The sequence below is a fragment of the Haemaphysalis longicornis genome, unplaced genomic scaffold (genome assembly GCF_048455015.1).
Source record: "Haemaphysalis longicornis isolate Haplotype H1 unplaced genomic scaffold, Haemaphysalis longicornis Haplotype H1 scaffold_6, whole genome shotgun sequence".
NCBI lineage: Eukaryota > Metazoa > Arthropoda > Arachnida > Ixodida > Ixodidae > Haemaphysalis > Haemaphysalis longicornis.
Window position 1 is genome coordinate 146,627,774 of NW_027526407.1, and position 72,089 is coordinate 146,699,862.

Genomic DNA, 72,089 nt, shown 5'->3' on the forward strand with positions numbered 1-72,089 from the left:
TGCCTTTTTACTGCCCGGTGGCTCAGCTATCCGACTCCTATCCCTCCCCATCCCTTTCCATCAGCACCTGGACCGACTGGCTTGGCTCTGAAGGAGAAGAACAGCGCAGACTGGTCGCCCAGGCGGTGGACATGCTCGGCCTGTAACTTCGGCCGAATAAAGGTCTTTTCTCTCTCTCTCTCTCTCAATATCACCCAAAAGACCGTAATCAACTACTTGTTTCGACATGTTTCAAATGCTCCCCTTTACAAGAAATGGCGGTTTTCTTAGATGGTGCAAATACTTAATGACAACCTTTCTTTAAAAAGTGAAAAAAACGGTGGACATGATTCTTTATATGTATTTTTGTTCTCAGTCACGCCAATAATAGTGCAGGCTCTGTGTGCGCCGCACAGGTAGCTGCCCAAAAAGCTTAGGTTATAATTTTTTTACAAAACGGAAACGTGTAATGCCAGCTATCCACCACCTGATCAATACGGCTGAATTTCCCGTGGCATAATGCCCCGCCTAAAATCAATCAAATTGTTTGCGTACACCAGCGTGAAATTCTTAGGTTGGTATTGTGCGAATAAATATTAGCCTTCGCTAATAACTTACTAAATTATACGGATGCGAGTATTCATCATAATGTCATCTTCTATGACATTTCGAAATATTTTACAGCGTTCCCAATAACCAACTCCACGGTAAATTTTAAAACTAGTTTTCTTCTCAATTCCTGGGATTCAAAGAAATTCCAGGAATTCCTTTCAATTCGAGGAATTACTTTTATTCCTTTCCTCAAATGAAACAAAAATCAAATTCCTTTCAATCAATATTGCCACTAACTAATCAAAAACAAACGAGTACCTCTAAGGCGCACAAATATCATAATTACGTTTCATGACAAAATTAACTCGTTCCTGATAGACCTTGCAGCATCCCAGAAAATATTCGCTGTTCACCTCCCTTTATCTCAACCATGAGGACAAGAAATAGAAACCACCTGCTCAGATGCTTCGCGTTCTCTCGGCTACCTGCACAGGGCCTTGAACCTTCCATATCCGGTCCTAATGAAAGTAGCCTACCTAAAATTTGAACTGCCTAAACTCATGCACTCATCATCAATTTGGCATCTCGAACAAGCCCACTTCCCCCACTAATTAGAAGCCACACAGAATTGTGCCGCCCTCTTTATGTGATCGCAATACTGCAGAAGCTTTAGCGTGACCAAACTAAAGCAATTAGAAAATTCCTTGCGTTGAGTTACGCCGGACTATATCACGCCTTTCCCTTCTGCGTTCCCTTTATTATGACAGTAAGTCCAGACATCGTCGCTTAAACGCCGGGGGAAGCCTACTCCCTCAAGAGCCACAGCACCGCCATAGCACAGCTTAAACTAACAGGCGCCCTTCTTGAATGCTACACCCATTCTTTCCTCAAGAAATAACCCCCCGGAAAAAATGAGTCAATTCTGCAGCTCTATGTACTAACAGCAAACTATTTCGGAAAAAATTACCCGCAGTATTCTAGTATTTGATTGTACGTAATATATTGATAAAACGTGTCGTCTTGTCATCCCCGGAGACCTTCGGGACGAATATCAGGAAACGTGCCATGACGGCCCACCTTCCAGATATCTGGGCAGTGCACCCACTATGGGGAAAATGAAGGCGAAGTACTACTGGCCCCGCCTTACAAGACAGGTGTCGCAGTACGTCCGCAGCTGCCGTGAATCCCAGCGACGAAAAATGCCGCCGACGAGACCCGCCGGACTTCTGCAGCCGATCGGCGTCCCTTCGAGGCCCTTTTGAAAGATTGAAATGGATCTACTGGGCCTGTTCCCAACGTCACGATCTGAGAACAAGTGGATTGTCGTAGCGAGAGACTACATGACGCACTAAGCAAAGACCGCCGCTTTTCCACGGAGGACTGCACAAGAAGTCGACAAGTTCTTCATAAACCAAGTTTTGCTGCGACATGGATCCCCTGAAGTGGTAATTACGGACCGCGGAATGGCCTTTACTATGGAGATTATGCAAGACATTTTACGGTACACCAACACGGATCACCGAAGGACGATAGTTTACCACCTCCAAACGAACGAATTAACGGAACGTCTAAAAAAATGGTGGCGGATATGCTGTCTAGGTTCGTCGACGTTGAACAGAAGACTTGTGACGAAGTCCTCCCCTGTGTCACGTTTGCGTACAACACAGCGATCCAAGAAACTACGCAGATGACACCATTGGAGCTTGTCTACAGAAGACGGCCGACTACGATGCTTGACGCCATGCTCCCGCCCGTAGAAGACGACGACCTCAACGCCGACGTCCACGGATATCTTCAACGTGCGGAGGAGGCCCGCCAGCTCGCTCGAGTTGGTACAAAGGACCAGCAGCAGGTGGATACGGGACGCTACAACCTCCAACGACGAGACGCCGACTACAACCCAGGGGATCGTATCTGGGTTTGGACTCCCATCCGACGACGCGTACTCAGTGAGAAGCTTCTGCGACGGGATTTCGGACCCTACCAATTTCTACGAAGTGACCCCCGATGGTGACTTCGGCACATCACGACGACGCACGCGACCTAAAATCGTCCACGTGGTTCCCCTCAAAATTTACTTGGCAAGATGACAGACTTTTTGTTGTTGTTGTTTGTAAGGACTGTCCTTTTATTTTAGCATCTGGTCGATCCACTTTTAGAGGTGAGCAATGCCGAGAACCATGCATTGAATTTGTTTATGTTTGGTTTTTACTACCCGGCCGGGCTCGGCGGTGTTATCTCTGTCCCAAGTGAAGCGCGTGTTCCAATCTTTGTTTTTATGCCACGCGGGTTATCTCATTCTGATAAGGAGGGTGTTTCGCCCTGAAGTCACTAGCCTAGAGTAATGTTCTTTGATCTGCAATGTTCTGGATGTAAATCGACGCTTCGAGAAACACTCGCGCCAAAAGACAAAAGCCTGCAGAGCAGACGCCGCGGTATTCGATTTGCCGACGCAAGTCTGCGCACGTCACTTTGTTGACCGCTGTTTCACCGACTGTGTATTCTGAGTTGTTAGGGGAGGAAAAGTTGGCTCGAATAAACATGTTTTTTTTTCATGAGAGCTTCGTCGTCTTTGGCTTCGTGACATCTGGTGGAAGTGATGGGTACGCAGCCTTTATACTCCCAGCGACCTCTGGAAGCTGCCAAGCCAGTTTAACTAGAGCCAGCCACCGACCGCAAACTTAGCCACCCTAGTTTGGTCTCCCGTCTTTGGCTACGTGACAATATGACCATTGTCTCTCGGCGACATTTCAGGAAAAGCAATGAAATTTGCGAGTAATTTTTTGCGCATCGTAATAGTGGAGAAACCGTTCTTACGTGAAACATTTTTCGTAACCGAAATTGCCAAACAGAAATAACCTGCACTGCACGACTTTGTCAAATGACAACTAAGAGATGTTCCATATTTCTCCCCTATGGCGTCACGTTTTCTTATTTTCTCGTATGAACAAACCTAGCAGAAGTATTGAATTCATGTTGGGAACACCTCACATGAAACTGAAAAGAGGAGACGGAGGAAGGAAGCAAGCAAACTTTATTTTTCTAAGCACCCTTAGTCCAGGGCGTCGTCAAGAGGAGAGGAGTTGGGGTCCCTGCCTGGTCTACACAACACCCTTTGTTCGAAGGTTTTAAATTCTACTACCCTATTGTTTTATTCAGGGTTTTTTCACGTTCAATAAATCTAAGCTTCATGGTTGCCAGTTGCTGGGATGGTCCGCATGACTCAATTTCTACAGTCTGGCCATCTTCAACGTGAAAAACGTGAAACCGCTGCAGTAGAGTCGTAAGGTAGAGGAACATATTCACGATGCCCACTGTTTCTGCGGGACAGCTTCTTCTTCCTGGGTGAATAGAAATAACTCTACTGGTTACACATGCACGAGCTTCCACAAAAGTTTTGGCGAAGAAGGAAGCAAGCAAAAGAAGAAAAAGAAAAGCAGGTAATATGACTGTCACTAATCGTCAACAAGACAGCAGACATTGAAAAGCGTTTTCTGGTAAGACTCAAGTATAGTCACAAAGAAAGGTGCAATTTTTCAGTTTCTTTCAGCCCTTAAGCTCAAAATACCTAAGCAATTTTTCATTTTACTCTGGTTTCCTTGTTGCGCGTTAGTTTATCCCCATGTTTGCAAGCTATGTCTGCTGGAGGACGAGAAGGAAGAGAGGGAGGAATAAACTTTTATTAAAACAGGCAGGTGCTAGTGTCAGGGGCACCCGCCCGGAGAGAGGAGTCCTCAGTCCGGGACCCCTTGGAGTCTACCGGTCTTCTACGCTCTCTACAGCAACGTTTTCTGGTCAGAGAGGTTAGAACTGGTCAGCATCTCCACCCACTGCTTAAAGGAGGATTTGGGGTTTGGTGTCAGTTCCGAAATGTGGCAGCACTCCCAAACGATGTGGTATAGGGTGCCTGTCTGCAGGCAGTATTTGCAGTTGGCAGTGTATTGTGTCGGGTACATGGCGTGAAGTATGCCGTTGTGAGGATAAGTGTTTGTTTGGAGTCTTCGTAGCTTGGTGGCGTCTTCTTTTGCTAGACGGTGGTCCGCCGCTGTTTGTTTGCGGCCAGCCTGTCTGTAGTGCGGCAATATTTCTTCTGCGTGTCTTCGTAGCTTGGTGGCGTCTTTGACTAGTCGATGGTCCGCCGCTGGATATTTGCGACGAGCCTGTCTGTAGTGCCGCAATCTTTCTGCGTATTTGTGAAGAGGCATAGACTTTGGATGTCTCTCTTGGTGTGGTTCCCTCTCGGAGACGGTCCGGTGTGAATGTTCTCGGTCTGCGGCGTGAACCGCTTCGTTTCCTTGTACCTTAGCTAATCCCCATATTTACAAGCTATGTTTAGTAAAAAAAAATCTTGATAAATGGGTTATAGGTATTGTAGCCAGGTATCGAAGAGAAATGAATAATCGGTGGGTTTAAGAAAAAGAGAACAGTCAGGGGACAAAAACACAGTGCCATACGAATTTCAGCTCAAGGCTAAAGCAGTATTTGTTAAATATATTGACGTGAAATAATATAGTGCAGATCCTGAGTGAATGATGTTACATGGGGAAAGGTATTTTCGGGAAGCACTTGTGTCAGGCTTTTGCGAGTTGCTGCCTCCGTGGTTACGCTACATGACCTGCATGAAATATTTCGACTGAAACTAATGCCTATCTGACTATAATGGATACAGTCGTTGAAGATTTAAAGTACGGCAATCCCTCTCAACCCGGTGACACGCTAGTGTTATCCAAATTATTCTTCTGAATTGGTCTCCAGCATGTTCAAGCCAATTGCTGCTCGATCAAGCGAAGGAAGGGGAAAGAAAGACAAAAAATCATGCACCCCTTCGTCTAATGCTGGCGGTGGTCGAACCTGGAGCTATCTTGTGACGCATTCTAAGATTGTCGGATTTTGAACTGTGGTTAAATGGCACAAGTCTAAATCTAGCAATTGGCAAAAAATGGAGCAATAAAAATGAAGCAATCAGATAAACGCCAGCTTCATAACACGAGGGACACAGGTTTGATAACGGCGAGTGAAGCGCTTTTTTTGTTCTTCACCTACGATCATTCTTAATCATCGCCAGAGAAAGCTAGTTTTTCTGCAGGGTGTTTTCGCTTGGATAAACACCGTTTAGTACGTAGCCGGGCGATGCGCCCATGACATAATAGCATATTACCGATTGAGAATGTGAGCAAGCGTTCGGGCTTTGTCGTCTGCGCGGTGCCATCCGCTTTCAGGAATCGCGAGGGATCGAACGTCTCCGGGTTCTCCCAGTCCTTTTGGTTCATGTGTACTGCCCACACATTGGGCAATACCGCCGTGCCCTTGCCGATGCGGTAGTCACCAAGGGTAGCGTCATCTGCCACGCTGTAACAGAAACGAAAGAAAGTTTTGTGCTGCAAGTTGCATTTTTTTGCTTTATTCTCGTTCGCCTCTCGGCTACACAGATCAGTAGGGCTCTTTAAGGCCTGTTAACTTTACTATAGTTTTCTATTGGAGAGTTGATTTATGTGCATACAATCGTGGTCTGTGTGTCATGATGTAATCACTTTTATTTTAATTCAATTTATTATTGAGAGATGGAAGCCCGCAATGACACGCACGCACGCGCACGCATGCACGCGCATGCACACACACACACACACACACATCCACATGAAAAAGAAACACCGTAATTGTTCGGATCCCCACAAACCCATTCAGGACCTGTGCTTTCTTTGGAAGGAACTAAATAAGAAGCCTGCCTGCGCCTCAAGATCGGCCTTGAGGGTAATATAGATGGCGATGGCTGTCAATGGTGGCTCTTGAAGAGTTCAGTTTGCATGCTAAAGATAGGAAGGTGTGTGTTATCCAAAGGCGAAATGATTCGATGACCCTGTCCTCGAATGTGAACTTAGTTTGTAAATTTCCCTAAGCAGGAGGGAACAGACAGTCGCATGTTACCTGTCATTTCGGTCCTCGCTTTTACCATCTCCTTTATAATAGCACTTATTATCCTCCGCGGTGACTCAGTGGCTAAGCATTTGAGGAATGGACACCACGAGGCTAAGTTACGACCAAGAAGGTGCAAATAAATTCTGGAAATATTCCGACAATTACGGCGGTTAATCTGCCGCAGCACAGCACAACAACCAAACAATGTCGTACGGCAAACAATGGAGTACGGTACGGTAACGAGAAAACAAAAGTGATCACATGAAGCAGTTTTCTCCATCAAAGCTCAGATGGACCCGCATGTTTTTCACTAGCGAAGACTAGATTCCACCGCTGTAGTCACCTCAAGTGAGCCACTCGGCCACTCCATTTATCACATAAAAGACGTCATGGATTAACTCAGGATTCAGTGAATTAGACGAGTTGGTACAGATTTTAATACCACTGTGCGATAACATGAGGACACAGGAAGAGGCACATGTAATACAGGACACGGAGCACAAAAACACCTGATTGTTATGCGGGAAACCAGCAATTTATACGAACAGCCACATCCTGGCGCCTCCGCAGACTCACCGGGTCGTAAACTCAAATCAAAAAGATAGTTAAAAAACGTTATGTTCAACACAGCTCTCGAGCATCCACACGTGCTGTGCACCCCTTCTTTAATTTTCTGCCTCCCCTAGAAGCCCACCCAACGGAGCAGAAAGTAAGACTCGGAGCAAGCCCAACTGGGAGGGAAACGCTATACTCGGTTACAACTTAAGAACGGCACCGAAGTTGCTGCTGTGCCTCATCACCGCAGCCGGATGTCACTCCGCGCAGCACAAGTAGCGCGTTACTGGGAATAGAGAGTTTTAGCTGACCGTTTCTGACGGTCCGCTCCGCTCCGATAGCAAGCGGGAGCGCCATTGCGCATGCGTGGCACGCTAGCGCGCTACCGGCGACACCGGAGCGGGGCCCCGCTCCGCTAACCGGGGCCTCTTAGCGGACCGTCGCGGCAGCTTATGCTACCGGGCGGAATGTTAACATGGCTGCCCCCGCAATGCGAGCGCGCTCCGGCGAACTTCGTTTCTTCAGTTGAAACACGACCGACGAAGCCGCGAAAGCGCTTCCGAATAGACAATGTTGCCACACACCTCAAAGATCTTTAGAACGGAAGCGAAAAACGTCGACCGATGCGCGGGGTTGCTTCTATGCAGCGCCGAGAAAGACAGCCTTGGCTTGGCTATCCCAAAGTTTATCGGCTTGTTTATTGTTATTTAGAAAAATTATACCATGTCAGCGACTACATTATACAAAAACAAATGTTAAATGAGGCCAAGAAAGACGGTATTTTGCTTTGTTTGGGCAACCAAATACAAATTCTTATGTTTCCTTTAGGTTGAAATTTTGGTTTACAGGCGCACGCGAAACGACCAGTCACGCGAATCATTCCCCGTCGAGGGAGATACGGTTATCGCTTAGCTAAAAGCCTTTCGGCTGCTGACGCTCCGGTTGTGCTGAGCGGAACGTCGGGAGCATAGCGGAGCGTCAAAAACGGTCAGCTAAAACTTTTTAATATTTTGAACATGGCACGAGCCGTTTTTGTATCTTGTTGGACCTAATATGCTTATAAACTACTGCAGCGACGGCAAACAAACTACGTGAGAAAAGGCAGACGATATCACGCATTCGTGGCAGTCTCCTTTCAAAACGCGCGCGCCCGTTGACATCCGGGTCCGTCGCTTAGGCGGACTGATACCGTACATGAGCTGGTGCCGTTCTTAACTTGTTCCCGAGTATAGCTAAGCTGGGTACACCGCGCCGCACATCACGGAAAACGCCGTGGACATCCCGCCTGATATAAAGACCAGAGTTCCTGTCCGACCTATAGCCCGAAATATGTGCCCTCAACGTCATGACGTATGGCGCTTAGCAAGACCTACTGCGTTAGAAAAGCAGTATGGAGGCCGTGCTTATACAGTATTCCGCCGCGTCTATGCAGACGCGGCGGAATACGCTAGATACGGGGTAACATTGGCGGTCGTTGCCTCCGGAATCGACCTTACTTTGTGCCTGACGTTTCGGTCATCAAACACCCAGCTGGCTGAAGGGACGGCTATCGCCGTTGACCTCTCCAAGACAAACGCCAAAGTCAATATTACGGACAGTCAAACAGCCTGGCAAGCATACCAAGCAGGTAGGATTTTGATACAAGCGCTTCGGGTTCTCCTCCAAACACCCCCCAGAAGCAAATGAAGATCATATGGACACACGTCCACTCTGGTCTTCGCGGCAACCAGACGGCAGCATCTTGGACCGAGAACTAACCCCCCGGGCAGCGCAAGAACAGTCAGAGCGGATCTAGCAACCACTCCTCAGATACGCCGACATTACTCAACATTACCGGCTAGCAAGGCGACTGTACCCACCAGTCACTGATCAGGCCACGAAAAAACAGGAAGTCATCCTGAGACAACTACAGACTTATACCTACCCACACCCAACTCGACTACACGCCATCCATCCTACTCTTTATGAATATATATGTACTCATTGCCAAGTCCCAGGCACACTGTACCATATTGTCTGGCAGTGTAAATTCAACCCAGATCTTCCCCCAATCCCAAACCCCTCACGCCAGCAGTGGAAGAGTACGCTGGCCAGCTACTGTCCTGCAACGCAGCTTTTGCTAGCGGAAAGGGCGAGGACAGCCGGCCGTACTAACGGCGCCATGGACCCCGACCACAAAAAGGCTAACTTCAACTGTAAAGTTTATCTCTCTCCCTCTCTCACCCCTTCCCCCCCAGGGTTAACCGAAATCAAGAAGTGCCATCTCCTTCTTGTAAACTGCAATGAACGGACGTGGTTTTTATGCATGTAAAAGTTCTCCATCATTTTTTTTTGACAAAGTGTTTTGTTTCTAAACAGCGGGGCTGGCTGGTCGAGTACTGGCCTTCATGCGCAGTCCCCACAATCCTTGCAGTGCGCCGCTAAGTGCGAGTTGGAGGTGACTCCTTTCAGACTGCACTTCTGTTCGCTCAACCTTTCCATTTAAACACCCCCCAGGTCTGTCCAATATACATCCGTCTGCATGCGAAATGAATCTTGTACATGACTCCCCATGCGCAATTTGCGAACCTCTCCACGTGTTTTACACTGCAAGTTCACCGCTGGCGTTCGTTTCCTCATTGCAACCGCTTTTGAAAAGCTCGACAAATGCCGCTGAGCCGGTTCCTTCCCGAGAAAACCACCTTAGTACGGTACCAGGTTCCAATCTTCTTCAACCGGTGCCAAAAGCCGTATATGCATAGGATGACGGCCACCTGCTTGCGTGGTTCGTCCTCGCCCATGTTCAATGTCTGCTCCTTTTCTTGTTTGAAGCGCTTCAGAATCATCTGTGCTTCCGCCAGCGCAATCGACATAGGACACCCGACTTCATCCAGGCTTTTACTGCGAAGTAGTAAATGTGTAACTCCCCCCTCCCGGTCTCATTCCTGTGAAGCCGATTTACTTTGAGCCTCTCCGTGGCTTCGCCTTGGCAGAGCCGACCCGTTTTTCAAAACTGTCATTCCCCTCGTCAGTACGGACGCTTGTTTCACAAGTCATGCGATCGGCTGATAGCGGCGGTTGGGCCATTAGCGAGTTTTAGCTAACCGTCTTTCACGGTCCGCTCCGCCCCGATAACAAGCGGGAGCGCCACTGCGCATTTGTTGCGCGCTTGACCGCGAACGGCATTGGCTCCGGTTTCGCTGAGCGTGCCGCCGATTCCAGAGCAAACCGTCGGAAACGGTTTGCGAAAACTGTCTATTTTCAGATGGTTGAGGAGAAAAAGAGGAGCGCGAATGGGCGAAAAAACGCCCGAAAGCCGCCGACGCCGCTGCCAACCATGCAGCCACCGCACTTGTCGCCTGAAATTCCCCCTCCCTGCATAGCTGTGAACTGGTCCAGGTTGAAGAGAACTTGCCTGGTAGGTGTATTTCGCGCCTAAGCATGCGCCCATCACTGGTTGCGGTTTATGCGTGCAAGGGTTTGGGGTGGAAGGAGGGAATGTGTACGCACAGCTGGGCTTCATGCCGCTACCGATAACACACCGGTTGTTCTGGTGGGAGACATAAACGTGGAAGACTCATGTGTAATACACCCTGTCAGCTGCGCTAATGTAATTGAGCGGCTTGGGTTTGGGCTGATGTGTTACGCCGACAGTAAGATGCGTACGGTGGGAGAGGAAAGTGGGCAGCCACATCCTTGTTCGCTAGAAAAAAGCTTGAGGCCTTTCCCGCTTTAACTCGCTATGGGACGGACGCTTGTCACTCGCCTAGAACAAGAAAAGCGGGAATTGAAGAAGCGTCGGCCCGAACAGAAGCGCGAATGGGCGAAAAAAAAATGAAAAGCCGCTGTGCCGCCTTTGCCGCCTCAAGTTAGAGGTGGTCGAGTAAGCCGATAGTATTTATTCAGCCTAAAGGCTTTCAGAACGACAATTTCGACGGTGTGGTTCTCTTCTAAGCACGCGCACTCAACCGATTTCTGGTTTAGGCATGCACATGTTGAGAATGGAGGGAGGGTGGCCGTGCACGCGCAGCTATAGGTTTCATGCCCTCACTGATAACATGTCCGTCGTACTGGCGGGAAGGTTAAATGTGGGCGTAAACAGTCCAATGCAGCCTGTGCGTTGTCTTCAGTGGTCGAGCGGATTAGGTTGGTGTGTTACGCAAACGGTAAGATGCCCACCCCGCGGCCAGAAAACACACACCTTTGTTTTCATCGGCAGAAATGAAGCTTAGGTTCTTCCACGTTTTATTCAGCTTATAGGCTAGGAAGTATGCTCAATTGCAAGTTACAAACAAATATGCTTTCGTTAGTGCACTCCGTGGGCTGCGTTCAGCTTCACAGATCATCCTTCATCACAAAATGGAAAGACAGTAATATCTTTTTACCTGGTCCGAACCACCTCCCGCTATGTTGCGCACGCACCTCTTATTCAGCGCCGAATAAATAAATGAAGGCCTTACCACCACTGGGGTTAAGGCCACTGTGGAGCATGCTCAAAATCCTTCACCAACACGACAGACGCGCGAACCATAGAGTTTCATACTAATATATACTAAAGGGAAAGCTGGTGCTGCATTCGCGGGCCGCCGTGGGCGGCGCCATCGCTGCTAGCGACGTTCCTCGCCTCCTTGGCTTGGTTAGCCACATGGCTTCTTTTTCGCCTTGGAGCCAAAATCAATAAAAATGAGTAGCATTGGCTTTTTATTCTTGCATGAAGCTTATAAATAATCTCTAACAAATATATCTTTCTGGAGGTTTAATTTTATAATAATATAACACATTCGATTTATTTTCTGCAGTAATATTGTTGAATTTTTGCAGCCAGAGGCAATTTGTCAACCTATTCGTGAGCCATGCCAAGGACAAGTGGAACGTGCGAGCCCGGTACATGACCGAACGCTCGCTGAAGCGCGGCTCCCCTAGACAGTGGCCCCAGGTTTCCCTCTAGTGTATATGAGTATGAAACTCTATGGCGCGACCTTCGGATTCGGACTCCCTTTGAAGAAAACGAACTGGTCTCGGCCGATACTCCCGTCTTCTTCGACAGTCACCCAGTAACTGCTCGCGTCGATAACGGCGCTGATAATTCGGTCTTAAGCTTTCCCGCCCAAGCAAGCTGCGCAAAGCCACGACGCCGTGGTGTGGGCCCCAAATATGCACAGCTGGTGTCTGTACCACCCGAATCAGATTTCAAGCTGCCACCTTCCCCGGTTGTTTTGTTGTGCTGCGGGAATGCTCAAACCCGAGAACACTTGATTTGGACTTCCTTCGAGAATACAGAGCTGTTATCAACTTACGGGAGTTCGTTGTTGCATTTTTGACCTCGCGTCCTGTCAACGATGAGGGACTTTGCGTCTACACTTTACGTGTTAGCGGCGACAGCGTTGCCCTACCCCCTAGAGCTAGCAAGTTTGTTACTGCCGAGTGCAAGCGATAGGCTTTTAGTGCGGGTATCGTCCAAGAAAGCGTTTCACTGCTGCTCGCCCAACAAATCTGTGTAGCACAGGGTCTTGTTGACGTCCCCAACGTGAGAACGGAAATACGCATTACGAACGTCAGCACGGAACGCCAGCATTTATCGAACGGGACTGCAGTCGCCTTCCTGGAAGCAATAAGTGATCAGAACACACCAGGAAACCTAGGAGTACAGTTGAACAGAATGAACCAGGAAACGCCATGAACGTTGCCCTAAATCCTAACCGGACACCATCACAACCGCAACAGCTTCTCAGCGTTATTAACTCGTTTACTGACTGTTTCGCGCTGTCATCGCAAGTACGGCCAACGGTGATAACTAAACATCGTATCATCACTGGCGAAAGCGGACAACCTATTCGGCAGCACCCTTACCGAGTTTCGACTAAAGAACAGGACGCTTATCGTCGTCAAGTGAAGGAAATGCTCCATGACGACGTCATACAACCATCGACAAGCCCGTGGGCATCAGCGGTCGTCCGCGTTGAGGAGAACGATGGTACTCTCATTTTCTGTGTGGACAACAGGAAACTCAACAAAGTAACGAAAAAAGGACGTCTACCCTTTGCCACGCTTTCACGACCTGTGTGACCACTTGCGCCATGCTTGATTATTTTCGTTCATTGATCTCCGCAGCGGTTACTGTAAAATAGAGGTAGATGAAGGAAATCGTGAAAAACAGCTTTTATAAGACCTGATGGGCTGCTCGAATCTAGGGTGCTTCCTTGCGGATTGTGCTCGGCCCTAGCCACTTTTCAACGAATGATTGGCACTTTTTTGTCTGAGCTAAACTGGAAGGCATATCGGGTGTGTCTGGACGACGTTGTGGTGTTTTCAAAGACGTTTGAAGAACATTTCAACCACCTTCGTGCCGTTCTTGAAGCCATCCTCTCTGCCCAGCCATCACTAAAGCCAGGAAAGTACCACTTTGGGTACGAAGAGCTTAAATTTGTGGGTCACGTAATACGTTCTCAAAGCGTCCGTCCAGATCCCGAAAAAAACAGATACGGTTGCTGCTTTTCCAACGCCAACCGACCAAAATACTGTACGTCGTTTTCTAGGTGTTTGTGCCTACTATGGCCAGTTTGTGGAAAACTTTTCCAACATAGCGGGACCATTGACGTGGTTAACAAAGAAAGATGTGCAGTTAAAGTGCGGCCAGGATGATTCTGCAGCATTTGACGAGCTCAATGGACGCTTTCGGAGCCCACCTGTAGTCAGCCACTCCAATGAGGGCGCTGTCGCTGAGCTGCACACAGATGCAAGCGCCGTTGGCTAGGGCACCGTACTCGTTCAGTGGAAAGATGGCGTGGATCGGGTCATAGCTCAAGTGACCCGTACTCTGTCACGTGCGACAGCTATCTATTCCACGACTGATAAAAAATACTTAGCCGTCATATCGGCCATCACTGAGTTTCAACCATATTTGTCCGGGATACATTTCAGGGTGGCTACTGATCATCAGCCTCTATTTTGGTTGGAAAATCTAAAAGATCCTTGGGGGCGTCACGCTGGGTGGAGTCTCAGGTTGCAGGAATTTGATGTATCACCTACGAGTGAGGTCGTGAGAACAGCGACGCGGACTGCCTCTGCCGTTCCACGATGGACTGAACCTCGAACGACAAAGACGGCAACGAAGGCTTTCTTGGAGCCATGACGCCCTCTGCCCTTGCTCAAGAACAACGTAGTGATGCGGAGCTGCGCCCTGTCAGCGATTACCTGGGGGGGACCACCCCTCGATTGCGAAGCTCGCGCGCCCGTAGTCGTACGTCGTTTTGTTTTCGAAAAACATCCTGTGTAAGAAAAATTTCGCTGTCACAGAAATTACGTGCTTGCTTATTCCTCCGAAATCCCTGTGTGAAGACATTTTACAGTTACGTTACGATGAACCATCCTCAGGCCATCTAGGCTCGTCGAGAAAGATACAACTCATCGAGAAGATACAAGATAAACTCGTCTAGAAAGATACAAAATTCGTCGTATTTTCTGCGAGCGGATTGCATGTTGAATGCAAGAGCTATAGAGGCGATACATAATTTCGTACAATCGTTTGCCCAAGCGTACGTGGACAAACACACGATTTATTCATGTTTGAGTTTTTCAGTGCGGCCATAATAACGTGAGCACATGTGAGGCTGTGCATGCAAAATAGTGAAAAATCTAAAATACCCAGCGCAGGAAACTTAGATGCACATTGCAAGTTCGTTTCGAAATCTTGTGAGCCGTTTGCGATAGAAGGTAATGCCGCAGTTTTGAAAACCAGGTGCAGAGAAAGCAGGCATAATTGACCACCAGGAGAACACCGAGGTGGCGTGTAAAAAGCTTTCACTAATCAAGAAGAACTTCGAAGTCATAAACGCAACGCGAAGTGTATTAGTACAAATTAAGAAGAAATGAACGTGGGCAGCGCAAGTAATGCGAAGGAAAGATAACCGTTGGTCATTAGGGGTAGCAGAGTGGATCCCTAGAAAAAGCAAGCGTGGCAGGCGGCGCCAGAACGTTAGATGGGCAGATGAGATCAAGACATTTGCGGGGAATGGTTGGCCGGAGTTAGCGCAGGACCAGGATAATTGGAGAAAAATGGGAGAGGCCTTAGACCTGCTGTGATCTAGAAAGACTGGTGATCATGATGATGATGACGAAGTACTTCCTCAAGGAACGTTTCATTCCCCTCGCAGACTACACAATCTGACGTCGTTCATGTCGCAAGAATGAAGCTGTACTACACCCGCCCGACCTCACATTGAACTGCTCTAGGACTGCGCATCGGGACGATGCATCCACAGGAAAGGGGGTAATGCCGCAGGTATTACCTGTTTTGAACTGTGGCACACGGCTATTTTCCCTACCGGGTCATGTACGATAGTACAAAAACATGGCTCGGAGAAGAAGAGAAGCTTGACGAGCTAAAGCTTCAGCTTTTGGTGCTTCGGTTCCACAACATCTTGTGGGTCCTCTGCAAATCCGGCTGGTCCAGTTAATACTGGTTTTCTGTCGGTATTTGTCACAATATAAAGAATCATCCACCTTCGAAGTTTCATAATCGCCTTCAAGGTGCTTTGTTTTATGTCATAATATATTTCAAGAAATTCAACAGCACGCTCTCCTAGCACAGAGGAAGCGCCTGGTCACTGCAGGATCAAGAGAGGTCTTTTATAGTAGATTAGCGAGCCACCGCAGAAGAAACAACTAGAATCCCAGGTGGACAGGTCTCCGAACTCGCGACTCTCCATAAAAACTCTCCCCGTGCAGAAAAACCTCTGTCGAAACCAACACAAGGCCAGGCGTCAATTCGGGACCCAATGTTTTTCGAGAAAACTTCTAGCAATATGAAAACATAGTATACACCGATGCGGTGATGTTTGAAAGTACGAAGACAATTTTCTCAGTATACTGCCCTGGTAACCTATTGTGCCTTGGTCAGCTCCCTTATCTGCTGTGTAACCGGGCAATATACGAGGTTAGGCTCATAAGTGGAACTGAATCATTACATAATGCACTATTATGGATACATGGGAGGCAGCCCTGAACAGGTCGTCACCTCAAGATTAGTGTGAGCTAATTGAGAGGGCAAGAGAGCCATCCTTCGGCTGCCTACAGTACGTTACCCCCTTTTCTGAACTTCCAGTACATTTTGCTCAGTGAAGGTATTGCTGTTCTGTATTAGCAAAAGCCAAAGAACTTCAGTAAAGCCACGAATTCAAATTGTAAATACTTCTAAACGCTGACACCGTCGACTTGTGCATCCAAATAGCCAACATCACTAAGCCGCAATCTTTCTCGGCCACGTATTAAGCCACACAAGCGCAGATGGCCTGTGTCTTTCTTGTGCCACGGAAGATAAAACCTGTGGTGGCTAGTTGTGCTCGCTACGATGGCCTTTATTTTTTGGAGAGCACTGAAATTTAGCAAATGCAGCAACTCTGCTCGAAAAGAACCCTCGACACCGAATCAACGCTATCGCGTGTTATATCTTCAGAGCTAAACGGAGATGCTATCTGCAACTTTTTGTTTGAGAGATTATTGACGCCAACAGATTGGTGCCAGCAAGTCGGGAGCCGAAAACACGAGAAACACACGACTTACGGGCCACAATTTCATGCATTGGGAGAACCGGCACATGTAAGGTACCGCCACCGGTCGGACCTATTCAGAGTCCTTATTTGGCCCAGCTACGCTTCTGCTGCATAATATTTCGGTCACAAGAATCTCCGCCAAGGCCGTAATTGTTTCTTTTGAAACACCCGCCCTTTTTCAGCGGTGAACCGAGATCATTACGATTGGGCCAACATGACGCCCTCAGTATTTATCTACGGCAAGGTGCAGGCGGTTTTGGCAATTGACCGTTTCATAATTTTCGACTGGGAGGAACCACAGCTGAACCTCCCTTTTTGAATTGCGGACAACATATTCAGCAAACATTTCCACAGCTACTGGATAAACAGACGTGAAGGTATCGCCAACGCGCCGTTTCCAGGTGATTGCTTTTATGTAAATCTATCGCTATTGAACACTTTCAGTACGTCAGAGGTTCTGCTGTATTTACATAGTTGAATATTGATTAGCTTAAACCTTGTCAAATTTCTAATAGCAATGCGGTGTCCGTCTCGCTGATGAAAAGTATTAATTCGTCGCTTGGACAGCATTCTAACGGGCGGCAATTCCCCCCGAATGCAAACAACATAATCGTAAGTAGGCGAGGCCATGGTAACGCTGCTGCAGTCACCCACACGAAGTACACATTAACTTCCAATGCGTAGTTGGTGACGCACACAACGCGTCACAATGGTCGCGTTGTTTGTCTTCCAACAGTTTGTCTGCCTACTCAACTATCTCAGTGATACTTGAAGCATTAGAAACCGCGTCTTCACCTGGTACAATGAATGGAGACTGCCGCAATTCTGTGCTAATGCTCTGCTCTCGTGGATGAAGCCCTCAGAATTTTGATGAAACCACAAGCACAGCTGGAGAATAAAATGAGCACTGGAAGTGGGAGCGCCGATGTCCGTTCCAGGTTCTTTAATCGAATTGTGCTGGGCACATGAAGGGAATTGCTGCGATGCAGTACCAAGTAGCCCGCATAGCCACCTCAATTTGACTAAAGTCGTACACTCTTTGCGGCATGAAACAGCGCGTAAGAAGTCAGTACTCAACCCTCGCGGGATGTTGAACGGGGTGGGCATTTTCCAGCGGAACATCTCCCACATAGTGGCCATGGTGAGCGGCATGTGCACGTGGTCCTCCCAGGTGGGAGCCCGGTCACGGCCCACCACGGTATCGATCTCCCGCTGCAGCTGCACCTGGAGCGTGTCGGATCGGTTGGCCAGGTTGAGCAGGTGGCAGTACAGGAACACGGGGCCCGTGGTCACGGCGCCCATCAGCAGGTCTATCAGGTTGCCCACAAGCCGGGAGACTGCGCATGAGAAAAATTTCGCGTCTACACAAAGTGAACCACGACGAGCGGGCGAAGCAATGTGGATCGTTTTTACCGGAAATCCCCCAGTAGAGTGCTTACTACTGCTAAAATGATTTCCAATCGAGTTCAATCCAATGCAATTAAATTGCATCCAATCCAATTCGTTTCAATTCAATCCAAATCCAATTCAATCCAATCCAGTACAATCCAATCGTCCTCGCGCATGCGAAGCACGGCTCTGCAGGAGCACCTCTGAACATTTCATTTTGTTCTTGTTAACCTTTTCTACACATTTTGTTCACACATGTTTCGATTTACACGGTGCTCTGTATCTCTCTCTCCCTCTCTCACTGTATTTTCTCTCTCTCTCTTTCTAACTTTTTGCAACCTTTTGTTTTGTTCTTGTTAATTTTTTGTGAACCTTTTGTTCACAGAGGTTGTGATTTACAGGGTGCTTTGCCGTGAGCACAGACGCCGGACGCCGGACGGAGAAGCCTCGCACTTAAGGTGCTTCACGCCTAGAAAACTTTACGGCTAGGCCTGTTGCACCACAAGACCATTCTCGCACGACACAGTAGTGTTGACACGCCAAAACCAGCATTGGGCTAAGTTATTTCTTTCGAATGAGACGAGCAATTCTTGAGACGGGCAGGTAGAGGCAGGTAGAGGGAGGTGGATGAGACGGGCAGGTAGAAGCAGGTAGAGGGCAGGTAGAGAACTTGGGAAAACACGGCGCCAGGTGCAATTGACGTATGTCCTTCGACTACGTGTGACTAAAACTAAAAACGCGCTAAAAAACGTGCGTGGCGCGGAGTGTGTGGTGCGGTAGACTGCAGAGGTTGATTATGATGACGGTTGAATTTTTATGGCACAAGGCCAACTGGGGCAAAAAGTGCAGAATTTTCGGATTGTGGAGCAACTCCTTCGAGCCACACCGACTTCCTCTAGACATGCCCGCATGCAAGGCACTAGGAATCACAAACCCCCTAGAAATAAAGTAGTTCTAGTCATACAGTACGAACTAAATGTACTTCAATCATGGGAACTCAGCGCCCTGCAGGGGAGCGATTTACTATAAGATTTCGCTGACATAAGCATAGGAACGATTGTAAAAAATGCGAGGTGTTTCGGGGTTCTCTTTGTAGTGGCCTGAGTGTTGATAAACTTTGCTTAGGCGCAGATATACCCGGAGCATTGTTCACAGAGAAATTTTAGTGAAGTTGTGCGCTGTGTTTTTTCTTGTCCAATAGACGTATTTGCTTATTTTTTGCATGAATGGTGGGCGAGATACAGCAATCTTGAGGGGAACGGTAATAAATCATCTGAAAAGCATCCGAAAGGTGGAGGCATTAAACTTTCTAAATGCTGCAGCTTCCTTTTTTGCTTTTGCAATAAATTTAGAAGGAAAGCGGAAACGAACCGCAATCAGAGTTGTATAAACTGCAAGAAAGAGTCTATGTGAAGCCTTAAAAGATTACCTGAAAAGTACTGGCTTCCGTCCTTCTCCGCTTGACGAATTCTCTCCATGTAGATGTCGATGTAACTCTCATTCCGTTCACCAGTCCGCGTGGACTCATTTATATCCACCAAATCCCTGGGGAAAAGAAGTCGTAATGCCTAAACAGACCTGATTTTCGTATAGGGTACATAAAACTACCAGGAATACTAAGAATAAAATTGTACGCACTATAACTGTCAGTGTCCTAACAGCAAATACAAGGAATAATGGTATTATGTCCGCTTTTTCTGGAACGGAGCAGAGAAGACGCTCTAATACCTGGAACTTCACCAGCAAATGCAAGACGCGAGGTTGATCGGGTGTGACCATGAGTATGACTATCGAAACAGTTAGAGGGTGTGATCTCGACGATCTCGATAAAGATTGTCGTCAGAGTAAGTGCGGTACAAGGCTCCAGAGGACTTCACTCAGCCATTTGGTGGTCGAACATTTCAAAGAAGATTTATTCTGTTTGGAGCTGTGGACGAGAAAGTTTAATAAAGTAACATTACGTACTTAAGTGCGGCATCTCGCAGGACCGTTCAGAGTATAGTAATAAGGACTTTTAACGTGCCATACATGAAAAAAAAATGACTTCGACAAAGAAAAAAACTTCCACAAGAAGCAGGATTGTTTAAACCCACCATTCCTTTTGATTTTTCAAAAGTTTTCCGCCTAACACGGAAGGGCTCCTTGCTTTCATTCAATCTACAGATGGCCTGGCCAAAAGCGCAGTTATGACAAGATTTTTGCAATACACGTTTTCAAGCCAACTAGGGTCAGTTAGGTTAAAAATACTGACAAAGAACGTAAAAGTTGGAAAGAAATGTTATGCGTAAGCCACCGGCAGATCTCGGAGGTTCTATCCACAGTGAGGGCAAAGTAGAAAATTTATTTCAAGGGCAGCGGGAGACGGCCGTAGACATGGCTCTTGAACCAGCCTCAAGAGCTCAACTTCATAAAACGCTTGAGACCACCTCCCTATGACCTAAACGCACACCAGCCCTCCCCAAACAATGGTTGTTAGTTGTGCGATGGCTTAGCGTTTGAAATTCAAACGTCAAGCGAGTAAAGGTGTTCTTGCACACCAACGCAAGGTTGGGCTACGCTTACCGGACCACTGCGTGAAGCTTCGTGAACAGGCGCTCTCGATTGGCGCTGGGCGAAGAAGGCATCAGGCGGTCTAGCAGCACCGTCCTCAGCCAGGCTGTGCGGTGCTCCACAGGCACCGTGGCGGACTCAAGCTTGAAGCCTTCCAGAGCCTCGTCTAGTGGTCTGCGACGAGGGTCTTCTAGGTCGTAGCGGTAGCCTAGTAAAAAGCGACTGATCGTGTTCACGGCGCTCCTGTGCAGGTACTGGCGGCAGGCTACTGGGCGCCCTTCGTGAGCAGCCAGGGAATCTGCAAGCTGCTGGGCCTCCTCCTAAAATCGGAAGCGAAAGTTCAACATCCGCTGTGAGTACACTAACCCGTGTTTCAATATTCATTAATATTTATTTCGATATTCAAGAAAACGTGAGACTTTACTCTGGATTGTTGGCCAAATTGTTGATTAGACGTCATGGTTTTTATCTGCGCAAGAAAGGGCAGTGGGTGAAACCTAAGAACAGGGGGAACCACTGCGCAAAATCACTTAATTTGCACTGTCGTGTGCCTGTCGCTCGCTTACGTCCAGTGTCTCTTGCGCAGTTGAAACTATGGCGCTCAAGAAAATGTTATCACTTGCAAACACCAGTCTCTTACGTGGTAAATCATGTCCCTATTACCTGACAAAGGATTAGCCATATTTCGACCACGTTAAAGAATTTGGTGACAGCGTCGTTTGAATGGGGAACACATTTGCATAAGTAGCGGCTGCGTTCTCAGCGGCTGGGCTCTAGATACCACAGCTTACCGCTTTTCTACAGTGACCTCACAAAGCTACAGTGTCTCGTTCTTTGTGTCTCATCTTTGCTTTCGGTGTGTATATTCCATTGAACGTGGCATTATAGGCTAGATGCCTGCACCTTGTTCAGGTGGTTGGGATAGGATTTTATTTCAGCAATTTTTGTGCTTAAAAATATTACCGGTGCGATTTTACGCCAAAATATGTTATCAAACCTTTACCACCAGCGGCAAAATTTATACATATCCACTGTGCTTAGCTCACAGTTGGACACTAGAAATTATTTTGGATGAAAGCAAGTCGATAACCAGCTTTATAGCGTAATTTAAGTTGACAATATGCACTTTTGCGCATATTGCGATGAGTGGTTTGAAACATTTGCGCCGGAAAGAGTTTGGGTACACCAAATGGCAATATAAATAAATCTTAGTTGGTATATTCATGTATCGCTTCATATAAATTCGCAAACCATCGCACGTAGAAAGTACACAATCCTTAAGTGTGTGCACTCCTTCAGCTGGGGAACAAAAAAGCCACCAGGGGGCTGCGCAGCGCACAGTCACGTCGCATGTGCTCCCGCTTTTGGACTCCTTGGCTCCGAAACGACAACCGCCACCGCAGCAAATTTACTACGAAGGTGTTTGTAGCGTCACCAGCTATTCGCCGATACCACCCATGACCCAGTCTGTGCATCCGGTGGACCACAACCAGCGCTTCAAGATTTCAGGTGGGGAACGCTGTTAACCCAAACCTGTTCCTCGCAGTGCGCGCAGCGGCTGAGCGTGCCGCCGGGCACGTCGCGATTCACATCGGCAGCATTATACTCCTCGCGCACGCCTCCAAGTGCCATGGATGAATCGAACGAAATGCAACCAACGCATGATCCCGCCAGTGGACGCACACTCCCGCGATATGACCCGTGGCAACAAGTACGCCATGCCCGCCATCAACGCAAGAAACTCCCGGAAGCCGATCAACCGCTTCCCGATACTCCCGCCCCATGCAAGCCAACACTCCCAAAGCTGCCCGCAAATGACTACAAGATCATCATTCGATCTCCAGGCGGCCTGCGAGTCGACGCCTGGACAGCCCAACAGTTGGCCACCAGTATTGGCCACCAGACAGTTGGCCACCAGTTGGCCACCAGGCAGAGATAATTAGAAGGATCAGAATGGGGTGGGGTGCATATGGCAGACATTCTCAGATAATGAATAGCAGCCTACCATTGTCGCTGAAGAAGAAAGTGTATGACAGCTGCATCTTACCGGTACTCACCTACGGGGCAGAAACCTGGAGGCTCACTAAGAGGGTTCAACTTAAATTGAGAACGACTCAGCGGGCAATGGAGCGGAAAATGATAGGTGTAACATTAAGGGACAAGAAGAGAGCGGAGTGGGTGAGGGAGCAAACTGGTGTTAAAGACATATTAGTAGAAATTAAGAAGAAGAAATGGACGTGGGCAGGGCATGTAATGCGAAGGCAAGATAACCGCTGGTCATTAAGGGTAACAGAGTGGATCCCTAGAGAAGGCAAGCGTTGCAGGGGGCGGCAGAAAGTTAGATGGGCAGATGAGATCAAGAAGTTTGCGGGGATAAATTGGTCACAGTTGGCACAGGACCGAGGTAACTGGAGAATAATGGGAGAGGCCTTTGCCCTGCAGTGGGCGTAGATAGGCTGGTGATGATGATGATGATGATGATTCAGCAAGCAAGCAACATTCCTATACAGGTCTTCTGCTCAGAAGTCATCACGTTTCCACAACCCGTTCAGAACCTCATCACGCTCAGCACATCCAACGAAGCCTGCGCAGACGCACTACGCAAACGTACCAGCATCCACTTGGGCACCACCGACTACGAAATCACGACGTACCTTAAGCACTCACCGGGCACTTGTCGTGGCGTCATACAAGCCATAGAACCCGGCACCTCTCCCGAGCAGCTCGTCACACTCATCACAACAACAGGACCCCAGATACTGGAAGCTTGCATGCTCGGTATGTCCGACACGGCGACCATCACCTTCGACGGCCCCCACGTGCCTTTCTACGTGCGTGTCTACGGAACACTTGTTTGCTGCAAACCCTACCGCAACACCTATGAGTGCTGTGTGCGCTGTGGTGAACTCGGACACCGTTCCGATGTGTGCCCCTCTTCCCGCCGGAGCATCTGCCCCCAGTGCCACACACCGGATCCTGCTCCCGACCACCTTTTCGGCCCGCAGTGCAAGCTCTGCGGACTAGAACACCTTACTGGCAGCAAAGAGTGCCGCCACAAACTACGACCACCTCCACCCCCCGCACACGTGCGCATCCGTCAGCAAACAATCCCGACCTCTCCACCACCAGAAGACCCCTACCTCTGAAGCCGGATTCCCAACGGAAACCACAGGTGAGCTGGTCATGCGTCGCCGTCCCCCCCTCCCCCCACTACAGCCGACTTCCTACCCCTTGATCCCCATCAGGAAACAGCGCCAACTACACAGTTAGACGCCTTAATCCGTGAAAACGCCCACTTGAAAGCGCAAATAGTTGACAATGAACGTCAAATAACCCTACTTCAAGAACAAACATCAGAGTTGCGAACACTACTTAACACAAGCACTCAGCATACACAGCAGTACCCCCACCAGCCGACCCCCTTCCCTCTATCTCACCTTTGCAGCCCTTACTTCTTCCATTGCCGACCTTGAACTACTGTTCCAGTCAGAATTCACCGCTCTTGTAGTCAGAATTCAGGCCTTGGAAGATAATGCAACTGGCACCACCAAACGGAAGAAGCAACGCAAAGCGGGCCCTGCTCTCACCCCTGCCTCGTTCGCTGACGCCATTATGGACGACGATGCCTCCTCCACGCTCTCCACGTAAACTCCGCGTGCCTACCCAACCCCTCACAATATGGCAATGGAACTGTCGATCATTCCGTAAAAAGAAAGCCTCCCTCCAACCATATACATCGCAACACCTCCCAGCCGTCATCACCCTTCAAGAAGCTGACGCACAGCACCCGACCCTTCGAGACTACAATACCTTCCAAAACGACTCATCCATACGCACAGCTACGCTGGCCCACAAGCGATATACTGCCCAGCACCATGCCTTGACATCCACCATCGATTGTATCCTGGTGGAAATACTACCAACTCGAAAGGGTGACCACAGTATTTTTGTGCTAAACGTCTATAGTCCCCCTCAGCTCACTCTCGCTGACTTCAACTCCCTTTTAAAACAAGTACTTTTCCTCGCTAAACACCACCAGCTTGTGATCAGTGGAGGTTTTAATGCTCCGCATATTGCCTGGGGCTACCCTCGTAATGCCCGAAAGGCACCATCGTATGGGACGCTATGAATCAACACCGGCTTACGTTCTGGAACCTCCCAAACACTCCCACCAGGATAGGCAACAGTGTATCAAGGGATACTACGCCAGACCTCACTTTTGTTCGCAACGTGAGGGAATACACATGGCAATGCCTCCCTGACACGTTTGGTAGCGACCACGCCATCATATTCATAACTATCCAAGGTATTGCCCCTTCTCGCATAGGCACGGCCCGACTCACGGACTGGAAAGCCCTTCGCGAACATTTACCCGCGGAAGAAATTAACGACCCCGATAGATGGACGGCCGCTCTTTCGGATGTACTGAAAGCCCACTCAAAAGAATTCCCTCTCACCACCGACTATCCAGCCGTCGACAAACGCCTCAACAACTTGTGGACTGCGAGAAACAGCCTCATCAAGCGTTGGAAGCGCAATAAAAGAAATAGGAAGTTTAAATTACGCATTGCGCACCTTACACGGCAAGCTGAAGAATATACACAATCCTTAAGCCGACACAACTGGATGCAATTCTGCGATCGCTTGCAGGGCAATTTGGGCACCCGTAAAACATGGCACCTAATACGCTCCCTAATGGGAATGAAAAAGACAAAATCAGCCACTGAACAGAGCATTCACCGCCTTATACACAACCACCCAGGCACCGAGCAAGAATTAATTGACACCTTACAAAAGAAATTCGCACGTGACCCGTCACAACCTTCTCCTCAATATCCGGTGTACTCGGGCAGCCACAATGCCGCACTTGACACACCCGTCACCATGCAAGAACTAGAAGCCGAACTGAGTAAACTCATCCGCAACACTACGCCGGGACACGACCACATCCTCAATAAGCTCCTCCGCAATCTGGACGACTTGGCTCTTGAGAATATCCTCCAATACATCAATGACCACTGGGCCCGCGGCACGGTCCCACCACAGTGGCGCCATGCCGACATCACACTTATTCCGAAACCTGAGACATCCGTCTCGCTTTCAAACCTACGTCCTATTTCTCTTACCTCGTGCGTCGGTAAGCTCATGGAGCATTTGGTTCACACTCGCTTGACTGACTAATAGAAGACAACGCATTACTACCAAATACCATGTACGGCTTTAGCCCACATCTGTCCACTCAAGATATTCTACTTCAGCTAAAGGAAGACATCATCCTTCGTATAGCTAAAAATCACAAATACTGCATTCTTGCTTTGGAAATCAAAGGAGCCTTCGATAACGTCACTCACGACGCCATCCTACACGGCCTCCCCACCGTCAACCCCGGTTAGAACAACTACAACTACGTTAAGGCGTTTCTAACCGAGAGCACGGCGACAGTAGTACTTGTACACCTACGCTCACCTAAGTTTACCGCTATTCCACGTGGTACCCCACAGGGGTCTGTCATTTCCCCACTCCTTTTCAACATCGCTATCAAAGATTTATCTGCACAACTCTCTGCCATACCGGACCTGAAGCATCCTTTGTACGCAGATGACTTAACTTTATGGACAACCACAGGATACATCGGAGACCAGCAAGAAGCGCTTTAAACAGCTGTTGATTACACATGCAGGTACACACAGGAGCGCGGTCTTACACGCGCACCAGAAAAATCGGCCCTCCTTACCCTTCAACAACGCACAAAGGACAGAAGAATCTCCCCAGTACCAGACCATAAACTCCATATTCAAAACTTTCCCATTCAAACTGTTACCGACTTGCGCATACTCGGACTCACCATCCCACAGGACGGATCGGGCTCCCATACAATCCTACAACTTCAGCGCACCATGACTGAGCTAAACCGATTAATTCGCCGTATCACGCACAAACGTACCAGACTGAAAGAACCAGACCTCATCCGACTCATTCAAGCCGTGCTTATCAGCCGTGTTACGTACGGTACGCCTTACCTGTCCCTCAAGCCAGCCGAACGGCGAAAGCTAAATATTCTTATCCGACAAACATACAAGACGGCCCTCGGACTTCTACATGAACATCGAACGCCAAGCTGTTGCAACTGGGCTTACACAACACCTGGGAAGAGCTCTGTGAGGCGCAACGCACTTCACAACTCCAACGGCTCCAACTCACTAATGCTGGACGTGCGACCCTAGTGCGCCTTGGATATCCACCGCCTCCGGTCTCCAGATGCAGAATACGTGTTCCACTGTCTATACGAAAACACATCCGCGTTACCCCAATTCCTAGACATATACACCCTACTTATCACATTGGAAGACGAAGGGCCCGCGCCAACTATCTTCAGGCACAATTTCAAAATCAAAAGGAGGTGCTGTACACAGATGCCTCTCTCTACGTCACCAAAAAAGCCTATGCGATTTCAGTTGTAAATAATACACTTCAGACCGTAGCCACAGCCACTGTCCTCACCACGGACACCGCCATTGCAGAGGAAGCAGCAATAGCCGTGGCAGCCACCACAACACAGAGCGACTACGTTACGATACTGACCGATTCTCAAGAGGCTTGCCGCAACTTCCTGCGAGGCACTCTCTCCCCAGCAACCCTCAATATTCTCAAAACCAAAACTCACCTACCTGACCTCTGCATTATCTGGGCACCAAGTCATTCAGGCGTAGTCGGCAATGAAGCGGCGCATACCGCGGCTCGAGAAGCAGTACACTGGGCCATTGCGGACCGCCACAACCCTATGCCAACCACCCCCACTAACTATACGCCCCAACCCCTGCTAACACACAACGACATCCTCCCGCCAATAGTTTCATCCCCCACATAAGCAACTGACCAAAGAGGAAGGAGTTATACTTTGCCAGCTCCAAACTAACACCTTTTCCCACAACACGCTCTGGCACAAAATATTCCCCACCCAATTCTCCCCTCAGTGCATCGACTGGCGCCGGAGAGGAGTCGCTGGAGGTCGATAGTAGAGGCCTTCATCGTGCAACGGACCTAGTGGCCTGCTGCTGTATGTGATGATGCAAAAGCCGCGTTTTCCACGAAATTCAAGGCGCCGCCAGCTTTGCTGTATCCCCAGTCTTGCACCACTTTTTTAAAGTAGCTTCGAATACGTTCACGGCTGCAAGCGAAAGAAAGCCGGCCAATAGTCACTTCACCTTTGTAGTGATGTAATTTAAGCTCCCGAAGAACGCCAAAACCGCGAACGAGAGAAACATCTTGGAGCAAGTCTCTAAGTGATCTGATGGGCATAGAGCAGTAATGTTTGGCTGAGCTACAATGCGATCTTGTAATATAAGTACTGGATGTGATGTTTGATCATGTTCTGCGAGCATTGAGGATTGCGGAAATATGAAAAAAGTGTTGCACGGTTCTTTCAAAGCAGTTGTGAGAAATATTCGTTACTATGGGCAACGAACTCGTTTTCGTAGCCCTTAACGTTTTAGAGTGACGATTGCCTATCGTGATTGGGTTGATAGATTATCTATTGAAGCATTAGGTAACAGCTTTGAAATCGTATTCTATCGATTTGTATCGGCTTTCGCATCGACGTTAACTTCCCCCTGCTCTACGATTGTTAAAACTACCGCCGTCATCGTCCCGAAGTTCTTGCATTTCTTAAGATATAGAAAGGCGGTGAAAACTTCACCTTTATTCGCACCAATGTTTCTGCTAGTATTTGCGCTGAACCTTTTCAGCAGCAATTAGAGTGGCAATGGTGTGATGAGATGGGGTGTGAGTCAGAAGGCGTCGACGACAAAGTTTTTTGAGAAGATCAGATATCAGAACGTGGACATTCACCCTCGGTGGGTGCATGTCGGCAAAATGTCGCCACAACGGGACCGCTACAATAGCCAGAAAGAAAAAGGGACCGGAGAAGAAAAAGAGGCGATCGTGGCTGGTGATGGGGGTCATGGCAGAGGAGGGGAAAGGCTAGTGAGGGCTGCCCGCAAGACACTGTATTCGTGGTCTCCCGAGGCCGTTGTCGAAGACGCCCGGAAACCCAACCTGGCTGCCATGCCAAATGTGTCTACCTGCCGGCCGTCGATGACCACGCATTGAAGCGCGGGCATCGACTGGGCGACGGGTTGTTTCCCGTGCCCAGCTACAACAGCCGCCGAAAACCGGGACTTTTTCAAAGCCTCAGCATCGAGTGCCTTACCACGTTAGGCGCTTAACCTTTCCCGGGCAGATTTATAGACTGAACTGTGTACTGTTATTTTTGCTTTGTTGCCCTTGCATAACTTTGTATCTCTAGGACAGAGTTTAGTATCTCATTCTGCTTGTAATTTTAACGTCCTTCTCGTTAATCGTCTCGTCCTGATACATGTATTCCTGGTCTACTCCGTCCGTCTCAAGCGCCTGTCTCGTTTCTGTGACGCGAGTCTCCAAAAGTAGCTACCAATACCACTGCAAAGAGTAATAGTATGACCCACCATCAAGGCTGAGTTGCAAAAATGTAGTGCCCAATGACATGGTCCAACCATGACTGCAGCGGCTGTTTCTCTGGCGGAGGGAGAAAACGAAGACGTCAAATATTTTTAGGCAGTTAAAATCAACCGGGATCCCACCAAAAGGTTTGCCCTACGGCCCGGTGCAGCTTTGGTGCGTCAAACACCCAAATAACTTAAATTGTCCCGGTGGGCCATTCTATTCACTGTTGCGCTTGATGTGGATGGTTCGAAATGTAGAAAAGAGTGCAGCGCGTTAGGTTCTTCAGGTTGCAAGTATTGCCGCATCCCAAAGTTATGTCAAGTCCCATGATTACGTTGGCGATATTTCAAAAAAAAAAAACGTCGGTTAATATAAAATTTTGAACTGAACTCATGTATAATATCATGCTTGAACACAGCGTGTCGTGATACAAGTATGAGGTAAATTCCACGAGAAATGAAAGTATGGCATCGTTTCGAAATATTATAATGCTCTGACTCGATTATCGGCATTCGACCACCAAGCAGCTCATGCGCATGGAGATTTTGTCCGCTTAGATGACTCTTATGTAGTATGTAAAATTCGCACTTGAGTGTGCTTGAGGTCGAGGTACAGATGAGCTATGAGGCAGTTCACCAAGACAATGACTTTCTTATGAAGATCCCGACCAGGAGGAAATGGAGGCTAAGGCTTAGGCACCAATACTTGATTGTAAGTTGTAAACTAGTCTTAGCTAAAAATCATTTTCTTCCATGGGGGGAAACCGAATACTGGAAAACGTAAGCGCACTTTTGAAATTGTTCAACGTCCATAGCTTTGAACAACGCTACCTGCCAATTAATTTTTGGGTATTTCTCTTGGCTGGCTGGTCCGTCAAGCCGAAGATAATACGATGCATAACTGGATCGGAAGCAAGACAGTCTTCACTGCGATAGAAGACAGATCTACACAACTACCAGAGAAAAATGGAACAAAAGGTAGCCTTAGAGAACCCCCGTAATGCAAGTCACCACCGAAGCGTATTATTGGCATGGTTCGTAGAAATAAGATTCACATTATGCTTTTGCGTAAAGCGGCGTACACAATATTTCGACCGGGATAGAAGATTGTGTTAATATAATTGCCAACCTGCCGTAAGGTAATTAACTAGCCGCGAGCAATATGAAATTCTGGAATCTTTACCCTCCAGTCCAGAGTATACAAATATATTCTGAGGTCGGAACAGGGCAAAGCAAGCTGCCAGACGGAAAAGCTAAGTTCGGGGATATGTTTCATTAGCTTTGTTGGTGTCTAACGGTTGTGTTACGGTACTGCATATATTAGAGAGTTTTAGTTTGGCGTTTTTACGCTACGCTCCGCTCCGGGTATCCCCGCTAAGCTGCAGCGGAGCGGCGAGAGGTTTTCTAGTTTTAGTTACGCGTAATGCGCAGCGGACCGGTCCTTTCGGACTAGCAGCGCCGTCTGACCAAGTTTGGCGTAATGAAACAGAACCGAAAACCATTCCCCCACTTCAACAATGTAAAACCAGTACGTATAGCTTATTTGTTTATTACGTATTGACACGTGCAATCGTATTGCGTTACTGGTCAATTACAATGAATGATGATAAATTTTCGACTTGACGGTAGCCACACAATAGACAACAAAGTTGCATTCCAGATCCAATCGAATCCTTTTCGACGGCAACGATCCAACGCGGCGTTTTGTCGCAGTGAACTTGAATAGTTCTGTGTAGTTTTTAAATCGGTTCGCAGTCGCCACTTCTCGCAGCAAGCACAAACCCTCGTCGATGCAGAACCGCTTTCGCGGTTTGCGCGTCAAACAAGAGCCTGAAGCCGCGGCGCTCGTCCCCGCTCGTCGCAGGCGTGGCAGCCATCTTAGAATAGGCAAAGTCGTCGCACGCGCGCGAGAGGGCGCCCGCATCGCCCCGCCGCGCTAGCGGAGCGGGCCGCGACGGTCCGCTGAGGCTGCGTTTTAGCGGACCGTGCTTCTCGCTCCGCTAGCCCGCTTAGCCACTAAGCGGAGAGCGCATGCGCAGTCGCACTCCCGCTCCGCTTAGCTGCTGAGCGGAGCGTAAAAACGCCAAACTAAAACTCTCTATTTAGTGAAATATACGCTTCAAGCGCGGCCTGTAGGGGCGCCACTGAAATCGCCCTAGCGGCCCGTTTCGAAAGCAGCCGCGGGAGTCAGCGTCCCTCTCCCCACTGTCGCCGCTGCTTTTGCGGCTCGTTCACAGCCGGGATTTACCATTTGCAGGCGTTTAAAATCCATGTTTATGTGGAGCAGTCACTCTGTTCGCAAGTAGAGTGTGTTTACAAGAGTGGAACTGTTTGTGACGTGATCTTAGTGTGGTATATTCGGTTTGTATAAGGGCCAGGTGTGTGTCACAGGCCAGCGTTGCGGAACCGGCGTATGATGGAGCCGATTGTAGTTACACTGCCCTGAATTTATTAGCAGTGTCTCCGTAACCACCGGTTCCTGAGATGTTGATGCTACGGCTAGACACTACGATGTACATCACTTTTGTGCGCGTACAAATTCAACGGAGCACTCATCGTTGACAGCACGCCAGTTACGTTTGCCAATTTTCTACCCCTGATATTGATCACCACCATTTACAAGACAGTCTGTGTTAATTACAGAAATATTCAACAAAAGTACGATGGACAATGTATAATTAAACTCGGGGATCAGCACACGACAGAGTCGTCGTGTCGTCAGATGAGCACCCGCAAGCATTCATCTGGTACATATATCTTCTGAGAGCAGCGCGGAGACGGGCTTGGAATATAATCCGCACCCGCGACTAAATGCTTCTTCGAAATATCGTCATTTAGCACAGGGAGCCTGTAGAATAAAGCAGAAATGGAAATCAGAGGGCCTTATCACAAGCCACACTCTTCCAATGACCCCTTTCATCGCTTGTTGAACTACCTACCCTGTATACTTCCAAAAATGGGTACGCCGTACGATCAGCTGTTCGTTGAAGTCGAAAAACAAAACAACAGTGAAAGCGAGATTTGTGTGTGCGATTACTAAAACGTTCATTGCTTGATTCCGCTCCGTATTTGTACACAGCGTCCCCCTCCTCTTCGCCCCACCTATGTTTCGCGAAATAGCAGTGCATTTCGCGTATAGTTGGTCTTGTGAACCCTACCTGGCTTAAGTTTTGACGGACGTCTTTAGCATGTCAGAAGCTGTACTGTTTTCTTTTTTTCATTTCCGTTACAGCTATTATGTGTTTTCCGCACTTGCACAGCATTTATTTTTTCGTGGTCTCGATAACTTGCCTTCGTTCTTGGTATAAGGCGTGTGAGGGCAAATATTTAACCACGCACAGGCTTGGAATATACCCAACATTTTCGCATGCTTTATATTCTAAAAAAAGGCATAAGTTATTGTCCGGGATTTGGTAATCATATCTCCGAAACATATTTTTCTGCAACGTATATATTCGAAACAAAGCCGCATTCGTTGTCTACGCTGCAAAATGAAGCCAACCTCTCACTGCTCCAGTGTCAGGTCTGAACGAGGCGACAGTAGAATTCATTTGTGCTTGACGTATATGGAGGTAACAGTTGTGATATGCTGCTACCATCGCCGACGCCCGGAAGATCGGCAACGAAGTGCGCAGAACCGCGTCTCCGGGTAGCTCTCGCATGCCATCACGTACTCTACGAAGACGCAGCTGCTTTTTAAGTGACCTTAACGTACTCCTTGCTTATTGACGTCAGCATAACAAGTTTTTTTAGGGCGTGTAAAGGCGAAAAGAAGCAAAACAGAACCAAAACACTGCACGAGCCCCTATCAGCCACGCAGCGCAAATCCCGTCAACGCCGCGGAGAAGCTGCGGCGCGCGGCGCAGTGATCGCGAAGCTCGAAGCCTATACTTGGACAACGTCTTCCAGTTTACGATCATCCAGTTTACACCCTTTACATTGATTCATTCCAACGCTACAGGTCTTCAGTCATTGGGATATGGGCGGCGGCATTGACAGGCAGGTGCCTTTTATGCTTTTATGCAATTTCCCTTGTTTCAAAAGCTGATAAACATTGCGAAACCATGGCGACAATTGGCAAGTCTTTCAGTTAGGAATGTTTTCTTCCATGGGTAACGAGAACATTTCGGTAGCGCACTTGGCTACCTCTGCAATGAAATGTCAGAGATCTCCTTAAAAAAATAGCATTTTTCGATGTAATGACGATGACGTGTCAATAAGTGGTGGCACTCATCTTAAAAAATCATAAGAGCCAATCGAAAGCGTGATAAGTGAGAGAGGTAATGGGTTTATGCTGCGACAAAACTTTAGTGGGTTATTGTTTAAAGTTGACGGTAATTTATCGCCAAATATGTAACGGTGTCTCTGATTAGGCGAGGTTTGATATTAGTGGTCACTTTCGAAGGTCGGCCTGTTTCTGTGGAGACAATATAACGTAAACTGCGAAAAATACCGCCGCATGCTATTGTGTATGCACGCCATGACACTCTCATAGCCGTCTTCACCATTCCAGCTTCATATTAACCGCTTTTATCAGTGTAATTTCGCTCCTATTGAAAATGAAAAGCGCTGGAGGTTGATACGACATGAGCTTGATCCTACGAGGTCAACAAAATTGAGTTCCGCTGGCATCGCTAACGGCGACAGCTAAAATAATAGAAGGTGTGTAATCAAACATCGCCTATGCACAGGTACAATAACCACGTAGACGTGGGAACCAAGAAAACCTAAGAAACATTTATTTGCGCCTGACTGGATGCACAAACACGATTGCTATGACGAAGTTGCAACGTGTGCAAGGAGTTAGGTCCTATGGTTTTTGGAGTCCCCAACAACACAAAAATGGCTGCAGCTTAGCACAGTAGACGTGGTTATGCAAGCGAAAGCTTGTTTAACAGGCGTGGTGCAAATACACCGGCTTCCAAATTCCTTCCTCCCGTCGCGCGACGGCTGAATAGAAACACTGACGAGGCTATAGCTAGAAGCTGCGCGGTAGTAGAGAGAGCGGCGCCATCTCCCTTCAAAGATATCGGGTAGTCACGTGGTTAATCACATCGACACGGGTGGCGAGGCGGCTGTCGGTGCACGTTCTGGAGCTGCAGCGAAACACGTGGTACCAATGCTTTATTTCAAACTAAAACTGTCGCACACGGCAAAACTCGATCGACTAGGCCAGAAAACGTTTCGCTTTTGTTAAAGCGAAAACGAACACAGGAAGCCCACACCGTCAAGCTAAGATAGAGCAAAACAGCGTCAATTTAAACAAATCTGATGATTCACGCCTTGCGACATCAGCATGGGATTTCCCGTTGCGCTTCACTCCCTAATTTACGCAGTCCAACTCTTCGTATCTGGATTTTCTGTACTGACAATTTATTTTACATCTTCAGGATCGCGTTGAGGAGTCCCCTAATGAGTGACAGTCATGTGTGAAAATTCGGAAGAATTGGAATTATAGCGTTCGTCTGAAAAGGGCAAGTGATGTCACACACACCCCTAAGCGTGGAGATCTGACTGAAGAATACTGATTACTGGCTTCCATCCGTTAGGCTTACACCAATCTCATGTTCCGGGCTTTGTCCGCTATACGATTATTTCTTTTTTATTGGATTCTAATCCCCAGCCATGGCCTGCAAACACGGGAATCGCGATATCCGGAAAAAATATCCGTTTCATACCGTGCAGACCGCAGAGTATGTGAGCAATATTGCGCTCACCACAATGTGGCACTTAAATTCTTATCGTTAGGTGTACCATGCAGCCCGTTTACCTTATTTTAGAATAAAGAATTTTAGAATATATTTATATTTATCTGCGCGCAAAAAAAAAAACCACTGTATGGTAACAAAATGGACAGTAGGGCGAGTTGGTCCGGTGAATTCTTCCTCTCCCTTTCGCATGTCGGCGCTTTAACGTTTAGACTGTATGACCGATCAATCATAAAAACACTCTTCTACGTCTTTCTAGTGGATGTGGAAGGCTGAGTGTCCAATGTTAAGCAGTTACAAGTTGGCTGCAAACGCACGTATAGAAGTAGTCTGCTTCACAAAGGCCGCGTCAGAGTTTTTTTTTATTGCGCCATTTTGCCCCAGGGCCTCGAAGTGATGGAAAGATACGCACTTACGTGCCAATGTAGATATAAAAACAGGCAAACGTAGCTGAGGTAACCACGCCTGAAGCATGCCCCTAGAAGATGCAGCCCCTTACCTGGATCTGCCTCCGCATCCCCTCGCTGGACACCTTGGCAAGCGCTCGCGCCGACAGGTCACGGTTGGCTTTCCATTCCTGGCCGTTAAAGGCGGAGAAACCTGAAACGTGGCAAAAGAGGTAATCTTGTCATCTGCCATTACGTCCAAAAATTAGCCCAGCCTATTATTTTGCATGTCGTCATCATCTGAGATTCGTTTGTTAGGGTTAAAATCTTCCCACGGTCACTTGGCCTACAGCAGTTTCCGAACCAATTCGCGCTTCTGCAAAATTTCCCTCTTGTATTTTTATCATGGTCAAAACCCCGTAAGTTTTCTTTGGCACGTAACCTTCTGTAAGGGTGTTTACTCTGCGCAGCACGGAATTGTGACAGGCTGCGTATGGTTTCCTGAACCCGCTAACGACTACTATCTGTACAAAAATTATAATCACTTTGGAATGAAACTGCGGCTGCAAGCTATACTGGGAGTAACGTGGTTCTCCCGACGGAAGTTTTGCCCTCACTCAGAAAGGGTTAGGAAGGTATCATATGTGGTCACATTTTGGAGACTCTCCGCGTAATACGCATACGTTTCACTTTCTTTATTAAATTTTTACATTACCCTTCTCTATGCGGGACAGACCCCAGGTTGACGGTCGATACTGCAGCTCCGGCCTGCTGAAGAAATCCCTTATCTGCTCGAAGTCACTCAGTATCACCACGCTCACGGAGCCGACCTTGATGCTGTGGCAGGAGCACACAAAACAGGCAGAATTATGACACAGGCGTGAAGCTTTCATGGCAAGTATTTTTGTCCCGGATTCACGTAAATACAACTACAAGCAGCCGTACTGTTAGTACAAAAAAAAACAAAAAAACAATACATGATCCGCTATGTCGTGTTTATGCTGAGTACATTTTCCCAATAACTGAAAACAGCCAATGTGGCAGCAGAGAACAAAATTTTAAGGATTGCAAAATTATTTCGTAATAATTACTCATACCAAAGCAAAATGGAGAGACGCGCTAGTACTTGAACATTCATGAGTGAAACTGAAGCGCAAACAGACACAGGGACGAGAAAGGGTATTTTTAAGCACCACAGAGACCGTGCTACCAGGGAAATTGCTGAAGCCTTCCATATCCGGATTGAGGGTTCTGATTGTATAAGTCACCCGTCGCTGAGTATTCTAGATAACGAAGTGCAACTTATTAAGGAGAGGGGTAGAAGATGAGGAAAAGAAAAGAGAAGGAAATGGGTCGGTTGTCCTCATGTGCCGCCGTATGCATGTGCGATGGTCACACGTGCTTGATTGTTAGGTCTTGGTGTGGTATAAATGTGTTTTCGATTTGAATAAATCTTTCAGTTGATAGTAAGTGCTGGTGTCGTTTCCCTTTCTCGTCCCTTTGTCTGTTTGCGCTTAAGTTTCCCTCATGAATACTCATACCATCTTGGCTCAAAAATTCTAGAGATATCTACTTTGCCAACCGGATTCACTACATCGACGGCAGCAGATCTGTATGTTTCAAAGGTTAAAATTAAATTCATTTATGGAAGAACTAATTCTCATCGATTGAGAAAGTATAAAAAAAAGAAAAACTTGGTGTGTGTTGTACTCGTTGCTTTGGTCCTATAGAGCAGTGCTTGATGAAGTGGGTGTTGGGTGTAGTAGATGGTGGTCTTGTTGTGCTGGCACCTTTTGTTTTTCATGATGGCAAATTCGTTTAGACGCAGCCATGCCCTTGGTTTCAGACACATTGGCTCATTTCATATCTCAAGTATATTTTCTGTTCGTGTAGCTAAAACGAGGGCTTTGCAATTTTGACCTTGAGTCCGCCTCGGATGCGGAGAATGGTCGAATATAACATATTCTCCCACACAATTTTTAGCCGATGTCTCGTTCTCGTGGTATTGTGTGACCTCGTACGGTGAGGCGTTGCTGGTTGGCTGTGAAGGGAGTTGGTGCTCTTCTTAGTTAGGCTACTCTAGACAGTGCCGCGGCATCTATTCTACCGGGTTTAAAATTCGCTGATGGAAATAAGGTGCCTACACCGTTAGTTTAAAATGCGGACGGGGAATCGTTTTGTAGACTCGTTATTTTATTTTGTAGTCTAAGTAGAAGTGCCGGCAATGTGGATCATCACTTCTGCTGTTGGAAGCACGTACGGGTGTACTGCACCTTTAGTTATAGCTTCGAAAATGGTTTCCCCTTTTGTTGTACAGTGGAGTTTTAGTAGGGTAAGACTAACGCTTGGGCCAGTTGCACAGATATTGCATCGAAGTCACTATAAAACAAGACATATATAACACACAGGAACACACAGAAGAAGCATCCTGCGCGTATCCTTTTTATTCCTTGTCTTGGTTTAAGTAAACGATATGCTCTTGTAGGTATGATTGTCTTTCAGGAATTTCGGCTTTTGATTGAATTGCAGCCTGGCACCATTGCTGAATTTGTTAACCTAAGCGATGCATGTTCATTTTCTGTGGTTTGTTGTGGTTGGTAATGAGGTTTCATGACCTGTACGGCAACGTGATTGGTCATTTGAGGGTCTTTTTTGATATTTTGGTGTTACATTGTTCTCCTCAAATAAGGGAATTTTTATGACGGTATCCTGTTCTCCGAATGTGTCCTCCATGTTCAGTGAGGTGATACCTCTTTAAAAAGATATCGGACTGATTTCTATGTGCCTTTTAAATGGTCTCCTTCGGGCTAATATATTATTCCTGCCTGTACTTGCGGATGTCTGACAAATATAGTCACAGGGTGTCCTGGGAGGTGTCATCGGTTAGATGTTTTTCGTGCGGTCTATTTCATTCGGCGTTTCATAACCTTGGGCCTAATACACGCGAAAAGCTCTGAAAATATACCACGCTTGTGCAACCCGCACGAGTTAGCATCCCAATGTCTCTGTCCCAGCTGCTCTGTGTTAGAAAACTATTCTTTGCACCAAATATAGTCGTTACCACTGCATTTCTGGGGTTAAGCCACACTGTACAGCGTTAAGCGCTTTGTACAGAAATTCCTAAGAGCTCTGTAAAGTTTTCTTTAGCAGTTTGAATCATTGTAAGATTGAAATCGAATCTTCACGCTTGATCTGTGTTTTCCTGGCACCTACCACATCAAATCGGGTCTTCTTTAGTTTACTAGCTGTCCCAGTGTCAGCCGAAGCATTCATCATGTTATGGACTGCATGCTCCGTTTTACTTTACCTTGCATGGGATACAGACCCCTTTTTAATAATGTAACCGTTAAGTTAAGCGGTACACTGGTAACGTGTCCTCGACGAGATGTGATGAAATAAATAAACTACGATGCCGTTTGTTCTATACAACTTAGGCAGTGATCTCTTGATGATCCTTCTTATACTGAATATATTTTGCGGGAACAGGCCCACTCGTCGCAGCCAACTCGTACAAGGAAAACTGGTCCTAGGTGAACTGGTCAAAGCGGGCACCTGGTTCTAGGTGATCACATACTAGGGAAACAGGTAGCACCGACCTTCTCGTTCTTTGGAATTTTGTCTCCCAGTTCCATTTTTGCGGATGTCGAGGAGAAGCGCACGGTGGGAGGAGGGTGAGTTAGTGGCTTCAACGCTGATAACTGGTACCAGCCTGACGCATTCGTAGTTCGTGGGTTGGCCTCTCTGTTCGTTTTTTTTTTTGCAGGTGGTGATTTAAAACTCGCTTTTTGGTTTCGAAACAAGCTTTGTTTTCGCTTTTTTTATATTCTTCTCCTTCCAAAAAAATTGTCCCAATTTTTTGGGGGGTGGGGGGGTGGGAGTCCCCTTTCTTGTCTTATCTTTAATTTCTGTGCTTTTGTTGTTGAACCACTAGTTAGTAGAGCTACACGAAGGGATGTTTTTATGTTTCGAAGAGCGCGCGCACGACCAAAGCATGGTGGAATCTGTAGGATTGGTGTACATATACATCTATGTAACAAGAACAGGGAAAGGAAAGTTACCCAGTTGAGCTCCTTTGGCAAAAACCTTACAATCATATTTGCTGAGAAGACACAGAGAACAAAAAGATCAAAATATTAAAAAAACAAAAAAACAGAACCAAATAGCGAAGGTCTACGCCATACAGCTCCGTCAGCTGATTACCTAGAAGTAATGGTGAAAAATTGAAAAAAAAACAGAAAAAGTAAATGAAATTTAATATACCTAGCGTCCTCTAGACATTGATTAACTGAACGAAGCAAACAAAAAACCAACAAAATGCGTGGTCTGGTCTGCCATGCTCCTCCAAGGCCATCAGGGAAACGTTAGGTAAAAAGGGTGTAGGAATGTTTGCACTCAAGTAGAGAAACAAATTCCGGTATTATTTTCATTTGAACAGGACTTACGAAAAACGTAAACTGCGACGAGATGGGCAAGCGTCCAGTCGCCCTGGGTTGCGAGTTTCGCTAGAGCGAGGTGGCCTATGACGACTTGCCGAATTTGAAGAGTTCACCTAGGACGAGTTGGCTGTGCCGAGTTCTCATAGACCCATAATTTCAAAAGGACTTCAGAGTTGTTAGAAAACTGCGCTTGAGGTTACTAAGGACACACTATTTAAGGAATACAAACGAACGACGTGGACAGCGCGTCCTTCCTTGGTAGCCTCAAGCGCAGTTTTCGAACATGCAAAACCAACTAGCCCAATTTCTTGCCTTACGGACTTCAGGGCGTTCATTTCCTCGGCCTATTTTCAAGATTCGGTCATGTCGTCACTCTGTAAAAGTTCATGGTCTGACGTCTCTACTTTATCTTTCTGCAGCTGCTGTGTGCAGTGCTTTGTGCTCTGCTGCATTGTCTATCTTCTTTATTTCAAAATCCCTTCCTTGTAGACGTATAAATGACACAAGAAATAAAAGTGCCTCATTCAATTCACTGGTATTGCGGCAAAAGAAAATCAAGCAGGAAGGGTGTGAAATGACCATCTTATTTGCAAGCATAAGGCGTGGAACGCAGCGCTGTTCCACGCCCCTCAGCACGGGCTCGTTCTGCGGCAGCGCAACTCTAATAATCGTATTGTAGCGCAATCAGGCTCATCCTACTATGGAGCCATACTGCTTGGCCCACTCCGTCGCTTGCCTGTAGTGAAAACGAATGGTGGAAAGGCCAAGGGATCCCATGAAAGTCCAAGGGAATGATGGACCTGGTGGTGCCTTGCCGCTGGCACTGTTGCTGGATTTGAAATGCCTTCGCCAAGCGGTAACAAACACCGCTAGCAGTGACGTCAGAGCCATGGCCAGTATAGTCCACGTAAAGGCAGATAGTGGGACCTGTGGGATAAACCGTAAAACCGAATTCGGAAAAATTGCGACTTCGGATAGCACGTTAAAACTACAACCAATTACCTCTCATCAGTCCTCAAGTTAAGAGAAATGTCGTCTGTTCCGTCTTTCGCAGTTTTTTTTTTTTTTGAAAAGTCAAACAGAACGCAATGTTCGCCTTTTTAAAGTTCACGTAAGCCCTTCATTGCCGCCCATAAAATAAATGCGTGGCATCGCAGAATGGATAATTTGCTGCACGATGAAATAAGGTGCGGACAAAAAAGAACAGGAGTAGGAATTATGGGCACATATATATATATATATATATATATATATATATATATATATATATATATATATATATATATATATATATATATATATATATATATATATATATATATATATATATATATATATATATATATATATAACCTGGGTGGCAGAGTACTTATATGTCATACATAAAACATCATTAGAATCCTGTGTGATACCCGATGACTGGCGCGCTGCAAGGATAGTTCCGATTCAGAAGTCTGGATCCCCTTTAGAATTAAATAATTACAGGCCAGTGTCCTTGACATCCACAACTTGTAAACTGCACGAGCATATTTTATTTAGGGCAATTATGACACATCTAGAGAATAATCATTTACTTCATGCAAATCAGCATGGCTTTAGGGCTGGTTTATCCACAACACAGTTAGCTGAGATAAGGGATGATTTCGTAAATACACTGAATATTAGGGTTCAAATTGACGCAGTGTTTTTGGACTTTTCCAAAGCGTTTGATGTAGTTCCGCATGCTGACTTAATAACCAAACTGTTCTCTATGGGCATTGAGCGCAATATTGTCGTCTATTGGATAGCATGCTTTTTTGTCCTCACGAAAACAATACGTGGCTGTGAATGACTGCGTTTCCGATGCATTGAATGTGCACTCAGGAGTGCCACAAGGATCAGTGCTCGGTCCTTTAATGTTCTTAGTCTATATAAATAATATCTACTTATCTGTTCAATCGCCTGTGAAGATGTGGCTGTTTGCGGAGGATTGTGTTGTTTATGCCAATGTAACTCAACACTCCGATCAAATAAGACTCAAAGATGCGTTGCACTCAGTTAGTGTATGGTGTGAAACATGGGGCTTAAAGCTTAATACTTCTAAGACGGCGGATATTACATTTACCAACAAAAAAAATTCCTCCGCATTTCCCCGAAGGGGAGTATGAGGAAGTGCGAAGCACGGGGTGATGCTATGAGGGGGAGTTTGTTGAAGTTTGGTGGCATTTTGCCCGTTAGTTACATTAACACCCCCTCGTGATTACGTTCGGCTTAACACGCCTGGTTTGTCCCTCTGCGGAAATCTTGGTGAATTAACGTGTATGTTCGAGAGGAGGAGCGCACCGCACCGCAGCGCACCGCATCTGCGAAGCGCCGATCGGAGTGAAGGGAGAGGAGGCGCAGTCACGTGAGAGAATGCAGAACTAGCGGGTTTGTAGTATCACGTGTACACCACGCAGTTATCAAGCCGCTATAACGCCGCTGAGTCGCCAACGCACGCCGCTGACGACGTAGTTTGAATGCGTTAAAGATATAAGGCGCGTTCCTAACACTGATATCAACGTCGCGTCCTTGGCTTAGTAAACGCAATAAAAAAAAAAAAGCGTCCGTGGCTTAGTCGGTAGAGCGTCGCGCTGCGGCCGCAAAGTCCGCAGATGGAAACCTGGCGCCGGATGCTGTTTTTTTTTTTTATATAGTGAAGTGGCCTGGCTGGCGCGCCGAGAGAGGGTGTTGCGAGCTGGAGAGTAGTAAAGGGGCTTTAGGAGAGTAGGCGAGGGGGGAGAGGAGGCGCTATGCGAGCGCGACGATTCAGGCTCGCTTAAGAAGTGCATTCGCACTTATTCCTGGCCAATCTCCCACGTGGGTATGTGCCATGTCAGCGGCCAGGCAGCGCGCGCCCATCTCCCCCCGTTGCTAAGGAAGACGAAGAGCGCGCGCACCCGCAGCTGTTGCTATGCGGACGGCGGAAGGTTCGGGGTCGCTTATAAAGTGCATTCGCACTTAAAAGAACCTTTGGAATTTTCTTATACTATTAATAATGCTTATATAAGTAAAACCCAGCGAGTGAAGTATTTACGTGTTACACTCCCAAGAAATTTAAATTGGGGACCCCATATAGAAAACGTTTGCAGCACTGCGCAAAAAAAGCAGCATTTTTGAAACAGAAATTGCGTCGTATTTCATCGGCCGTTAAGTTAACAGTGTACAAAGCTCTCGTCAGACCAAAATTAGAATATGCGGATCTGATATGGAGCCCGCATCAAAAATATTTAATCAAGAAAAGAGAAAGAGCGCAAAATTTTGCGGTTTATATACTCCACATACTCGCGTTTTTCCAGCGTGTCAGTTCTTCGCGACAGGGCAAAATTGAAAAAACTAGCTCATCGCAGAACTGTGTCTCGTATAAAGTTTTTATATCAGTTGTACCACGGTCACTACAAAATACCTCGTGAAAGTTACTTAACTGAGCCCCCCATGCGGTCTGATCGTACAAACCACAGCAAAACAGTTAGGCGACCATTTAGTAATATTAACGTACATCAATATTCTCTTTTTTCCGCATGCAATGTCACTATGGAATAAATTACCCGAACAACTAGTTAACGCTAATACAACAGAATCGTTCATTCAGCTTGCAAACAACCTTTCCTTTGACCAATAAATTTTTTGTTCTTTTTGCCGCAATGGAGGCAGCTGCTTCCTGCATTCGTTTTTTCATTTCGTGTGTAGTACGTAATTTCTTTATGTATTCCATCGCTGTGTGTACATGTTTACTACTGTTATATTACTCTTGTGTATTGTGTTGCATTGATGTGTGTACATATTTTATTACTGCTGTATTACTGTCATGTTCCGAATTGCGAAGCACATTTTTTTTCTAATCAAATATATGTTAGCGGTAGTTGCAATTAATGTATTTGTACGATGTATGTACCCACTCCTGCTTGGGCCCGAATAAAGCCTGCAGTATTTGTACATAAAAAGATATATATAAAAAAATATATATATAGATATATAGCGAATTAGACAATGGGAAAGGAGGGGCTCGGTGAAATAAAACAGAAATTAAGATTTGGCAGTCAAGAAAACCTCAGAAAGCAAAGGGGAGGTTGTGGTGGGTCATAGAAACAAATCAAGAATTTTTTTAGTCAAAAAGAAATCGGTGAAAAAATGCCCGCCCGGTGGGATCAGAACCCACGACCTCCAGAATACTGGTCTGGTGCGATAACCACTACGCTACCGGCGGGGCTGTTTCCCCAACAGTTTCTCGGGTATTTATGTTAAGGTATTTTTTTTTCCTGTACTTGGGGGTGGTAGGCAGCGCCACTCTGACTACAAGAGGTGAAGGGGACCTTCTTTTAAACCCCCGGGCCGTGACTCGAGTGCCTACAACATGTCGAGAGTGGTAGACCAGCGTTGAACCCTCTTAAGCTACCGTTGGCATCAAGACTGCCAGAACAGAGGCCCTCGCTAAGCATGTAGCGAATCAGAGAATGGGAAATGAGGGGCTCGGTGAAATAAGACAGAAAATAAGAGTTGGCAGTCAAGATAACCTCAGAAAGCAAAGGGGAGGTTGTGGTAGGTCATATAAACAGATGAAGAATTTTTGAGTCAGAAAAAAATTGGTGAAAAAATGCCCGCCGGGTGGGACCCGAACCCCCGACCTCCAGAATACCGGTCTGGAGCGATAACCACTACGCTACCGGCGGGGCTGTTTCCCCACCTGTTTCTGGGGTATTTATGTTAAGGTATTTTTGTTTCCTGTACTTGGGGGTGGTAGCCAGCGCCACTCGGACTACATGGGGTGAAGGGGACCTTCTTTTAAACCCCCGGGCCGTGAATCGAGGTTTTTGCATTAGAACGGTGATTGTTAAACCTCAAATGGAAGAGTGTTCAGTCTGGCCGATGTATTTTTTTGCTCAGAGGGCGCATTCCAGCTGGTATATGACGTTGGTGGAGTCAGAGATAAAGTTCCCTTTACATTAACATTATACTTTGAAGCTGTGCTGTCTGCGCGCTGTGTGGTGGTCATTTGTGGGCAAACCTTACACCCTGGTTTCTTACAGTGCATGCAACCAGTAGTCTGTGGTCGGCTGATGCTGGATTTGGTGAGACGTCACAAAATTTTTTGCTACGTCTATAAACAACGCGTGGCGGCTAAGAAAATATTCTTGTTAGGCGTTCACTTTGAACAAGAATATTGGGATTTTTCCTTAGTATGGATTCAACTTTCGGGGGAGAGGCCGAATGGGTCAAAATGAGGTTTCTTTGTGGATTGCGTTTAGGAGCATTTTTACGAGAATATCCGCGCAGTTAAGCTGATTAGCTCGGGCAATGACATCGTCGATCACCTGCTCTGGGTATTTTTTATTCAAGAACGCGGTTTTAAGTTCTGTGGCTTTAAAATCGAAATCCGCTTGGCTTGTGCAGATTCGTCTAAAACGGTGAGATTGGGGATAAGATATTGCGGTCTTGCAGTGACTGACATGGCTGCTGTGGAAGTGCAAATACTGGTGCGTGTCTGTAGGTTTCCTATAGAGATTAGTCTCCAGACTTCCCTGAGAAACTGTGACTGTAATATCCAGGAAATTTATGCTGTGCGTAGAGTACGCATGAGAAAGGCAGATGGTTGGATGCGCAAGGTTAAAAGCCTCAATAAAAGTAAGAAGTTCCATTTCACCATGCTGCCATATCATGAATGTATTTTCTATATATCTCTTGTAGAACTGGCTTCAAATGTTGGCTTGCGAGGAAGTTTGACTCTACACATCCCATAACGATAATCGCGTAGTTGGGCCCGATTTTGGTTCCCATTGACGTTCCGCTGACTTGCACGTAATTTGCACCATCGAACTGAAAATTGTTAAGCTCAAAGATACGGTGAAGGAAAGTTTCAAGGGTGAGTCACAATCGGGAGGTTCGTGAGTCCTACCTTATCTATAAGTTTAAGTCAGCGTCATTTGGCATCAATGAAAGTTATGGGAAACGGGCGAGTCTTTACTCCGATTACAATTTCGGCCTTCGCCGTCACCTCCCCATTTCTCCTTCTTATTCATATGCTGGAATTCCGCATTACTCAGGATAGGGTTATGCCTGTTCATTTCTTTCCCTCGATAATGTTCTCCCATGAGTTGGGTAACCCCCGTAGATGGGTATAGTTTTGTGTTAGCACCGTGTTCTTTAGCACAGTGGCTTCAAGAAACAAATAATGACCAGCTTGTCTGGACATTATGCTCGGAGAAGCAGGCTGCGGTACCATTCTTAGGTTTGACACTCTCACCTTCTAATCGATTTGTGAACGCGAGCCTGTGTGATTCCTTTCCTCTCTCCTTCATTTTTTCGTCCTGTTTTCTAATATTAATTGCTGACCGCCTCGGCGTTCCCTGAACTGGTACCTTGTGCCGACCAGATGTGTACCTCCAGGTGCACGTCATGTGTGTGCCTGCTTTCCGTTATGTTTCTTTTCATGACTTGTGTGACCCTCTTTTTTTTCCACCCTTTCTCATGCTTTCTTCTGCTCATTGTAAAGGATGTACACTCATCTGCTGTCGAAAATGCCTGTCTGACTGCTTTTGCACGCACTACCCTTTCTTCCCACATCTGTTATCTTTCTTTTCATGACTTGTTTCACCCTCTCTTTTTTTACTCTCTTTTTTCTGCTTTTTCGTGCTCTTTGTAAAGGATGTACATTCATTTCCTGTCGAAACTGCCTCTCTGACTGATTTTGCGCGCGCTAACCTTTCGTCCCACATATAGTACTGTATAGTACTGTTTGATGATTCAAACACCTGACTCTGATTCTTAGAACGGATGTGTATGGCCAGTTGTGCGCCATATGCATGCATATCATCTTTCATCATCATCATTTATTAAACCCTTAAGGACCCCAGAGGGGTATTACATAAGGGGGGGCAGAGTCATCAGTAGTGCATATGTGGTACAAGAAAAATACGGTTGGGTACATGGTTCATTAGACAATATATACAACAACAAATCTAATTAGAGAATTTAACAACAACCAAAATAATAATAAACTAAAAAAGGCAGCAGCGGCAAGTCTTGGGAATTACATGAAATTAAAGTTAAGGTGAGATATCAATAATCTTTGACACCTGTCTCGCCGCCATTTGCAACGGGACGCTGAAAATAGCAATTACTTTGTTGATTTCTTTTTCTTCGTACATCTTTCTCATGTTTGTAGCAGGTAATTGTGATGTCTTTGTTTACCTTTGTCAACAAATTTCTTTGTTACCCGTTCGTCTATTCTCTGTACGATATATATATATATATATATATATATATATATGATAACGGTTTGCAGTCAAGAATACCTCGGAAAGCAAAGGGGAGAACCCTACCGGCGGTAATTTTTTCTCCACTTTCTGTCTTTCCAACTGGCCGGCCATGATTTCCATCGCTTCTCGCAGACGTAGTCAGCCCTGTCTGATTACAATGTGTTTGAATTCGAAATCAAACCAAATTGACTAGACATTCAAAGGAACGAAAGAAAGACAACAGCGTAGCGGGCGCGCTACGATGGTGCGACATCGTAGCTCGCTTTCGCAGCGAGCGCCCCGCCGGCGAAGCCAGATCTCGGCAGCATGCTATTGCAGGTTCTCTTTGTGCCACGGTCGCTAATCTAGGCCTGAGATAACGTGCCTGCGCAACAATCATGTAGTAGCACCCTGTTTGTGATAATGAGTCCAGACTTGGCTTCTGTCTGTTAGCTGACGCCGTGTGCGTGGTGTCCATTTATTCTGGCACCCTATGAATATTTCAAACTCCTCTGAATGAAATAATTTAATGGTCCTCATTGATAGTTCGAATTAACAAGGTATTACTATATATATATATATATATATATATATATATATATATATATATATATATATATGTATATATATATATCACTAGAAAACCTTACAGAAAACCATTAGAAAAAAAAAATCTGTACAAAACCTCTCTCACAGCACTGATATTGTAATTAAACCAGCTTACAAAAGTGGTGCAATAGTAATACTTAACCAGCTTAACTACGTTAAACAAGCACAGAGGCAGCTATCAGACTCGTCATTCTACAAACAACTCGAAAATGATCCTGCAGCCAACATTACAGAAACCGTTACAGAACATCTCACTCTATTTCTCTCGACATGTCGTAGACACTCGAGTCACGGCGCGGGAATTAAAAAGAAGGTCCCCTTCACCCCGAGAAGGCAGAGTGGCGCTGGCTACCACCCCCAAGCACAGGAAAAAATTACATTGACATAAATACCCCAGAAAGCGGGGGCGAAACTCGCCCCGCCGGTAGTGTAGTGGTTATCGCACCAGACCGGTATTCTGGAGGTCGTGGGTTCGGATCCCACATGGCGGGCATTTTTTCACCGCTTTCTTTCTTTCTAAATTCTTTATCTGTTTCAATGACCTACCCCAACCTCCCCTTTGCTTTCCGAGGTTTTCTTGACTGCCAACCCTTATTTCTGTGTTATTTCTACGAGCCCTTCATTTCCTATTCTGATTCGCTACATGCATAGCGAGGGCCCCTGTTCTGGCAGTCTTGGTGCCATAGGGAGCTTAAGAGGGTTCAACGCTGGCTGACCACTCTCGGCATGTCGTAGACACTCGACTCACGGCGCGGGGATTAAATAGAAGGTCCCCTTCAACCCGAGAAGTCAGAGTGGCGCTGGCTACTACCCCCAAGCACAGGAAAAAATTACATTGACATAAATACCCCAGAAAGCGGGGGCGAAAATCGCCCCGCCGGTAGTGTAGTGGTTATCGCACCAGACCGGTATTCTGGAGGTCGTGGGTTCGGATCCCACCTGGCGGGCATTTTTTCTCCGCTTTCTTTCTTTCTTTCTTTCTTTCTTTCTTTCTAAATTCTTTATCAGTTTCAATGACCTACCACAACCTCCCCTTTGTTTCCGAGGTTTTCTGGACTGCCAACCTCTATTTCTGTATTTATATATATATATATATATATATATATATATATATATATATATATATATATATATATATATATATATATATATATATATATATATATATATATGTATGTATGTATAAAGAGAGATAGAGAGAAAGAAAGAAAGGAAGACTGACTGACCACCCTTTCAAGTTGCTACAAAACTTTGAGCAGGGTAAGGCCTGCAACCCGGAGCCAGCGCTCTGGCATGAAGACTTGCCCTGACAAGGCTCCTGTCAAAACGCTACCACCTGACTGAGGCAGCAACCATGTCGAAGTTTCTGTTACTTGTATGCTAATAGGTGTTCTCTGGAACGCCGGGATCCATTAATGAACGAGCAACACTTACATAAAATAGGTGTCTCCTGTTTTGCTTTCACGTGCATAGCAGCCAGATCGAATTTAAAATTGCATGCCCCAAGAAAGGGTTATCAGCCGGAACAATAATCTATAGCGTAAGCTGTACACATCAGTACCTTAAAACTTGTAAAACAATAATTCAAAATCACGCGAACAATTCTCACTTTGTCATGAAGACCCACACCTCCCGAAACTACCAAAGATGACATCCTTAATTTCCCTTAGATAACTACAGAAAAGGATGAACGCACCCCCCCCCCAAACTCCGACGCTAGCAGTAACTGCAACCTTGGAATAGCTTCTTGCCTAATCCTCTAATTTTACTCCTCCGCCATTTTTACCCACTTTCGGCCGTTCAGACAGCTTTGTAACGTCTGCCTTCCTTGGGAAGTGGGAGAACAAACCTTTCTTTCCCCTTCTGAAATGCTCGCCGTACAAACGTTTGTAACCAGCGCGTGTATTATATTTGTTTCGAAATAGAAGAAATCCTTGAAGCTCAAGTGGGCCGTGAAAGGTCGTGTTGGTCGGAAACATTCTCCGAGATGTTTAAATCGGGTTTGCCCGGTTTTGTTGGATGCCGCTGATTGATCGGTATCTCCGTGGCATTTCTTTGCATTGAAACATTTCGTAAGCTACTATAATAAACATCAGCAGGTTGGTTAGATCTGTAAATATATATGTTATTAAAGTAGCTTAAATCCTGCCCAGAGGGCATTAGAGGCTAAATAGAGATTACAAAAAGTCAACAAAGCCACTTTGGATCAATAATAACGGCTGGCTGTATTGTGCTTCCTACATCATAGAGAAGAAAAATGGCTTTAAAATTGTAATATTGTGTTTGCACCAGGCGTAGGCCAGCTCTCAGCTCTCACGTTCCTTTTGTAGCATACGCACAAAACGTGAGATGAAATGACACATTTTAACAACACAAGTTCTCTGGATGGTTTCAGTTTGGCATAAGATATCTATCAGGGCATTGGTCAATGAACCGAAAGAATGGTGAAACATCTACTGTTGGCATATCCCCGCCAAAGATGACGGAGAAAGTACAAGAAGATGATGCTTGGAATGGAGTAGGACGACCCAGTGGACTCCCGATAAAAGGGCAGGTCTCGTGTTTTTGAAGCCTGCCGTAGGACGGACAGAACCACGATGTCCGGCGGTGGTTGTAGGGTCTTCAGGCACCTCGTCCTGACCATCTACTGTATGAGCCTCTACAGCGTGCCAAAGTGTGCCCATCTTGCCTCCAGATTTTGCCTCTGCTGCTGAATTCTCAACGCCGCTGCCCCCTTCGCGCCTCCTACGCCTTACCATCGTGTTCGTCTCCGACGTCAGCCATTTCTTACTCTTGTAAGGTTGAACCAACTTTCATTTGCACTATTATATTTAACTGCCACTGCTCGTATAATCACATTTCCTGCTACCATGAAGTTCCACCATCTTCTACGTCCGTATTTTATTGTCGCGTCCACCGTCTACGTCTCTTCCTATAAGAAAACCTATAAATCCTCGTCTTTCCGTTTCCAACCTGTGTTCCAATCACCTCGTCTTGAGTCTCCCGTAACCTCAAATCACACGGTTAGTTTACAAAGTAAATGTTTCCGCCTTTGTGAGAGCGTTTCTCCAGCTCATCGGTCCTACTCTTGTCGACCTCATTTGAAATTGCTCCAAAATATTAGGATCTCTAATGACACCTCGCCCATGAGGAAACTTACACCCTTCTCTTACCTCTTACCTGCATTGTCAGGGCTGAAAAAGTATCTTCTATCCTTACGAGTCTGCAGCAGTATGTCAGGACGACTGACGGGAGTGGGGCTTGCACACAAACCCGTACGAAAGCTATTATGGTTTGGAACATATATTACTGGGTCCGGATGTATGTGACGCACACTCCAATTCCAGCTGTTTCCAGTGAATAAGAAAAGAAACCAATACGTTCCCCCTGTTTTTTCCGGCACACTCCTCTCGCGGCTTGAGCGCTACGACCGAAGCTGGCCTTTTCTATTTGGCACGTGGCAAAGGTGCTATTTTGAGGAAGAAAGGTTTTTATTTTAACTACAGCACAGTGTCCTAAAGCAGAATATTTCGGCGCAGAGCTCTGTAACAGAAATAGTTCTTCATACCAATATTTTATCTCCAAGTACTACAACTAACTTCACTCTTAAGTAAAAACACCGTGCTTGAAATGGGCCACAAGTATGGTCATGGCTATTGTTCTGGTATACATGGCTTAACCGTCAGTTATGACCGTCCCCCGTTCGTTTAAGTAATGGGAAGCCGTATATTCGGAAAAGAAGATGCAAATAAAACTTGCAAGACTACCTGCATGGGCGAGTTCGTATGAGTCCGTGATTGCGGAAATCGCGAGGCAAAAGAATGCAGCTCAGTGTGGCACCGTAATATAATGAATGGCGAAGGTTGGCATCCACGTCATCTAGAAAAACGGACGCGACAAACATTTCAGGCTAGAGGAGAACCATATGTGAAACACCAGCTTCAAGTCAAGTCCTTGAAGTTAGTGTTTCAAGGCGCGTGTTCTTAACCTGCATTTAAAACAGCCAGGTGCTCTACTGCCTTTCGTAAAGACAGTAGACACATGGCTATTATCCCAGTGCACCCCAGCCGTCGATAAAATTGAGGATACACTGACACACAATTGCACACACTGATTTTTCCACAGCAAAGATTGGAGAAGGGCCCTAAGCATCGATAGTCTCTACGTACTTTTGCAACTTTACGTTTCGCCAAAGTGAACGCTGCCGCGTACCATGCAACATGACAATAAAAAATTACGGGCGACGCCTGCAACTTTCCAAGGTTCTGAAGGGGAATGGGAATACCTAGTTAAACCCGCCGCTTACTATATCTAGAACTTTCTGTTGAACTTTTATGCTGTACTCGTCGGGCTGCTGCCGCGGCCAATACAAATATTGATAAATTAGTAATCAATGAAGGACAGGGTAAGATCTAGAATTAGGCTAGATTTGAGGAGGGACCGTAAAGAGCTAGTACGAAAGAAGCCGATTAATAAGCTAACAGTATGACGTAAAGTAGACGAATTCAGGAACACGCTGCAGAACCGATATTGAGCAATTACCGAGGAAGCGGAGTTAATGTCACAGGAAGCCCGCGACAACCTTACACGCATTATCACTGAGTGTGCAGTAGACGTCCGGGGCACGATGGCTAAACAGGATACCGGTAAACTTTCCGAGGAGACGAGAGATGTAATTAAAAACATCAAACCATGACAATCTCCACCTCAGCTGAGAGAATAGAACTAGCGGAGCTTTCGAAGTTAATCAATAGGCGTAAGACAGCTGACACACAGAAGTATAATAGGGAGAGGATCAAAGATGCTGTAAAGAACGGAGGTAGCCTGAAAGCAGTGAAGAGGCGTCTTGGTGTGGGGAAAAATCAGATGTATGCACTTATGGACAAGCAAGCAATGTCAACACAAATAGGGATAAAATTATCATAGTAGCCGAGGAGTTCTAGAGGGATCTGTACAGTAGCCGGGACATCCGGGATAATGCCGAATGTAGTTACGAGGAGGCAGGCTTCCCACCAGTAACGACAGAAGAAGTAAGGAAGGCCTTGAAAGAAATGAAAGGGGGCAAAGAACCAGGTCAGGATCAGATAACAGCAGACCTCTGGAAGGATGGCGAAGAAATTGTACTTGAAAAACTGACAAACCTGTATACGAAATGCCTAATGACCGCAAGTGTATCGGAATCTTGGAAGAACGCTAACATCATCCTAATAAATAAGAAAGGTGACAGGAAGGACTTGACAAGTTACAGGCCGATGAGCTTACTGTCACTCGTCTACAAGGTACTTACCAAGGTAATCGCTAACAGAATTTCCGCAAGCTTAGGTTTCAGTCAACCTAAACAACACGCAGGGTTTCGTAAAGGCTATTCAACAATGAACCATATTCACATGATTAATCAGGTGATAGAGCAGTGCGCTGAGTTTACTGAACCCCTATATATAGCCTTCATAGAGTATGCGAAAGCATTTGACTCGGTCGAAACCTCCGCAGTCATTCAGGCATTACCAAACCAGGGTGTAGATAAGCATTATGTAAGAATACTAGAGGACATCTATATGGGTCCACAGCTACCATCTTCCTCCATAAAGAGAGCAGTAAAATATCTACTGGAAGGGCGTCAGACAAGGAGACACAATCTCTCCAATGTTATTCACAGCATGCTTACAAGTATTTAAAACCTTGAATTGGGAACAGGTGGCAGTAAGGGTTAATGGAGAATACCTCAGTAACCTCACATTTGCTAATGACGTTGCCTTGCTAAGTAACTGGTGAGACGAATTGCAAAGCAAGCTTTCAGCACTGGAACAACAGAGTGGAATTGTGGGCCTGAAAACAATATGCGGAAAACCAAAGTAATGATGAAAAACCTCGGGACAGCAAAGCGGTTTGAGATAGCTGGCGAGACAGTGGAAGTGGCAAGCCACTATATCTACTTAGGCCAAGTTGTGCCCTGGTTCCCAACCATGAGGCGGCAATAATTAGGAGGGTAAGATGGGGTGTAGTGCATTCGGCAGGCAATTACGGGCAATGAATGGCAGGCTACCATTTTCTCTGAAGAAGAAAGTGTATGACAGTTGCATCTTACCTTTACCGACCCACGGGGCAGAAACTTGGAGACTCACTAAGAGGGTTCAACTTTAATTTAAATCGACTCAGCGAGCAATGGAACGGAAGATGATAGGTGTAACATTAAGGGACAAGAAGAGAGCGGAGTGGGTCAGGGAACAAACGCGTGTTCGGGATGTATTAGTAGAATTTAAGAAGAAAAAATGAACGTGGGCAGGGCATGTAATGCGAAGGCAAGATAACCGTTGGTCATTAAGGGCATCATAGTGGATTCCCAGAGACGGCAAGCGTTGCAGGGAGCGGAAGAAAGCTAGATGGGCAGATAAGATGTAGATGTTTGCGGGGGATACATTAGGGGCAGTTAGCACAGAACGGGATAATTGGAGATTAATGGGAGAGGCCTTTGCCCTGCAGGGGTCGTAGATAGGCGCTGCTGCTGCTGCTGCTGCTGATGATGATGATGGTGAATGACATTAGGCATAGCCTCAGAATTTAGGATTTATATTGTCCACCCGTTCCAGTTGGTAGCAATTGGTACCAATTTACTAAGCGTAAGTTCTGCGGCGAGTAGCAGCTGACGTCGCCAGACCTGAAAGCCTCACTTGGACAAAAACGTTCCAACCGGAGAAAATATACCACAGTTTCTGCTTTGAACATTGCTCAGAAGAGCGTCCGTACAGTTGCCCATGCCCTCACTGACAGGGTATGAGAAACTTGGTGTAAGCATCCACCTATATTGCTTTCGCATGACTTAACGCCGCTGGCGCCGCCAAAAAGGCTGACCTGACGAAGCTCTAAAATCATTTCACGCTATTTTGCCTGAGCAGATTTCACGAGGTAAAACACTAAGCATCGAACGCACACGCTCTTTCAATATTCCCTACGCCAGTCCTAACACTTCTGGAGCACCCAGAATACCAAATATAGGTTTTACCTTTAACTGTGAACCAACTATTTAATGACTGTAAGAAAGAAACTTGCTTGCCTTAGCTTTCAGGCACAAAACGCTTGAGCCTCATTCAGGACGTAAGCTTGTACATTAATTGTTTGGCAGCCTGGACATTTTTGGCTTGGCCTAGAAAATTTTCACAAACACTGTGTAAAGCAGCTGGTACAGGTGGATACCGTAAACACTAAAGCCGAAATCTTAGACCTTAGCTTAAGCCCAAAGAGCGTGCGAGACATGTACTGCTTTTTACCTATCAAAGTGACACAATCACTCCAGGCGTTTTGGAGAAAGGCTCATAAAAAAGAATATGTGCTCCTGCTGCTGCGTGCGATTACAGACTCTGCTGTTGCATGCATGCATGCATGCAAGCATGAATCAATCAATCAATCAATCAATCAATCAATCAATCAATCAATCAATCAATCAATCAATCAATCAATCAATCAATCAATCAATCAATCAATCAATCAATCAATCAATCAATCAATTAATTAATCAATCAACCAATCATCCAATCAATCAATCAATCAATCAATCAATCAATCAATCAATCAATCAATCAACCAATCGATTCATCAACCAATCAGTCAATCAATCAATCTAAAAGTGGCTTGCAGACAAGAACTATGATAGTCAACATCAAAAAATATCTGCCCAAGCCTATAGCGCCCACTTTAGCCCAGCAAATTGTTACGCATGCACATAGTAACTCAGCCACCAAGTTATATCGGAGAACGTTTCATAAGAGATTCATGCAGCTTTCTACGGCTAGCAAAACAAAAACGCCCCAGAAAAGCATTTATTAAACATTTTGAGACCTTCAGAAACCGCAACAGTGCAAAAAAGAAACGACACGAACAAGAAGAACAAAGCACGAGCGCTTAAGGCGCTGTATGTTTGTGTCGCGTTTTTTCACTGTTGCTCTTTCTGAAGGTCTCAAAATGGAATTCCACCAACTAGCCGAACTCGCCATTCTGCTGCAGTTTATTAAACACCCAACGTGTTTGCGCATAAACCGCGTTCATGAAATTAATATTCACAGTTATTGTTTCATTTACATCACTAAAGTTTTGTATGCTTAAAGGACGCCTTTTCAGGGCCACAGCTGAATACGCGAATTCTCAATCCTAGCGAAGTAGCGCTTACGCAATAAAAAAAAAAACAAAGCCAGAAGCGGAAGCGCAAGAAATGAGGATTCTTCCCGGCGCACGAGGATGTAGATTCCTAACGTATTTTACGAGAAGTGTAGTATTATGCTCTAGCTCCCCGGTGCGACACGCGCCTTTGCACATCTCTGATTTCAGCCATGCTGTAAATGTGTGCTAGTTATAAAAACAAAATTGTATTCATTTAACACAAATCAGTGTTATGGTAGCCCCCAAATTAGAAAGACACTGACTACTTACTGAAATATATCCATCCAGACATATAACCGTAATAACGTGAGATAGATTTAGGAAAAGAGGGATCATTCTCTATTTTAACGAGTGTATGACTTCACTATTCTGTGTTTCTTCCTGGCTTTTCGAGATGGCCATATCTTCTATCTCCCAATTCTATCTCCCATGCGTGGTTGGCCACACAGCACTGCCTTGCAAGATTAATAGGCTGAGTTGCGTCACCTGTTTCTTGCATCCCGTTACCGTCGTTACTCAGTGTATTCCGTGCAGTCTCGTCTTGGCAACGCACCATGTACTTCGAACTTCCCACGACTATCAGCATTTTATTATTGATCTAATTTTACTTGCACTTCTTCTGGAAAAAACTTCATCGTTGGTTTCAGCGTAAAGCCTGTGAGAACGTAAACCGAAAACAATAATGTGGGTGTCCTTCACCCTCACTCTTCAGTATGTACCGGGAGAGAGGTAAAGGAGAGGTTGTGGTTACTTTGACCCAGAGCATTAAAATAGCAGCGCCTAAACAAATTGTTTCCTTTTCAACATACCGTGGAAAGCGCAGCTGCAAAAGTCTCCCGCATTTCCGGCCGCTCGCCGGAAGTCGGCGTCTCGTACACCTATGAAGTCACTTTTGAAACGCAAGTGGCAATTAAAAAACGGCAATGAACTCCGCTTCAAAAACACGTCGCAAATTTTGGAATGAATTCGACATTCAATGTTCTGAGTTTCGGATGCACAATGTGAACGTTGACCACGGGGAGCCTCTTGTGGAGAGCAGCGGAACCATTTTGATTTCGATACCCAGTGCACGATGTTTCAAACATAGACGCTGCCTTGCATACTTTTAGCCACGTGAAATGTACACACTTCATTTGGCTTGTTTCAACTGATTTGTAAAATACTCGATTGGCAGCCGTAGGTAACACAAACGTATCTACGAACGATATGTTGGGTATACACTCATATCTGGGAATGATATGCCATATCTACGAATGATACGGTGAATTCCACAACCACCACACAGTTGCTTGCCTTTAACGGATCTAAAATACAACAAACTGTCTGAGTGCTTCTGGCTTTGAGTATTCTTAGAAGACACTACAGTGTCGAGTTTGGGATGGACGAGAGCCCAGGTGGACTGTTGGTTGATTGTAGATTTAACTCACCGACGCAACGCAGGCGATGAGGCGCGCCGTAGTGGAGGGCTCCGGATTAATTTGGACCACTTGGGAATCTTTAACTTGCGCTAGAATCTCGTACACATTTTCGTCGAAACCTAGTTGCATGCGCTATAGAGGACTTCTTGCACGAATAACCAATAGGAGCCGGGAGGTCCTGCCTTGTCACCCTAATTATGACCTCCGTTTAATCTTTCTTTTGTGAGTACGGGCGACCTAAGAGTCTTGTCCTTAATCGTGTCTTGGTGAAATTTGCGACGCTAAATCAGCGGAACATTGACATTGGCGTCAGGTCAACTTCTTTATCGCCACTAGCGGAGACTTGGGGGACACGGAAGTCAAAGGTGACGTAATGTATTTGGTTCATTCACTTTAAGGAAACGGTTTTTGCTTGTAGTCTCTTAGAATGTGTACGTGGCCGAACGCAGATGTATGTCCTCTTCCTTAATGACTCTCCGGTAACCTTAAACTATGAAGACCGAGAGGGCAGGCATCGCTCATTTCACAGCAGCCTCATTCCCCGCCTGTCGTGTCATGTACACCTGGAAATGGCTCTTGCTTTGGCTCTGCCGCGCTTGAATGGGATGCCTTTAACTTAGGCCATAACCAATACATGTCGAATCGAATCATTGAAGGGGCTATTTGAGACGTGTCGTCATTGCTTAGCCGTGCCCCCTCTAAACTAGGCCCCATCATATCTTTTAAACATGACGTCCGCAATGAATGACAAGTTCCCGATGCGACAACCTCAAATACAGGTTGCATCCGCGAAACGCAAGCTTATTCAAGACCACGTTATTGCTATTTTGGATTATGACAGAGTCCCTTCTTGAAATAGCCCATGGGAATTACATGAAGTTTCTTCAAGACGAAACATGGTGCCGCTGGGCGTAGCAAAGATTATCAAAACTTGAATATCCAAAACCCTTCCGGAAGTGTAGTCTTTACATCGTGTTGACGATGCCTTCGAGAGGCTATGAGGCCCCCAATACCGCTCAACCTTCACCTGCTGTCTAACTGCCGGCCCTTACTCCCTTGCAACACAGTTTGTCTAAAAAGATGGTTTTGTCGCTCGTTAGGGCGTGTACAAGTTTATTCACCTTCTATTTGATTCCGCTAGTGCGCCAGCAATTTAGAACGCGCTAGTATAGAAGTTTTCAGTCACCCTAAAAGTAAAGGGCTATATCGTTTATGTACCTTGATAATAAAACCTTTTACGTTGTCACATCGCCCGAAAGTTGCTACACTCGAGCAAGCGCTGCAGCTGGAACGCTCCGAGCTCGGGCCACGTGCGAGCTCCAAATAGTTCTGGAGGCTTTGGGAGCCGCTGGACTTCACCTACTGTAAAATAAATGTCTCTGTGTTCAATGAAGTTTTTGACGGGCAGGCTTGGTTAGCGATGACGTAATATGCCACAGACACTGAAAAAGTCCATGCTTTAGCTGCATACAAGGGTCCGCGCACGGTGAATGAGATAAAGAACTCTCTCCCATTTGTCTCGTAGTTTAAGTGGTTTATTTAGGACTTCACCAGGAAGACTACACCGCTCAGTGAACTTCACAGCTAGGGGGCTGAGAGAGTTTGACAAAACAAACAAGCATAATTTGACGACTGCATGAAGGTCCTTCTCGACCCTGGTGTGTTAGCAAATTTTAATGAATCGGCATCGGTTATGTATTCCAAAATAGGAGCCAAGGTGGGTTCGAAGTTATATTCTATAGGAAAAAACCGCCACCATAACAACTGATCCATTATTAAGCCAGTCGCTCATTTTTTTACTTATAGAGACGCCGGCGATTTTAGGAGTAGGATTAGGAGTAGTAATGCCTTCATTTATTCTTAGCAGTTGAGAAGTTCTGACCGTATTTCTATGGCCGGCACTTCACCGTCATTACCGAGAATACTGCCCTTGCTTTGCCGCAATAAACGAAGCACATGACTTTGGAACTCGCCCCGTGCCCTTTGCAGTCTCAAGAACGCAATTTTGCTGTCGGACACCTCAGTCGCATCACCCATCAGGACGCGGATTTTCGGTGAATAGCCACCTCTCTAGAAGACTTGCGCAAGGCCTAAACTGAATACCCTGATGTAATGCTGCCGTTACATTCGTGGATACAGGACAACGAGTTAGAGCTGGGTGGTGCTGGCGAACAGCTGCGGAGTAGGTCAGAGCTTGTGGCTCGCGGGGTGCTTCCGACAGCGTAGCAGTCCCCAAAGCGTGTTGAACTTCCCAGATCACGTCGATCAGTGAAGCGACTTGAGGGTGCGCCGTTGTCCGGAAAAACTTCCGCAGCTCCTCTCTGACCACTTTACGCATGGTCTCACGTGGTGTTTCGTAGCCAACAGCCCTGGCTCCACTCCACTCCAAAACCAGCGCAATGACAGGGTGGTCGTAGAACCTCGTTCGAACTTCAAGAGACTTCTCATCGCGGCCGCCTCATAAGTGAATTTGTCCACCGTCTTAGGATGGTTATAAACAAGGCAAGCAAATAGCTTTTGCTTTACCATTCGCATTAAAAAACTGCAGTATCTTTCCTTCTGACATTTCCGAGTCCGAACTGCGAAAGAATCCCTTCATGTCCTCAACAAAGATAACGACCTCTTCGTTGGGGTGTTTCGTGCGCGTTTCCAGAAAAAGTGCAGTTCGTTCATTTCGCACTATGTTGGTTGATGCTCTAAGGAACTCTCTTTTCAAGTGAGTCCAGTCTGTCCGGGAGCTTTCGTGGTTTTCGAAGCAAGCTCGAGCTGCACCGTCTAAATAAAAGACAAACCGAAAAGTTTCTCCGTCATCTCACCTGTTAAAGATCCGGTCGCGCTCCACTTTCTCCAACCAGTCCTCAGGGTCTGCGCCGGAGGATCCGAGGAACGATGGTGGTTCCCGGGGCTGTTGCAGTACGCTAGGGCGAATGGCTTCACGCACCATGTTACCGCTTGCGGCGGTCTTATTATTCTGTCTGGTAGCAGCAGCAGTTTGCGGCGCAAGGAAGCCCAATCTAAGCATCTATTTCCATCACACAGGTGCGAAATCTTCGTTTTTTTTTTCACTTACGTGCCTTTTGCCACTGCCGCTTTTACTGCTGCTGCTGATCTGTGTTTTAATTTCTGTCATGCCTAACGCCGAGCTCTGTAAGCGAGTTGAGTTTCTTGAAAGTGATTTTGAGGTAAAAATTGATTGACGTTGTCGACAAGGTGGCGTCAGCTGTTCGGGAGAGGATTACCGGTGAAGCATGTTCGGAAGATGCAGGTATAAAAAAAATTAAGGAATTCTGTCGTAGCCTGTCTTTTATGAATGAATTGGTTGAAAATCTTAAAAAAGAAAATGACGCCCTCAAAGCAACTAACGAATTCCTCACTTCACGAAACTCGGTACTAGAAAAACGACTCTCTGAAATGGAGCAATATTCGCGCAAGAACAATGTCGAGATAAAGGGTGCCCCGTCAACAAAGGGCGAAAGCTGCGTTGCTATAGTGCAAACTATTGGCGTCAAGATCGAATTCTCCGTGAACGAGAGTGATCTCGATATTGTTCACCGCGCACCTTCCAAGGCTGACACACCACACATCATCGTTCAATTCTGCTTACGTGACAAAAAGGGAGAGTTCCTGAGCAAGGCTCGAAAAGTTCGCCTTCAAACAAAAGACTTGGCTATGCACGAGCTGATTTTCACACCGCCTACGTCAATGAGCACCTCACGCCTGAAAACAAAAAGATCGTTCTCAAAAGCACTGAAACTGAAAAAGGAAAACGAATGACAGTTCCTATGAACTTAAGACTGCCTAATCAAGGCAAGAAAAAACGAAGACAGCAAAGTGCTGCGGATTCGAGATGAGGCAGACCTCGGAATATTCGCTAACTGAAATTACAGGCACTGAAATCATCAATGGCATACATCGCAACAAATCAACTTCAAATATTGACTTCCTCTATCAATGGTGCTGTTAATTTCAACGAACGAAGTCTTCGAAACCATCATGGCGAGTTATGTTCCCTTTTAACATCCATTGCCCATCCATTCGTAGCTATCTCTGTTTCCGAAACGTGGCTGAACGCGTCCTACAAGAACTTGTTCTCGTTTCCACCTTAATGTCCTGAATACTGTCACCGCACTTAATACAGTTACAGAGGATCAGCAATATTAGTTTTATCAAGAGTCAAGTACAAGTGAAGGGATGACTTGAATTTAAACCTTGTAGATTGTGAGTCTGTATTGGTAGAATTAGACCGCAGTAGTTTTGGTGTTAATGGTAAACGCCCAATAATAGGTAATATCTACCGCTGTTCAAGTTCTTCGGTTTCTAATTTTTGCTCGGAGCTAGAAAAGATTCTTCATTCAATCTCTCTTGAAAACAAAAACGTGGTAATAATGGGGGACATTATCATTATTCTCTTAGATGACACTTGTTCCTAAGTCAAAAAATACAGAAACTGCTTTAACGGAGATGGGTTTGAACAACTGATTAACCAGCCAACTCAACTCGTTGTGTAAACAATACAGAAACTATTATTGATCATGCCTTAATGAACATACTGTGCCCACCCGATGCTGTCATTATAGGCGCAGACATCACCGACCTACGTCATATCGTAATAATAGATTCACCAAAACCGTCTTCAACAAAGCGCAATTTTTGGACCTAATAGCTAACTCTGACTGGTCGCCTATAATGTCAATTAAAGACGCCGAAGTAGCGGACAACATGTTTTCAGCCATTATCACCACATGTTTATCTTCCTCTACAACAGTCGTATCATGCAGAAAGAAATCTTCCTCGCCACGGAACTCTTGGTTAACTCAATCTCTGCTAAAGAGCATGCCCAGGAAAAATAACCTGTATCAAAAAACGAAAAAAAAAACAGTTTTTCTATTGTAATCCTTAAAGCTCGCTACAAAACATACTGCTACGTGCTTGCGGAACTGTTGACAAAAACCCGAACGAGAGTACTACGGAAAACAGGTAGCGCAGACTGGCAATAATGTTGTGAAGCCCTGGCGCATAATAAATTCTTTCTTGAATCATAACACAAATAAAAGTGCTATTACTGAAATACGTTACAATGAAGATACTTTCACTAACTCTGCCGATATTGCACATGCCTTCAGCAGATTCTTTTCTGTTCATCCTAACCTATCCACAACCCGTCACCTTGATAACAATCGACACGTTTCACAGTCTCTATTTATCTTCCCCACGTCACCAAGCGAAGTGCTCAGCACAATCCTAAATATCAAAAACACTATTACCGGTCTCGATAATATTTCATCGTTTCACATCTAAGAAGTGCTTTTGCGCACATTATAAACTTAGTTTTCCAGACCGGAGTCCTTCCAAAAGAATTAAAAAGAAGTAAAATTATTTCGGTTTTTAAAAGGGCTATAAGACAATAATAACCAACTACCGACCGATCTCCATTCTGCCTTTTTTCAGTAAAGTCCTAGAAAAATAAATACGAAAGCGTCTTTCCAGTTATCTTCAAAAATTTAACCTACCATCCCCGCGACAGTTTGGTTTCCGACCTGGGTATTCAACTAACCTTGCTTTAATTGCTTTAACAGACATGATAAAATCTACAATTGATGAGGAGAAGTTTAAAAGCGTAAGGGTTCCGGCTAGTTGGTAATTCATTGTCAACACAGCGCGGAAGTTTGTTGGATCGGTTTTTGTTGATTTCACTCAAGCATTTGATACCATTGGCCACAACATACTTTTCCAGAAATTAACATTTTATGGCATTACTGGACCTCCATTACAGTTACTTCGCAGTTACTTACTTGATCGGGAACACAGAGTTGGTATATCGGGAGTGCTTTCACCTACAACCGTTAATAACATTGGCGTTCAACAAGGATCTATTCTGGGGTCAATTTTATTTCTCCTTTATATTAATGATTTTCCCAACTATTTATCATCCATCAATATTTGCCTCTTATATGCTGATGACGCCACAGTTATCGCTTCTGATTTAAACCTAGATATACTAAGCTCACAGCTCACTATTGTCCTCAAAAATATCATCGACTGGTGCGAAGAAAACAAAGTATGCATTAATCCTACGAAACCGCATTATATGGTATTACTTAAAATTTCGTTAACACACAATATTATAATTTTAATTTTTTTTGCCTATTAGATTACACACTTTTATTTATGTAACAAGTTGAATATGTGAATGAACTTTTTTTCTGGCTTATTTATGCATGATATGAAGGCAAGCCCGGCCAAGCCGCAAGCGAAAGCCGCCATTTGGCTCTTTCGGCAGCATTTGCACGTGTGCTTCTGCCGCCTCGTGCTAACTTCTCTCGTGGAGAAAGAAACACCTAGTGCTTTCTTCGCGACATCGGTTTTGCTTCCTGAACGAAAGGTGAGACTTTTTTAAAACAAGTGCTGGTGTGGCGTATCATATTTACGTTTTCTTGTACGTCAAACGCTGCGAGCATTGTGTAGCTTTAGTCGAATCACACATAGCTGGTTCTGCTTCTTTAGTATCAGAGCTTAGGATACACAGCTAAAATGGGTAAGAGACCTTCTTTTCTTTTAGCCGGCCGTATTAATATTTTAGGCAGGTTATGCGGTTAGCTCAAGTGGGACGTCGGCGGTGCGCGCCGTCGTCGGAAGTAGAGTTCACGTGCCACGAACGGCGGCGGTGAGTTACTCGAGGAAAGGGCCGGTGGTGCGTAGGTGAAGCAGGCGTTGTGCGCTGTGGCTGCACTGAATTTACGTGAGCCGCACGCTGCGTTCGATTATTCTACTAGCTAGCCATGGCGAGTTTGGCCAACTGTTACTGCTATTATTTGTTGTGCCGTAATGCACTGTAATGCCGTCCATGCGAACGTACGCGACGAAGTAACCATATCTGCATTATTTGACTGATCTGTGCATAAGGAGCATCCTTACACTGATAAGCTTTTACACGCCATTAATCGTGCGCTGCCTGCGTACCCGGCGGTCCAACTCCCTGATGTCAAAGACGCGCGCGCGTCGCTTCGCTTTGGCGCTCGAGAGAAGTTAGCACGAGGCTGCAGAAGCACACGTGCAAACGCTGCCGAAAGAGCCAAATAGCGGCTTCCGCTTGCGGCTTGGCCGGGCTTGCCTTCATATCATGCATAAAGAAGCCAATAAAAATGTACATTCACACTATTCAACTTTTTACATAAATAAAAGCGTGTAATCTAATGGGCAAAAAAATATTTTAAAATTATAATATTGTGTGTTAACGAAATTTTAATTAATTTTGTTCTACTCACGCCAACTACCGGGAAGACTCCGTCTTTATTCGGCAGATAACAGCTCTCCTCGAGGCAGCATGAGTATGCAGTGAGTTTAAACCTTCAAATTGGGTTTTGGTTCCACATTGTATATCAAGTCTGGTATCGCAGGCACTGCAATATCAGTTTCGCACTTGGCTCTTTAAAAGTGTTTGCTCTTTTTCTTTATCTATATTTTGGCTAGTTTTATAAAACACGTATTCCGCATATTGCACCTATCCACTGAGCTCTCTGTGTTCTTGTGATGTTTTTCAGTCCATGAACTCTGGGGGTCATCAGTACGACGCTCACTCCTGTGTGCCCCGGCGGCCACACAGCGGACAAATATACCCTCGCCAGGGGCCCCGTTTCTGTATGCGTTTCGTTCGCGGGCCCACGGGACAGCAGATGTGTCTGGGCTTTGTTTTACGTTCATTTCGCTCTCGCTGCTCGTCCTGATTTTAGAAAAAAAAAAGACGAAGCCGTTCAGGCTATGTGAGCACCAATATCATTTCTGTTGTTCATACAATAGCTAAATTGCATTATGGATGTACCTAACCAGTGTCGTGGATATTTTTAGTGTTGCTAATAGCGGGACCGCGTGATCGCCGAATAGAATAAGAGAACTTATGTTGTAAATAGGCTTCATGTACTGGAGGCAATACTTCAGTTCCAGTTACAGTAAAATTTACATTCTCTGCATTTCTGTTCGCATCTGTAATTGCAAACAGTTTGTGTACTGTTTCCTTAATCACCTATGCAGGTATACAGCATGCTTGGCCTACACTGGACGAGTTGCCATCAAGACAAAGCTCACCAGTCACCTGCATTCGCCATACCAGAGATGTTGTAAGCACTTCATGACACAGGACTTCATGAATCCTGCCCTCGCACAACTCGCAAAACTGGCCGTGCCAACTGTTTTTCCGGAGTTATTCAGTTGTATGAATGACTCCCTGCAGTGCTTCTTGCTGCCTTATTGATGCTCCAAAAATATACTCAGTGTACCCATGATGTGCGTCCTAAATCAAATTGCAACTATTATTCTTCTTGTACAAAGTATACAAGTATAACAAAGATACAAAGTATAACGCCATGTTGTGTGCTCATATGCGGTTTAATCCGCAAGCATATAGGCGGCACAAACATTTTTAACCTCGGTCACAGCACATGGTGGATTTTGAAACATTCGTTATGTAAAGTCTGCTCTAGTAGCAGCCCTCACTGCCTGTTGCCTGGTTGTGAGATACAAAGCATAGTATTGTCAAGTTCAATTTGGCATTTGTGCGCGGCACTGTTGAAATTGTGCTCGACTTCGTGTTCAAAACGGCAAAAATAATGCACGTGGTACCTCAAATGTGTCACTACTATATGGGACTCTGTAATGTGTAGCCCTTGTCTCATACACAAGAAGCCGAAAACTGCTTGCCTGTTTCTTACATTAGACTGTTCGCATTGGCTGAGGAAGACGTGAATTTGTTTGCCTTGCTCGAGCCTAGAACCTGTCGTTTGACTACGTACGCATACCTAAAATAGCCCCGCCTGGCCCATTCCGTTTACTATGCAGGCAACGTTTTGGGAAGCTAACCCGGCTTCTTGTATAATTGCACCCTTACCAAGAACCAATAGGAACTTGATTTTTTTTCCTCTTAACGTTTCTGCGTATACATGTCCTCAGAAAAATGATTTCTGTGCAATTACTGCTACTAATAGGAAGTCGACGAGAGACAACAGACCTCATTGAAATTCATCAAATAAGCAAGGCCATCAAAGCCTTTTTAGTAAGCTAGCCGCAAGTGTTTCCCTTCCTTCACATCCTATCTGGAGAAATCGCCCCAGTAAAAAAGAATTATCAGCAGAGATTGTGGTAGTAAACAGTTGCAAGTATCCCAGTGTCTAGATTTTGCTTTGGTTGATATTTTTGTATGACTGCAACAGCGCACACATTGTGACGGTGTCGTAGATACAAGTCAAACTGTAGATTTCTTATTCTTTCAGATTCTCCGTTTTCAATTACCTTGGAGGATAAATCCTTTGTGTGGTTGGAGTACCCTTACTTATGCATTTTTTCATTCCTGGAAACGTGTTTTTCCTCACTAATGTGTATTGTGCCTGTTCTGGTGTATTGCCCACTGTTTATTATGTGTACTGCAAAAAATGATGGCTATTTGAATTTGTTGTTCCGTTTAGAGCCATGAAATAAATATTTCTTCATTTATGAGGTGTCTCTTTTATGTCGCTTGACAACAAGTGAACACACGACAGAATTCTAAACCATCTGTAAAGTCTTGTAAAATGCGACTGCACACTTCAAAAAAATGTTTTTTTTATTTTAAAAGCATGCGGGCGCCAAGCCTGACAATGATATATTCAAATCAACACTAACAAATTCATGAAAGCGTCTCAATACCGTACCGATGCCCGTCGCCGTGAGCAGCGCTTTCCAGCCGTTCAAACTACTCTCTCAAATCGGCGTCCGCAAAACCGAAACCGAAAGTGAACAGTTAGTTGTCTGTCCGCCCGCTCGGTGCGCTACAGTCACCTCGGCCGCAGGGCTCTACGGGAGTGTCCTCTCTCACTTGTATTCCTTTCTCCATGAAACTATACAGCTTTTCATCTGTTAATCTTTCATAAGATCAGAGCATGTTCTGGGCTGTGTTGCGCATGCGCAGTTACATCTTCCTGTCGACTCCGCCAATTTTAGGGTCGCTAGCACAGCACACTGATAACATGGAAGCTCCCAGGAGGAAGAAAATAAAGTGGTCTATATAGGAGGCGAAACGGCCTATTGAGGCAAGCGCAGGTGAGCGAGTAAAGTCACAATGAAAACCAAAGCGGACTGCGAAGCTTCGTAGCTGCAACGGCGACGGAGATCGTACCGGCACCTGATGGACGAAATGATAGCGGCCGCAATTCGTTCCGTGGCTGCACAGTGCAATGCTGGTCGCGGTAGCCTCGTAGTTTCTTCACCCGCGGCTGATGCCGCTACCTTAAGCTACGACGAGCGCTTCTGACTTTATCTGGCCGCGCTAGGAAGCCTTGTTTTCCCTCCTACCTTATTCTTGATATGTGTGTTAGAATAATACGCTGCTTAGGTGCTGCTCACGGATGGACACGAAGAAACACATAAAACAAACGGGAAATCGTAAACTACCAACTGTTTGTTAAGTGCGGAGTACGTCAGGACAGCACAATGCCCGGTCGCCTCCATGCGCAAAGCATTTACATTCGCGAAAAATCACACAGGCATCGGTAGGTTTCGAGCCTGTGTCTGGTAGACCAGACAGAGTTAGCGTCAGCCGTATTACCCATTGGGGAACGACCGTGAGTTAGTACCCGAGAGTCAAACGGCTTACTCCCTCGCCTGTAAGGGCGCGCTGTACCTTAGGACCTCCCAATGTCCGTCCGCGTCCACCCGTGCGCATACCATCCTCAAGCGAAAATCAAGTGAAATTCGATTTGAGCCGTGAGTTGTGGTTTCATTTAAGGAATAATCAAGGGGCAACCCACGGCTCAAAACGAATGACGATCGGGGTGCAAATCGGATGTCACTCGGGGCACAAATTCGATGTCACTTCGAGTCCCAATACTCCGCACCCTCTCCATCATCCACGGAGTGGAGATGCTGCCATTTTGTTTGGGACGCCTCACACGGCAGTACGAAAAAGAGAAGAAACACTCAAACAAGTAGGCGGGGGGCGAACAGCTTAGACGAAAAAAAGAACGCACGAGCATTTAAAGTGGCCAAGGCGCATCTTTTAAAAAGACAATTTTGCAGCAACCTAAAGACAATGATGGCGTGCCACGCATTGTGCATGCCCTTGCGAATATGCCTGATCCCGTGAAATAGAACTCCACAATTTTCCACTTTTGCTGCTTGGGTGATCTGAACAAAACCTCGGTATGCTCGAATAAAACTTTCTATCCACACACTTTGCAGTGTGCCCCTAAGTTTCCAGGTCCACTGTTCTGCTCAACTGCTTAATTGTAATTGATTGTAAGGCTATAACACACCGACGCAATGCAGGCGATGACGCGTGCCGTAGTGGAGGCCTCCGGAATAATTTTGACCACCTGGGGATCTTTACCGGGCACCGAAATCCCGTACACACGGGCGTTCTTGCTTTTCGCCTCCTCCAGAAAAGCTGCCGCCGCGGCCGGGAATGGAACCCGCGACCTCGTACTCAGCAGCGCAGCGCCTTAGCCATTGAGGTCTGCTCACATGTGTAGCGGTGCTCCCTGAGCGTGGTGTTTAGGAATCTGCCCGTCTGTCCGACACAGCTTTTTTTGCAGTCACGGGGATGCGGTAAATAGCGCCGACAGAGCATTCAACAAGCTTTGTTTTGTGCTTTGCGTCACATTGACATTTTCTCGCCCTGTTTCCATCCTGACTAACCCATTCTACGAAGCCCTTTAATTTCATCGGAGTTCGGAAAATGACTCCAACTTCTCGCTTCGCTATTACCTTCTTTATATAGTGCATATACGTGATCTCTGGGGGCCGTTTTTCTTTTTCTTTCTTTCCCTGCTCTTCTCTGGGCCCTTGCTTGGCTTTATCCCCTTAGGCACTTCTAGGCAGTGGACACAAGAACTTGCGTGGGAAACCCGCTTGATCTTAAGCGTGCCCACTGTTTTCGGAGGCTGTGTTCTGTGCGGTGTGGACAGGACTTTTTTAGGGTTTGAAGGAAAGAACCTGCAGCAATGCTTCTCTTTACAAGCTTTGAATTTCCAGAGTCAGAACGAAGCGTAGGTATTTCCCTCCTCGTTTGGTAAGATCAGCACGTGTGGGATGCCGCAACCTGGATTTGAATATTTAAATACCACAGTCTTACGCTATCAGGTGTCTCATGTGAACATGTGGAGTGAACGTTTCTCATGTGTGAACGTGAGTGTGTGTGTGAGTGTAAACATTTGTGTGTATCTCATGAGTGAACATGTGCCCACGTGTGGAGTGTGAAAGTGTTTAGGTATCCTGGTGCGCTCTGCTTCCAGATCTCTGCCTGACTGTAGGAACACAATGTAGTCGTCGACGTATCCCGCCGAGAAGGAAACGGAAGCCGTTAAATAAAACTTCGAGGTAAAGGTTGTTTCAGGTGAATTGATGCTAAAAGCTACTCATAGCAACGCTATCAAGCAATTCGAACAGGCGGGCTTGAAAAAAGCCATGAAAATGATCGAGGAAAGCAAAACAATTTGCCGTAACCCGTTCTTCACTGCCAAAACACACGAAGATGGCATGCCTTCTATTGGCGGTGATCGCGAACACGGGCGGCGCTGCGAAGCCCGCCTCCTTGACGTCAGCTTAGGGATTCTCGTATTTGTCGTCTGCTTCACTCAGGCTCGCTCTCCCTGCTGTCTCTTAGCGCTCGGTCGACGTCTAAAGCTTGACCGCACCAGAATTAGCGTGCGCGTAACTTTTTGTTACAATAGTAGGCTTAAAACCGCATACACTACATCAAAGTGGTGTTTCGATACTGCTACGGAAGAAACATTGCCGGCGTCGCTGCATTCCTTGCGAGGCCGGTCCTGTGCGGAGCGCGAAGATTCGATCGAAGCTGGGCGTGAGCTTCTGAATTAAGCAATCTTTCGAACAAAAGGAATAGCCAGCTGCTAATAAGCGAAAACCGCAAAACTACAAGACCAAAACAAATTGTAGGCCTTCAGGGCTGTCGGCTTTGACAGAAGGCATTACGATTCCCGGTAATCATATGCAAGGTAAAACAGTTTTGCCGAACGGTCCTAAGTATTGTATAATATCACTTCACGTTGTCATGCATGACAGTATGGCGACATGCACTATGGGCTGCAAAAACTGTAGACTGAATTCGGAATAACCCACTGTGTATATAGGCTGGTTTTATGCCAGGTTTCTAACCCGTTTAGAGGTTTATTTAGGAAAGTGAGTCACGTCTATGGTAAAGATTAAGTAACAATATGTTTGTTCGTACCTGGAGGAACGTTTCGGTACATTTCCCACAGCTATATCTTCCCAATATACGCATATGCGTTATAGGAAAAGTGCACTCAAGAGGAGGGGTTGTGGGAGGAGGAGGAGAAAACTTTAACAATGAGATGCAGCTGGTTAGTGGGCCGGGTCCTCAGTTTAGGACAGAGAGAGAAGTAATTTCCTTCAATTTATATAACGCCATCTTGAGTAGAATAGGATTTGTTCTTTGCGCCTCGAAGGGTTGGAAACCAATAAATATCTGCTGGGACATATTCATCGGTTTTAATTCTTGTAATATATGCACGTACACTATTTATTGCCTTAGTTAGCGAGTACATTATGCCTTCAAAAACGTAATCATGTTATCATTGTTCGGGTTGAGAGTCAGGTCGTTATGATAACAATGGTTACGATAGAAATTCGGAGCACAAAAGCCGCCGTAGAGTACTCTGGACAACGTTGTTTGGGGCGCAATCGTGGTCGTGTAGCACAAACGTTCTCATTGTATTTGCATGGAAATAAACAACGCACGCTGCGCCTCTTGCACCTTCTTGCACGCAGCGGTAACGACAGCCAATTTGTGAAGAGAATGTATGCCGTACAACCTGAAGAAAATATCCACACTACCTTTGTGAGCCTCCCAAATACCCCCAAACCTCACAATAAAACGTTTGTGACGGTGCAGACAAATTAATGCGTTGGGCACAAAAAAAAAAAACATTCATCTGATACAAGTCAACAAAAACGAAAGAAACAGAATACAGCTGTTTTATTTCGTGCTCTGCGACACATATGTAGCAGCCCGCTGCTTGGTACGTAGTATTAGACTGTTGAGTCTTCATAAGAGCATCTAAAAAATACTGCAGGGAAGCCTACGCAATTGGAATACTTATCGAGGAGCTCTGAGCGCTCATACTCGCTAATAAGCTAGAAAGGACGAGCTAAACACGATCCTCTGACCGATGCTTTAAAGAAAGTTGTTCTCCATCTCCTCGTACGTAGCAAACTCGTGGGAGATACAGCTTGAAATTATTTAGATGTGTCAGAAGCTGGCAAAAATTACTGAATTATTAGAACTATGATTTTAATGTACTAAAGCAACAAAGCGGGCGATTTCCAGCACAGACACTGCTGCCGCTCACAAGCGGAGTGTAGCAGACAACAGCCGTGCGAGTCCCTGAGCCGACGTCAGAGCCAGGGGGCGCCGCTCAAACATCTCACCGCCAAGAGTGATTGCTAAAGACAAAGAAACCTGGCACAGTGGCACAGCGACGTTTCTTCGAAAGTGCCTCCAATCTCGGTTGAAGTCCTGTTTCCGAGCAGCGACTCAAGATAGGTAGTAGAGTACTTGGAGACCAGTCCAGCAGTAATGGACTTCTTGGTTTATGTCAAAAACCGTAACCTGATGCGTTTCTGGCAGTGGAGGAGCGCATGCACGCTTTACAGAAGCGGGAAATTCCAGACTTTTTGCGGAGTGAGTGTTAACGACGTCACAGAGCTCCTTCGTGTGTACCTAGCATCCCTCTGTTACGTTCCAGGAAACTCTGTCCACACAGAAACATGGGATTTCTATAGGGTCATGCATTGCGCCTACTCTTTGTGACCTGCACCTTGCAAATAGCAGCAGACAACTTCTACACCTGCTCAGCAAGCGTGGTATTTTGAGGTGGCTCCGATACGTCGACGACTACATTGTGTTCCCACCGTTATAGAAGGATCTGAAAGCAGAGCGCACCATGATACTTGAACACTTTATGACTGCACTTGAGGTGTTACAGTTCCCACATGAGACACCTGATAGCGGTATACTGCGGTATTTAGATATTCAAATCTAGGTTGGAGCATCCCACAGGGGCGGTTTTCCCCCCCCCAAACGAGGGGGGGGAAAACCCACGCTTCCGTTTGACTCTGGACATCCAAAGCTAGTAAACACAGGAATTGCTGCAGGTTGTTTCCTCCAAGCCC

General features: G+C 46.1%; 1 protein-coding gene and 1 non-coding gene across 2 annotated transcripts; both read right to left on the reverse strand.

Annotated features, from left to right (window-relative positions):
• Positions 1 to 3,537: 3,537 nt before the first annotated feature.
• LOC144143290 (vitamin D 25-hydroxylase-like) lies at positions 3,538 to 36,849 on the reverse strand. The gene is made up of 8 exons (XM_077675063.1): positions 36,836 to 36,849; positions 35,761 to 35,882; positions 35,159 to 35,259; positions 20,484 to 20,791; positions 19,351 to 19,466; positions 17,611 to 17,869; positions 5,690 to 5,880; positions 3,538 to 3,872 (listed from the first exon to the last, which is right to left on the reverse strand). The coding sequence occupies exons 1-8, from the start codon at positions 36,847 to 36,849 to the stop codon at positions 3,670 to 3,672; spliced, it is 1,314 nt and encodes a 437-aa protein (XP_077531189.1). The 3' UTR covers positions 3,538 to 3,669.
• A 6,784-nt stretch (positions 36,850 to 43,633) lies between these two features.
• Positions 43,634 to 43,706, reverse strand: Trnat-agu (transfer RNA threonine (anticodon AGU)). The gene has a single exon. It is a non-coding gene; the product is annotated as a tRNA-Thr (tRNA).
• Between the last annotated feature and the right edge of the window lie 28,383 nt (positions 43,707 to 72,089).

Excerpts from the sequence above, each read along its gene's own strand:
- LOC144143290 (XM_077675063.1), bottom strand. Across the intron at positions 35,260-35,760 it reads TCTGTCCCGCATAGAGAAGG|GTTTCTCCGCCTTTAACGGC; the intron begins GTAATGTAAAAA and ends GCCACGTTTCAG. Across the intron at positions 20,792-35,158 it reads GGATGCGGAGGCAGATCCAG|GAGGAGGCCCAGCAGCTTGC; the intron begins GTAAGGGGCTGC and ends TTCCGATTTTAG.